We start from the raw sequence: 72,089 nt of genomic DNA on the forward strand, positions 1-72,089 counted from the left end.
AGCGTGGTTTAAGTGTCTCGTTCCTTACGCGATTTCAGCGTGTTTAGAATTTATCCGAGGTTGCGTTGTAGACGCGCTGGGCGGATTGTTGGACCTCCTCTCACGATTTCAGCGTGGTTTGAGTGTCCCGTTCCTTACGCGATTTCAGCTTGTTTGGAATTTATCCTAGGTTGCGTTGTAGACGCGCTGGGTGGATTGTTGGACCTCCTCTCACGATTTCAGTGTGGTTTGAGTGTCCCGTTCCTTACGTGATTTCAGCGTGTTTGGAATTTATCCCAGGTTGCGTTGTAGACGTGCTGGGCGGATTGTTGGACTTCCTTTCACGTTTTCAGCGTGGTTTGAGTGTCCCTTTCCTCACATGATTTCAGTGTGTTTAGAATTTGACTTAGGTTGCGTCGTATGTGCGCCTGATTGATTGTTTTTCCTACTCTCATGATTCCAGCATGGTTGGAGTATTTTCCCTTTTGCATTCACCATTGCATTTTGCATGCATTGCATCGCACTATCTTGCGCACCTTACCTGTATCGCACTATTTTGTGCATTCACCATACTCGCACTGTTTTGTACACCTTTAGCTCGCACCGTCTTGTGCACTCTCTGGTCTAAGAGACCTTAAATCCTCTGGTCTAGGAGACCTTAAATCCTGCATCTTCATTCGCACTGTCTTGTGCACTCTCTGGTCTAGGAGACCTTAAATCCTCTAAAGATGCAATTCCTTTGGTGTTTGTCGTGCCCGAACGACTTCCAGTGGTCTGGTATAGCCACATGTCTGTGTTTGCGGTGAGTTCCTAAGAGACCAACTGAGACGGTAGAAACTAGAGTTCGAATGGCTCATACCTAGAACGCAAAGGTTTGGGATTTTCGAGACTAAATTCTGGTTTAAATATCCAAGGGTCTATCCTTGGCTTGAAATCTGTATGGCAGCCCCATAGATTGAGATAACATGTGTATGCGCCTTAATTCTAGATACCAAATCAACCTAGTCTGTCACCCTATTGGAGAATAGGGAAAGCTGCGACCATAGTCAGGGAGAAAAGTAGTACCTGCGGTTCAACTGAGAAGAAGGGGAAGATTCCCACATCAGCATGAGGTAGGACATTGCTGAGGTAGGTCATTGCCAAATGCCCCTGTAAGGTACCTTTGCTTCCTAACTACTACATCGTCTAGTATGTCCATTGCATTGCATATAGAATACATTGCATAAATTCTGAATTTTCAAACCGGCTTTGCGTAACGTATAAGTCCAATTTTCAAACCGGCTTCGCGTAGCGTATAAATCCAATTTCCAAACCGACTTCGCGAAAGTGTATAAGTCCAATCATCAAAACCCGCTTCACGTAGCGTATAAGTCCAATTTTCAAATCGACTTCGCGTAGCGTATAAGTCCAATTGTCAAAATCTTCTTGCATATCATTTTGCATTTTGCCCCCTACCTGCGGGCATGCCTGCGAGCACATCTTTGTTTATCTCGCCTGTTTGTCTAAGTCTTCGGCCTTGTCAAAAATGGGTCATCTCTGGGCTTTGATATTCACTCCCGTCACTTATGACTTTCGAGTTCTGTCAAAGAGGGGCAACTGTAGACACCCTATTTTTGACCGACCTTAAGACTCGGAGGTCACTGACTGAGCGCTCGGTGATGGTGCATATTGTGCTCGTTCTGAGGTTACAGAGTCTCGACTGAGAGTCTTACCTCCGGACTTCGGGACTCTTTTGTGCTTCGCCTCGGTTTGCAAACTAAGTTCTGTTTTCTCTTCCCGAAGGGAGGGAGAGGTCTCGTAGACCATCTCTCAATAGCCGTAGGCTACGTTTCGTGGTCGTAAGCCATTGTTCCCGTTTGGAGACCAGTTTTCGATTTTCGGAGCCGTCGGCCGTGCGCCTCAGTTCGGGACCACTTAACTTTCTCCGTTTGCTCCGGTTTTTGGCACACACCTTGTTTCCTCTCCCTAGAGGGACACTGTTGCCCGGGAGACCACCTTCGTGGTCGTACGCCACTTCCAATGCTTGATAGTTAGTTTTCGGGGTACCCGACTGCGCGTTTTGACCCCCAAACCCTCATTTTGCATAGGTGTGGGTTCATTTTTGGCATGGACCCTATTTTCATTGTTAGGAAGGTGGTACAAGGGTGGGAGACCACCTTTTCTTCTTGGAGACCACCTTTCACTTCGCCGCCCGATTTTTTTGTTAAAGAGCTGATCTCCCTCACTTTTGAGCCACATTTACTGGTCTCCCACCATACCACTGGCTTTGTTTCAGTGTGGAGACCACCAATTACCCTTGGAGACCAGCTTTCTCCTTGGAGACCACTTTTCTCTCTCCTCCAGCCAGTTTTCTTGTCGGGAAACTGGTCTCCCTCACTTTTGGGCCACAATTACGCATCTCCCATATCACCATTGAGTTGTGTTCACCTGGGAGACCACCAATATGGGCTGCCGACCACCTAGTTTTGAGTTGGACCTTTTGACCTGGCTGGCCGACCACAAAAAGTGGCTGGACGACCACCTGGCCTGGTCGGCCGACCACTTGAACTGGTCGGCCTACTCCCTCCTGTTTTGTCTTCCTGAGTTGGGAGGCATTTGCTGCATCCTCCATACACGTTAATCTTGCTTCCAAGCTTCCAAGAGAAGCTTTAGACCTCTTTGGCTATAAGAGAGGCCCTCTCCCTCATTAGCAAAGGTTCAGAACTTTGGTGAAGGCATACACTTATATCTCTCTATATCCATACACTTTGAGCCTTAAAAAGTGAGTAGTTCTTGATCTTTTTGCATACAACTCCATAGCCTAACCCTTCCATCATTGGTCTAAGCTTCTTGGAGGCCATTTTCAGAGGTTAAAGGGTGTGTTTTTGGTCCGGAGGTTGGCTGTCTTCTTGAGCTTCAAGGGTAACACCCTATTCCCTCTTTTGGTCCTTATTTTGCTTCATATTTTGGCCTTACTTGCAAGAATTTTCGAGCTTTGTCATAAACTGAAAAAAAAAAAGTCTTGTTTTAAGCTTCTTAACATGTTTGTTTAAGACCTCTTTTCTGTTGGGGGTCATCTACCCCCTTGTATGCTTCATTTCTCTTTGTTTTGAGCCATGCATTAGGGCCTTTGTGTTGAGCTTTGTTGGCCCTTTTGACCACTGAAATCCAGTGGATTTTTAGTGGTTATTATGTGTTTTTGAGCATCAAAATCAGAGAGGGGTGACCCTCTCACCCTTGTCTTGTTTTCTAGCATTATTGGCCTTACAAAGGAGCCCATAATTGCACACTTCTTGAGCATGTTTCAGGCCATTATTTGTGAGTTTTATGACCTGCATGAACTTTGTCCAGAGTTGTTTTTTCCATGCTAGGTGTCTATCTTGCATGTGTAGAGTAATCCTCTTCGTGGCCTTTCAAAGGAGCCTTCATTTGCATGATTCCTAGCCTCATTTTAGGCCCTTTTCAGTGAGTTTTAGGGCCCTCATAACCTCTTTTCAGAGGTGGTTTTGCCATTTTGTATGTCCATTATACATGTGTAGAATAACCCTCTTATTGGCCTTTCAAAGGGACATCATTCTTGCATGCATTGACTGAGTTTCAGTGGATTTTTGGTCATATTTTGGCATGGCATACTTCTATTTTTGGTTGGATAGGTGACCTCTCATGTGCTATAGTTGTAGTGCAAATCATGGTTCACTATCTTGTTTTGCATGATGTTTTGGCCGCCTTTCCTAGAATATTTTGGCCTTGCTTTAAACTGATTTTTTGCATGTTTTGGACTGTATTAGCTCTGTTTTGGGGTCTCATGGTCGAATGATGCTTGTTTTGCATGCCTGTAGTTCAATATCCATGCTTAACTTTGAGTTTTAAGGTCCATCGCATGCATATACTGAGCTGTTTTCATGTTTTAGGGCCATTGCACATCATATTTCAGAGCCTATATACATGCCATATTCCCATGATTTTCACTCTTTAAGTGCATTAGAGAGTCGGGCTTGTATGCCTCATTTACCGACCATTGCATGGGCTTCATTTGAATGTATTCCGAGCCATCGTTTTAGACCAATTTCCCACTATCTTGGACCTGCCTAGGGTCTGTTTGGGGTTGGTTTTTCCATTTGTGTATTGCTTTGTGTACCTATAGTGTAACGCACTTCACTAGTTTCGATACTAGGGCCATCTATCATGCATCGGGTGAAGTGTTTGCATGATTCGGGACCATTGTGCATCATATTTTAGAGCTGGATCATGTGCCATTCTATACCATATTTCATCTTTTGCCATGCTTTGTTAGAGTTGCATGTTGTGCCTTAAGATCGGTTCTTTGCATTCGTGCATATTTGCATGTATTTCGGTTGTCTTATTTTCATCATTTGGCCACTGATTTGAGTGTGGCTGAGGTCCACTCATATTGGTTTAAGTCCATCTTGCATTGTTTATGCCATTTAGTTTATGTTGTTGCATGTTTGACCATCGCATTGTGTATGCTTTGATTATGCCTTTGTGTATGTCCATCTTTGTATGTGTGCATTGTGTATGCCATATAGCTCATGTGCATTGAGTATGCCATTCTAGGTTCATAGCATTGCGTATGCTAATTACATGCGTGCATATCATCCCTCGCATGCCAGCATGATTTGGTTGCATTGCATTTAGGGTTGCATGTTAGCCGCATTGTGTATGCCATCTCATTGCATTGTGTTTAGATAGGGTTAGTCCAAACATGGGAAACGAGGGACGTTTCGTACTCAAAGTGATGAAACGTGTCTCAATTCCCGGTCGCCGACACTCCGGATTACCCATGATGGAGTTTGGGCCTTGTTGTGTTTATATGTGCATTCATTTCATATTGAGTTGTGCAATTTGACTCCTCGGCCATCATGCATCGAGATGCGTGATTGGTGGCACGAGAATCGAGGTCTACACTCCCTAGAGCTTGTGCAATAACAGGGAGAGTGGTCGTGCATACTTTGTCATGTCCCTTTCTTGCTCTCTGTTGCAGCAAACCGGAAACCGACAGCAAAAACTGGTCAACAACCTTCTGGAGCTTTGTACAACATTCCGAGATCAATTGCAAAATGAGTCGAATCGGGGGCATCGCGAGGAATTTCCCGACGAGACGGCTCGAGCATGCATGCATCTTTCATCATTCGGAACAGAGCTGAGGCGGTCCATAGATCTGTATATTAGTTTATTTCGTTTCTTAGTTAATTTATTAATTAATTAGGGTTTTGTAATATTTAATTAGCTAGAGTAGTTAATTATTTATTCGGTCTGTATTATTTATTCGGACCCTCCGAGGGAGGGCAATGTTGTAATAAGTGTGCGTGCGTGTGATGTATGTCTTCCAACCCCACGTCTTTCTCCTTTTTATTTACTAGCTTTTGATGGTTAGTTTAGGGCATGTTTCAGTTAGCATACTTATGCTCGCATATTTGCATCATTCATCTGTATTGTATGCACCGGGCTCGGCGCATCATACTAACTACATTGTATTTCAATTCCAAGTTGAATACATGTCATCCGTTGCATTTCATATGCCATGTTTAGAATAGCCGAGCCTATCTTAGTTGCATTCTTATATGTGTTGCATTAGGCATTTCAGCATAGTTAGGATTCATGCATGTTTTCTAATTAAGCTTCTTTCTTTGGCTCGAAGTACTCGGTAAGTGTTTATACTTTAGCATCCTTGCATGCGTGTGAGTGACTGCCATGATAGCATGCTTACCATGAGGCTAACTGCTTATGTGATATAACTACCTGAATGTCTGTGGGTGAAGGTTGGATTACTTGGATTGGAACAATTCATTGATTGCGAGTTTTAAGCCCACTAGATAATGGCAAAACCATGTTTTCTAAGCCCACCCGAGGGTGGCAAAATCAGCATTTTAAGCCTACTTGCGAGTAGCAAACCACTTTCAAAAACAAACATGAAATGTTTTATTCCAATTCAGGCGATTCGGTCTATACTTGTATGCTGTGCACATCACATAGTAATTCTAGGCTAATAAACCGAAATAAGAACACATATGTTTTCAAAACTCGATATCATGGTTAGTAGAGGCCGATCTTTGATCGGGCGAGCGGGGGTGCTCACGAAGTGACCTTTCCCAATCGTACCCAAGTTCCCGAGCCGAGGCAACTTTGGTAATGACGGACACGTGGCCTTAGGCAACGAGTCAGGGTTTCCTAAATTTTTCAAAATAAAACATTTAGGTGGCGATTCTGTATCTGGCAAAGCAGTCAATGTTTGACACTTCTTTCTTAAAAATCAGTTTTCAAAAACGATTTGCCAGATTTGGACTCTTTGGTGATTCATCGGTCTTGCATTGCACTCTGCGAGATTAGATACAGGGCCGTGACATTTGAGTCCTGAACTGTAGTGAGCCCAATGAACAAAGCGGGATTTCTCTCCCGGGACGTTCAGGGACGTCTACAATGATGCAAGAAAACAAAATGAAGGAAACAAAATGAATTTTTCAGGATTCCAAATGCTGAAAAACTTCTAGTATTTATAGGCATAAAAGTGGTTGTCCGAGCAAGTACAAAAGGAATGAACAGATCTGAATTTGAATGAACTAGTGCAATTACTGTTTGAACAGATAACTGCTTGGCAGTTTTCAACCTGTCTGAACACAGATTTGAATCTATTCTATGAATGAAACTGAATCTATCCGGGTGTAACAGGCTGAAAAATCTGTTTGGACAGTTTAAATTGTTGTGGAATTCGGACTAAGAAAAGGCACAATTTTTGGACAAAAAATTTGAATTCAAATTTGAATTAATTTCATTTTGAAATTCAAATAATTTCTTGCAAGAATTTTCGAAAAAATTCAAATAAATTTTGTCCAAAAAATAAATGTTAGAACCAACCTGACCCATAATCTACACCTGCGCCCGGCATGGCTCAGCTCGATCGGCCAATCGGACAACAGCGGCGCGCTCACGCGCGTATGTGGTGGTATGAGCCACTGTTCAATTTGTCCATAATTCCTTCCTTCTACAAACTTGGGATGCCCCTTGGGGTCCAACCCAAGTGTTGCCACCTAGAACTTTTATGCACATATAAGTTCTCTTAAGTTTCAGCGTGGGACAAGCCTTACAAGGAAACCCATATTTAATTCTTTAATTGTCCATTCTACGAACCCGAAAACGACGTCAAGTTTGCATTCACTCATATATGGTTTTGACGAACCGTCTTTACCGTGTGACTTGCCATGCAACAAAGAATACCTATAAAACCATATTTTTCCAACACTTCACCTCTTTTTTCCCTTCCTTTATGCTCTTTTGCATATATATATATTCTACATACTTATTGGAACAATCTTTTATGTACAATAAATAAATTGAAACAAATCAAACAAATAAAAATAAATTACTTACAGAATTTATTTTACCGAAATTTAAAAGAACAAAAAGAGATTAAGTCGAGTGTGTGACACTCTGTCCTTAAGACAAATTCGCCCCGCTACGGTGCTTACGGATAAATGGCATCTATCTCCTAGGATACAATGATCTTCACAAATTGTAGTAGCACTTCAAACAATTTGTACGACGAACAGAACTTGTGTTCTATACTCTCTAAATATTTTTCTAAACTTATATGAAGAATAATAATACAAGAGAGAGCAAAATAGTAGGAAGACAAGAATATTTCGGATGTAGAACATTGGTGGAAATTATCTCTATATATAGGCAAACAAATGGCTATTGGGAAGAGCCGAATAGGTATGAAATCAACCCGAACAGATATGAAATCAACCTGAACGGGTCTAATTTAAAATTGAACAAATACAAATTCAAACTGAACAGATTTGTTGGTAGTTTTGAATCTATAACTGCTGGGCAGTTTTTAACATTGTTAAAAACAGTTTGAACTACTGGAATTCGGATTGGAAGAGGTAACATATGGACAGAAAAATTAAATTCAAATTTGGCACAAAATTTGAATTAATTTCGTTAAGAATTTTAGAAAAAGTTCAAATAAATTTTGTCCAAAAAATTAATATTAGAATCGACCTGACCCACAACCCACACCTATGCCCGGCACAGCTCGGCCGGGCGGTGGCGACGGCGTGTGCGCGTGTGTGTGGTGGTTTGAGCCAAGGTTCAATTTGTCCACAACTCATCCCTTCTACAAACTTAGGGTGCCCCTTGGGGACCCAACCCAAGTGTTGCCACCTAGAACTTATATACACATATAAGTTCTCTTATATTTCCAACGTGGGACAAGTCTTACAAGGAAACCCACATTTAATTCTTTAATTCTCCATTCCACGAACCCAAAAACGGCGTCAAGTTTCCATTCACTCATAACTAGTTTTGACGAACCGTCTTCACTGTGTGACTTGCCATGCAGCAAGGAACACATTACCTTTGGACGCACCCCAAAAGACGTGTGGGCCCCACTCAAAGTTGGCCCAAAATAAGCCTATGAAAACCAAAAGTCCAACAGTTTTATAGGCTTATTTTGGGCTAACTTTGAGCCCAAATTTGGATGGGATTCACATGTCTTTTGGGGTTGGTCTAAAGAGGTGACGTGTTTCTTGCTACATGGCAAGTCACACGGTGAAGACGGTTCGTCAAAACCAGTTATGAGTGAATGGAAAGTTGACGTCGTTTTTTGGGTTCGTGAAAATGACAAATAAAGAATAAAATGTAGGTTTCCCTGTAAGACTTGTCCCACATTGAAAACTTAAGAGAACTTATGTGTATATATAAGTTCTAGGTGGCAACACTTAGGTTAGGCCCCTAAGGGCACCCTAAGTTTGTAGAAGGGAGGAGTTATGGACAAAGTGAACCTTGGCTTGTGGGTCGAGTCGGTTCGGTTCTAACATAAATTTTTTGGACAAAATTTATTTGAATTTTTTTCAAAAATTCTTGCAAGAAATTATTTGAATTTCAAAATGAAATTAATTCAAATTTGGATTCAAGTTTTTTGTCCAAAAATTGTGCCTCTTCCGAGTCCGTATTCCACAACAGTTTAAATTGTCCAAACAGATTTTTCAACCTATTGCACCCGGACAGATTCAGTTTCATTCATAGAATATATTCAAATTTGTATTCAGACAGGTTGAAAACTGCCCAGCAATTATCTGTTCAAACAGATAGAAACTGTCCAGCAGTTATCTGTTCAAACAGTAACTGCACATGTTCATTCAAATTCAGATCTGTTTATTCCTTTTCTACATGTTCGAACAACCACTTTTATGCCTATAAATACTAGAAGTTTTTCTGCATTTGAAATCCTGAAAAATTCATTTTGTTGCCTTCATTTTGCTTTCTTGCATCATTATTCTTCATACTAGTTTTAGAATAAAATTCAGAGAGTATAGAACACAGGTTTGGTTTGCCGTACAAATTGTTTTGGAGTGCTACTACAATTTGTGAAGATCATTGTATCCTAAGAGATAGACGCCATTTATTCGTAAGCACCGAAGCGGGGCGAATCTGTCTTAAAGATAAAGTGTTACACACTCGACTTGATCTTTTAAATATTTATTCGGTTCGGTAAAATAAATTCTATAAGTAATTTATTTTTATTTGTTTCATTTATTTCAAGTTATTTATTATACATAGAAGATTGTTCCAACAATTACGTATAGTACTATTCAAAAAGTTATGTCGATCTCATAATCATAAACTATTTATTGTATCACATTTGTTACCAAAAATAATGGATGATCTACTTTATAATAAAAAAAACAATAGTCATCTATTTTTTTGGAATCAAATGTTATAAATTAAATAAATTACGATTATCAAATTATTTTAATTTTTGTGTGAATGTTAAACACAAAATATCGTATCAAAATGAATAATTTAAATTATCAGAATAAAATGAATTTCATGAGTTTAAACAATACCATCTTAATCTTACTCAGATTATGAGCAGAACAGAAGCTCATGTGCCTTAGGGCAATCCACTGTCCAATAAGACCCAAATTATTCCCTTCATTGGTGGCAACCGCCATACGTGGCAATGACATCTCCATGAAATTCCAAAAATACACACATTTCCTTCATAATGTCAATGGTACAAACAAAAATAGTATATTTTATTTTAAAAATTAATGTATAATTCAGATTTATCTAAATATTATCCTTATATTATGTCGTTGTTTGGCAAAAAAACAATTAGTTGGCTCTTTGAAGTCGAGATTTTTTTTTTAATTTGGTACTAAAAAATTCATTTTGGCGAAATTTTTTTGACTTTTTAGATTTTTGTGAGAGAAAAATTAAAATAATTATGGTTTGAATGTGACATTTTATTTTATTAACTTATTTAATCTATTTTGTTTTTTATACTTTTTTAAGTCCTAATTGAGAGGGCCAAATGAAATCTATACAAATTAAATCTTAACCGTATATTTGTTTTTATGGTACATTTCTAGACCAATGAATAGCAGACCTGATAGTACAAATATTGAATGTCATTAGGTGGTTTTAGGGATTAGGCGATTCCTATTATTAATCTTACTTTTAGGTTTTCAACTCCCTAATCTGTATATGTGTCTATCTAATAGTGTATTGTCATTTCTCCCCTACATTTTTATGTTCAGGTTCATGTAACTGTTAGGACCTGCTATTAGTTGAGTATACCATCAGCATGAAATTCTTAAAAGACATGATAATTTCCAATATCAGAAATTATCAAAATATGATCATTACACTTTGTAGATTCCAAAGAAACATTTCTTCTAATCCATGATAAAGTTAGCACTATTAGTAGTTATCAAAGTTTAGATGTGAATCCATCTCAAGTTATGCCTGAGTATAGAAGTTTGTGCTAACATTATGTATCTTGTTTTGAGCATTTTTTATTTTCCACTTCGTTGACTAAGTTACCGCTTGAGCAGTCTTTTGTGAGTTTGACTAATATAGTAATTCATCCAGTATCTCCTTATATTTTGACTTTTGGGAAACGTGTTTACTTCTAGAGCGGTAGATGTTGCGTTTGAGCGATTGGTCTATATATGAGCACTCTCTTTAGTTAGATAGAAATAATTTAAATAGTTGAAAAAAAATGGATCACTTAGAAGTTAGAGGGGTCGCTTTTGATTTCTATTTTTCTGATTATTAACTTTTAGTTTAGAAGAAGTGATACCAAACAGACTTATTTATCACGTGAATATCTCAACCAGTAGAGTTCATTATTTTTGTGTTGACATTCACATAAACATATACGATGTGACAATTACTAATCAGTGTGGAATAATATTATAAAATCATGTTTGTTTCATTAGATCAAATTACAATGGGACTTGAAAATTTTTAAAACCTCCAAAATATTAATTTATGATTATGATTCAATTTTAAATAATGAATATCAATCTCAAATTAATATCTTAGGGAGTTTTTAAATTTTTCAATTGATATCAAAGCCACAAAAATGGCTCTAACACTCACTTTACCGCTTGAATATAATAAGCTCTAATCAACACTTACATTAATCAATTTGACACAAACTCTCAATAAGGCTACCCAATAACTTTTCTCGCTTTACGCAAACAGCGATCCTAGTTGAAGAAAACCATACACTTATCTGTTACTTTTACTCGTCCAACTTCTTAGCTAGTTTTCGAAACTCCCAGACTTAATATTAAAGTCAAGTCTTATCTAACTAACCCACAACTCATCTGCAGACTGGTCAGTCCTTTTTCCCATCTTTTGCTGGTTCATTTGGAAAAATCGCAATTCTTGTTGTCTCTCCACCCCCAACCCTCACTTGCTCAACCCCTCCTTGGCCATTGCATCTGCCATCAAATGGCAACATCTCTCTCCATCCAGGAAACCACGCCCCTCTCCACCATCCGCTATCTCTTGGCTCCCCCCCAAACCTGGCCTTTTCAAACTCAATACCGATGGTGCCTCTAAAAACAACCCTGGGCTTGCCGCTACTGGTGGTATCATTAGGGACTGGACGGGTAAATGGATTTCTGGTTTCTGTCACAACATTGGCCACTCATCCAGTATTGAAGCTGAACTTTGGGTCATGCGAGATGGTCTAAAACTTGCTCTTGACCTTAATCTCATAGGAACAGAAGTGGAAACAGATGCAACCATCATGCAAAATCTCATTCTTGGTAACTCCAACCATTGTCATCAACTTAGTAATTTCATTCATGACTGTAGGTATCTCCTGGACCAGCTCGGAACCTCGACTATTAGCCATACCTACCGCGAAGGAAACAAATGCGCAGACTTGCTTGCCAACGAAGGATTCAAACATGAGGGTCTACTTGTTTTTTCTTCTATTCCTAATTGTATTTCCCTTCAAGTTTTTGAAGACGCTATGGGTACTTTTTACCCTAGAAATGTAACGGCTTAACTATTATCAATCCAATTTCCGTCTTTATTACCAAAAAAAAAAAAAAGAATAATAATAATAATAATAACTTTTATTTTTATATTTTAATTTAGGGAATCTTAAGAGTCAACTTAAGTGGCCTAACTTACAGCGTTACTTTAGGAGTACCAAGTAACATAATCTATATAATATTCTCTACATGGTATGTAATATTGTCTATGTAATATTCTTAGTAAATGAGAGCTACAATGCATGTTAAATGAGTTATTTTTTTGTTTCTTATTTCATATAGTGTCATGAAATTAATGAATAATTAACCATTAATAAATTGTGTGAATCATGTTGTGACTTCTAATGCATAAACCTATGAATAAACACTTTGTTGAACTAATTTTGACCATAACTTAGAGTATCTTAAATGGCAAATGCTATAATAGCATTATCACTGCTATAATATGACAATAAATAATAGAAAATGATAGAATTATAGCAATGGTATTCTAATAGTCAAATGCCATTTTGGCAGAACCAAACCTGTCGATTGTCCCGAACACACCAGTTTCTATATTTGGTTCTATAAAACTGGCGACTTCGAAAAAATTCATCTATTTTGCTAGGAGGGAGGGAAAGAGTGAGGGAGGGAAATGTTTGGTTTTGGTTGAGTTGGTGAACATAGCAGCTGTCATATTCACTATTGGAACATCACTGCGATTATATTATAGATATGACAGTTTCAATGACAAATTACCGGAGACGCACTTATATATCTAGGAAAATGTTTGAGGGCCACAATTTTTGTGGCTCAAATGGCTCAAAATTGCCAAAACGATGTCGTTTTGGCAATTTTGAAGTTGTTTTGTACTCAAAACGACGTCGTTTTAACAATTTTGAGCCATTTGAGCCACAAAAATTGTGGCCCTCAATCATTGCTGATATATCTATCCATTTAGCAGTAGCTTGTTATCCGAACAACAGGCGGCAAATAATAATAATAATAATAACTTTTCTATTATTAAAGAAATAATTTTTTTTAGCTTTTATAAAATAGTAAAAACACTAAAAAGTATTATTCAAAAATATTTGTCAAACTTCACTTACTAATCGGTATGGTGTGAGATCATCCATGCTAGATGGTAGGAGTACTCACGGGTTGGGTCGGATGGACTGTATGTCATTAGTTATCTGACTAAATGGGATTACGATTGAGAAAATTTCATCTATAAAAAATCATTCATGATTTCGAAAAGGGTTGGATAAATTCACAGATGGGTACAGGTCGGGTTGACGGATTGAATAAATCCTAATTTTACAAAATAAAAATTGAACAAATCCTATTTTACTAAAAAAAAAAAAATTCTAGTTTCTTTTAACTTCACAATGATGAGGAGTGAAGTTCTGCTTTCCAAAAGTGAAAAGCATCCTTTGAAACCAATATTTATGAAGAATTTCTAATTTCATGCAAGTCATGTTTGGTCAATTCAAATTTATATTGAGATTTATATATTCATTAACTGATCAAAACTCAATTTTTTTTGGAGAAATGATTGAAAAGTTTTATTAAAAAAATAGATACATCAATAAGCCTTTTTGATTTTTTGGTGTATCAAAAAGTCCTATTCACTTTTAATTATTATCACAAATTTCTATTTTTTATTTTTTTTAGCTGCGTTTTCATAAAATATATATATATATATATATATCTATATAATATGGGAAGAGAGTTTTTGAATTTATCCTAGAGATAATTGTCCTACTAGGACATTTTAACGGTCATGATTTATTTCTTCTTCAAGATGGACAGTAGAGATGAAACATTCTCTCTCACTCATCCTCAACTTCCCGCCCAAGAGCCACACTTCAAACTCACCCACGTATCCTCATCGGTCTCACCCACCCACCCACTCTCTATAGAAGAGAGACCCATGCTCTTCAAACTCTCTCTATAAACTCATCTCTCTTTGCCTTTCAGTCTTTCAAAACACCCTCTCTCTCTCTCTCTCTCTCTCTCTCTCTCTCGCTCTCTCACACACACACACACACACACACACACACAACCTTACTTCCCACACACGCTCATCGAATTTCCCTTTTCGACGACTCTCTCACGACCCAGCCATGGTGCTGCTCATCACTTCCTCCAGTCATCACCAATGCACAACGCCACTTCCTTCGGTCATCTCCACTGCTGCTACTTTGCTGCTTATCTGATCTAAGAGACGATGAGAGGAGAGAGACCAATGTTTCTGGAGAGACGAGAGAGAGAGAGAGAGAGAGAGAGAGAGTAGGGCAGATGTATCTCATAGGGCACCGTTGTTGCTCATCACCGTTACCACCGCTCATCATCGTCGTTGCCATGGATGGATCGACATACCGCTGCTGCTTATCTGATCTAAGAGAGGATGAGAAGAGAGAGATCAACGTTTCTGGAGAGAGGAGAGATGAGAGAGAGAGAGAGGGTTGGGGGCAGATGATGTTTCTCAGAGATAATGTTCTGATGTATCCATGGGTTCTGTCTTTCTAAAAATTGATGTGTTTAGGGATTTTTTTTATTTATTTAATTTTTTTTTTTGGTGTTCTATTTGTACATTCTTATCCCAACTTTGATAAGAATAATTAACAATGCATTTTTCTATCAGTCTTTTTTTTATAAAAAAAAAAAAAAAAACATACATTACTTCATTTTTTTTTTGGTGTTTTGTTTTTGCATTCTTATCCCAACTTTTATTTTTATTTTTATTTTATGTAGCTTATGGGTTTGGATTTAATCTTTTAAAAACTTTTGGGTCTGAAATGTATCAAAGATAAAGTGTTCTTATCCCATGATTGGCAATGAGCTTTTACTTTGTTCACTTATTCTTTCTTTTTATTTTTATTTTTCCACAAATTTAATATCCCAATACAACATCAAGGAACCGGCAAGGACTGCTAAATATGTAGCTGAAGTATTATTTGGGGTTAGACCCAAATGGTTCTCTGCAGAATGGAACCATTAAGAGCACTACAATTTATATATAGAAAAATTAATGTGGTTTAAATTCATTATGGTTGTAGTCTTCACATAGAATCAATTTGCATATTAATTTTGTATGCATGTTTTTCTGATTTTTATGCGTACATGGAATTATTGTCGTATTTAATTTAGTTTTGGGATCTTTCCAATTATCTAAGAAAATGATGTTTTATTTTAGTTTTAATAATTTATTTTAATTATTGTCGTATTTAAGAAATAGAAAATGATGTTTTATTTTAGATATTTAAATTTATTATTAGCAACACATTTAATTATCTATTTCTTGGCAAATTTTAATTGAAAGAACAAGAATTTTGTTTACGAAAGATAGAGGGTAACTCTTCCAGATTAATTTTAAAGACTTGCACTTTGGAATTTACAATTCATTTGCAATGACATCGCAATGGAGTTAAGTTACATGATTGAATTTGTAATAAAGTGGCTTATCATTACATATAAAATTAGAAGATATTTTTTTTATTGGTGTGAATTCTTTTTTCAATTATTATTATTATTATTATTATTATTATTTTTTGGGACATATACATTGACCACTTCCCATCATTTCTCCCCTTATTTTATTAAGGGTAGCTTTAATTTAATGGATAAATAAAAAATATTGGAAATAGCATATTAGTTGCTTTTTAAGGACAATAATTACAAAATTGAGGTGATTCACCTACAAAGTGGCTTATCAAGTAATGTCAGCTACTTCATACGTTAAAAAATACTAAGAAAAATAATATATAGACCAAGAATTCAAGCACAAAACAAATGTTAATAAAGTAATGTATGTTTTAAATTCACTTCACATGTGAATTCGACTGTAACCAAGTTAAACCACACACTATTTGATTTTTTTTTTTTTTTGATATACTATTTAAGGCTATATTTGTTTGGGTATACTACATAATTTCTCTTAAGTAGTTTTACGAAAAATCATCTAACCTTTGTAGGTCGATTGATTGATCCTAAACATTTTTGGCTGTTTGATCACAAATTTGAGACACTTTTCATAAAACATTTTTATGGTCGTTAACATTTTTGCAACACATAGACTGTAATATAAGAATTTTATTAGATAGTGCCTTCAGGCACGGGTAATCACTAGTATATATATATGTCAACAACTTTAGTTTTAGTGACAGTTGAAAAATTCTTAGCAGAAAAAGTCATTAACTGTCAGTTTTTAGTTACAAACTTAAAAATCATCACAAAAAAATTCACCAACATTTGAAAGACCTTTTGATCTATACAATTACTTAGGGGACTTGATATAAAAAAAAATCACCAACACTTGTGAAACCTTTTGATTTATACAAATACTTAGGGGACTTGACGATGCATCCCATTTTTTAAAAATTGTTAGACCTGCATCGATTCGATAGATGCAAGTCCAAATTTTTAGTCTCATTCTCCTCTCCTTTAGATTAGGTTATACGTTCATATTGTAAATATTATAACATTTTAAAAAAAAAAGAAAAAGAAAAAAAGATGAGTCTCCTAAGTCTGATTGAGTGGGTTGGACGGTGAAATGAACGTTGCCCAGCCCTACCAAATGGAGTCCTATTTTAAATGTAGTTGATTAACAAGAGTGCGGTCCGGTGCTCTATTTCTTTGCTTGGGTTAGGTATCCAACTCAGCCAAGGACACTTCTCCAATAAAGGATTCCTTTTCTAGGTACCTACCTCCCTAGCTCTTTCATTGTCCTCATCCACGTTTCTTTTTTGGTAACATCCAATCAGAGAAGAACGCGTGGTTCAATTAGAATTATTTTTTTCAACCTTATAAGAAGTTAGATTTATTAATTTGTTAGTGAAATTAATATATAGAAATACACTATTTAAAGGACCAGCACTGATTCATCAATTTACACTTCTAATCTTTTCTCATTGCACTTTAAGGCACACTTATGCGATAACTTGCCACATAGGCGTTAACGATGCTTTGTTATTTGGCAACGTGCAAAATCTAAGAATGTTCTCAGGGTTAATGATGTCATCTCGTAATATCATTATTACATTTAATATTTATTCTAATAGTACATTGTTAAAGTTGACTAAGAGAGAAAATCAATCTATTTGCAAAAAATAAAATACTCAAATTTATAGACGATTTAGGGCTAATCAAAATTATCCAAATTGGAAGTCAAACTTTAACTAAGTAACTCTAAGCGTAACTCGAGCTATACCTGAATAACATCTCAAGTTACTCGAATTGCACCCCTTAATGTTATACACTCATTGTTCTATATTTGTATTGTTATTTCACTTCTTGAATTTTTCAGGATGCCTATAACTTATTGTTTGAATAATTTTTGCCAATGTAAAGCATAGAGCAAAATTTACATTGCACACATGATGTACATCACTCCAATTTGCACAAAATGTGCGTGAAATTACAATGCACCAGAACTTCATAAAATAAATAAAAAATTAGAGTCATGATCCAAACAAATGCGTGAAATTACAATGCACCAGAACTTCAGAAAATAAAAAATTAGAGTTATGATCTAATTTGTTTGGATCGTAACTTTGAAGACATCACGTCATTCAAAATTGGGTAAATTATACTATTAGTTCTTGTAGTTTAAGTGAAGTGTCACCTTAATTCTCGTAATTTCAATTTAAATAATTTGATTCCGACACTTTTAATTTTGTTGTAATGTAATCCCTTTATCACTTACCGTTAAAATTTGAAACCGAAAAAAGACCATGTGTAATACTTAAGAGACCAAAGTAGAATACTCATAATGCCTATAATTTGTTTTGAATTCTGCTATAGTCCCTTTAGTTCTTCTATTCAAAATGTTTAACAACGCATAATGAAGGAACTACTTTGCAACAAAAATGAAAATGTAAGAACTAAATTATTCAAATTAAAATTACGAAAACCAAAATAAAATTTTACTCAAAATTATGGGACCAATGTAATTTACCCTTCAAAGATTTTAGGAGTATACTACATGCTGACCCAAAACATACAATTATACATGAATTCTTACGTTTGGGAAGTGGGTTGGCTTTTTGGCTTTTTGGCTTTTTTGGCTATTTTAGCCTGGGCTAAAAAGCTTGGTTTGGGAAGGGCTTTTTGGCTTTTTGGCTTTTTTGACTTTTTTTGTGAGAGAAGAGTGTAATGATTATGGGTTGGATGTGATGTTTTGTTTTTTGTGGCTAAAATAGCTTATTTTGTCTTTTGTGGCTAAAATAGCCAAAAAAAGCCCCAAAATTTTCTAAAAACAAAGGTTGCATTTAGTTCGAGTGTGAAATCATGATTTTCTACTAAAATTTTTATAACACTTTTAAAAATTTATAACTAAACACATCAAAATTATTCAAAAATTAATTTCAAAATTCATAACCAAACACACAACTCAATATTCAATTCAAAATTATTTTCAAAACTCAAAACTAAAACTATTTTCAAAACTGTATTTTAAAAAAAAAAATTAAAAAATATTTTTTTTATTTTGTTTTTTAAAATTATTTTTAGAATCATAATTTGAGTGTTGACTTTTAAAATTTTTTGGATTTATTTTTTTAAAATATTTAAAAATTTTCTTACTTTTATGTTTTTAGGATAAATATTTTATATTTTAAATATTTAATTATTTATTTCAATGTGCACTATACTTCATACATTTTTGTGCTGTATTATTTAAAAAATTAAAAAATTATTTTTATTTTAAATATTTTTTATTTTTTATTTTAAATATTTTATTTTATTTTATAAAAATATTTCTAAATATTTTAATTTTTTTGTTATATGTTTGGTTACAATTTAAGTGCAGAGTTTTGAAAGTAGTGTAGAGTTTCCAATTTTGTATTTGATTATGAGTTTTGAAAATAATTTTTAAATTGAGTTGTAAGTTATGTGTGTGGTTACGATTTGAGTATGGAGTTGTGTTTTGAAATTAAAATATTAAAATTAAAAATTAAAATATTTACAAAATAAAATAAAATATTTAAAATTAAAAAAAATAAAAAATTATATATTAAAAATAAAAAAATAAAATTTTCTTAAACGTTTATTAAAATTTAAAAAAAAAATCCAAAAAATTTAACATACAACTCAAAATTCAAAAACTTAAGTCTCAAAACACAAAATTCAACTTAAAACTCTTTTCAAAACTCAAAACTCAAAACTCAAAACTCTTTTTAAAAATTCAAAATTCAAAAACACTTTTCAAAAATACTTTTCAAAACTCATAACCAAACATATTTTCTTTTTTCAAAACTCAATTCACAATTCTACACTCAAATCACAATTTAAAAAAAAAAAAATCACAATTCCAAAACTAAACCAAATGCTACTAAATTTTTCTTTTTTACTTTATATCATTCCAGCAGAGGTTCTCGAAGACACCAGATTTGAAGGCCAATTCTTCAACAAAAGCATGAATTGGTGGAGCCCAAATTTTGAGGCTCAAACATTTGACACCACTTTTGAGTCCCACACAACACACTCATGAAGGCCTCTATATTTCACAGAAAATCACTCACATTATTGTCCTATGTTGGGGGCATAGAAGAGCACCAAGCTTGGATGGTCTGTCATGCAATACAATTATACTAGTCCTTGCATGGCTTACCAATGAATTCCCTCCTTCCATGGTTGAGCCCAACCACACACACATGAGGTGGTCCAACCAGTGCATTTATGTGTCTCAGCCACCCAACATTTTGTGTAGGGTCCACCTTCAGGTTGCCATAAGTTTCATCTGAAAAGTACACATGATAGGAGAGAGAGAGAGAGAGAGAGAGAGAGGCTATTCCAGAAGCCTCAACATCCCTAGCAAAGATAAAAATCAAAAAAGATTGGGACCTCAAAGCATCCCATGGGTGCTGATTGGCTGAAATTTTTTATTTATTTATTTATTTATTTATTTTCTTCTTCATCAATGACCAACCCCACTCCGATTGGCACCTCAAATCACCTCAGTAGGTGCTGATTGGCTGAAATTTTTTATTTATTTATTTATTTTCTTCTTCATCAATGACCAACCCCAGGTTGGGGGGGATGGGGTGAAATGGGGGTCTCAATCAGTTCTGAATAAAAATTCATCACTAAGAGCCTTGAGGTTGTTCCACTTCACTACAACATCACACAAGAGTATATTCAATTATGCCTTGTCTGAGAATAATAGATTATTTTGGTGATTTTTTAACTTTTTATGAAAAAATATATAAAAAAGTAAAAAGAGTGATATAACAATTTATAATGATTTTTTGATATTTAACTACAACAAAAGGTTGACAAACGAGACTTAAGCCAACTCTATCCAAATAATTATTTAGTAATTTCAAGACATTATGTAAGATTGTTTATGTAAGATTTTAAATCAATTATCATACACTTATATAGTGAAAAATTTTAGGTGTGTTAGGAATATATATTGCAGTTTCTTACATATATATTCTTAATCTTAGAAACTTCTATATGTCCTCGCCTCTTTACCCTGCTTCATTCAACTAAGTTACCACCTAGTATATTGTGTGCACCGTGCACTAAATGATAATTATATTAACTGTTCATTTTATCCAGCAAGAAGAGGGCAAATCACAAATGGTAAAGGAATAATCAAAGTTTTTGCAAACATTTCATCATACAAAAGTGAATCCCTTTCATTGTTTTTCCTTCCATTGATATATAAAGAGTGTTAAAGGACGTCCTAGACCCAAAAAAAGAAAAAGAAAAAGAAAAAGAAAAAGAAAGAAACATAGAAAATTAAAAATAAAGAATTAAATTAGGTCTAAAGTGGATTTAAACGAAAGGTTTTCATAACAAGTCATGCATGATTTGGAAATTTTACAAATAATTTTAAAATCTTGATAACAAGTCGCGTATTTAATCTTGCAGCAAAGATTAAATATCAGAAGAATACACCATCGTATTGGGCCAAAAAAATCTAACAATCTCAAACGAATATTAAATTTACAAATACATTGAATTAAAATAATAATTTTTTATATTCTTCCATAGATGAGGCCACCCAAGACAATGTACACTCTACAAGATCAGAGAATAAGAATAACAATAAGAACTAAGAAATCAAAAGGCTCAAAACAAAGTCACTGCATGCCATCTTATGAACGGGTACTGGTATGATTATTGGTATTGGTATAATACAGGTACTTTGATATAGTAAAATCTACAAAAAAAAAATAGTATGGGTACAGTTTGGTACGCTTGTAAAAAAATATTTATTTTTAATTTAAAGTAATGTAAAAATTAATTAAATAATTTAATTTGTTAAGATCCAACCTATAATTAACATTTAATACCAAAAGTAAAGGTATAAATCAAAATTAAATGTCAATTTATTAAGTAACTTACAAACCATGGTTTAATTTTAAAATCATACTAAGTATAAAACTAAAAATTAAAAAAAAAAAAAAAAGTCTAGTGAAAGGAGTTTTATCGCTGTAGTAGAGAAAATATTATTTCAACTGACGTATGGTATGGCTTGAGTATATGTTAGGTACGTCTCGATACGCTAAAAATTAAGAAGAAAAAAATTGGGTACATATTTCGTTTATCCAGTACGTATGCAGAAGTATCATTCAAGGTATCAGTACGAAAACGATATATTTTTTAAAATATCCATATTTCATAGATGCCATCTTTTTTTATTGACAAAAGATAAGCATCAATTGAAATACTTGCAGCCGGAATAAGGTTTAAAAGTATACTGAGAATTCAAGCTCGATTCTATACTCGTCTCCCAATTGCATTTAGCAACTAATTATCCACTAAACTAAACCATTTATCTCCATTACAGGATAGAATATAATTATGCTGTGCCATTATTTAATTCCACCACATTATGAGATGAATAGCCTCGTCCACATCTTTAGTAAGACAAAAACACAAATATCTCTCTCTCTCTCTCTCTCTCTCCTTTTAGGTTAAAACTGTTTATTCTGAAACTATTTTAATTCCCTTACACAAAAAGTGCCCTATAAATGAAATTCAATGAAGGAAAGCTACCTGAAAGTGGAGTAAATGTCAAATGCTTTGGGACCACCACTGAAAGACTCCTAGCCTCCCAACTTGCAGGTCTCATAGGTAATGCACCAACAAGTTCTTTCAAGAAAAAAAATCATTTGGATTATCAATGGAAAAAGAAATTCCTTATTACTTTGTTTAATTGGGGATTTGATAAGAAATTTAAAAAGAGAAATGAAAAAAGTATATGAAATTAGGTAAAATATAAGTATATTTTATTTATATTTTACCTATCTTTTTCGTTTTCCTTTCCAAATCGTTTCATAAATCTCCAACCAAACACAACGTAGTGGCCGAGATAAAAAACTGAAACTCTAATGTTGTTTTTGGTTGGAAGATTTGGGAAGAAATTTAGAAAGGGAAAAGAAAAAGTGTGTGAAATGGTAAATACATTTCACCTAAATTTTTCCTTTCTCTTTCCAAATCATTCCTCAAATCCCCCACCTAACCCAAACAGCGTAAGCAAAACCACATGATGGCTTGGCAATTAGTCAGATGATTCCAGTCACAAGATGAAGCAACTGTATTGAAAGCTTTAAATGATAACATCGTAAAGGACAGAAATCACGTGGATTGGGCCGACAATCAACGATCAAAGTGACCTTGATTTTACAGAAGAGAAGGTCACAAAAACAAAAACAAAAACAAAAAATAAGGAAAAGTCATTCTCAAGATTGTATGTGAAGAAAATGATAGAAAAGGTGAGAATAGGATGACACACGGAGAGTGAAAGGAGCGAGAGCTTTGATCTAATGGGATCAACTTCAAGGCAGTGTTCATACCACCATATGGTGAGTGATTGTGGATGTGGTGCAAGTGGAGGTGTGGGGTATGTGTCTTTCTAGAAGGCAATACTACTGGCTTTACCTTGAGGCACTATACCACACCATCATGGTAATCCATAAGCACACTTGCAAATGAATTTCCATCTCATCTTATCATCTCTATCATCCGATGTTGTACATATGTCGACAATCATCACATTTCATAGTTCAGTCAGGCAATTAATTAGCACCAAACTTGATACCATTTTGAAAAACATTTTAACCTTTGGAAAATCATCATCTTCTACCTATGACGGACTTCGTTAGGTCTAAATTATTTTTTTAACCCACTTTTTAAAAAGAATAATGTTATATGTATCGATTAGTATACTAACTAGTATACTAATTGATAATGTGTCATAATTTAAAAAAATTTTGAAATTTATAATATGTATAATGAGTGGGGTCAATAATAATGTCATAACTAGTGTTGATACACTAGTTAGTACACTAATTAGTGCATGTAGTACCACCATTTTTAAAACATAACATAAAATAAAATAGACATTATTTTTCTAGTAACCCAACTAAAGAGGATATACTCAAGTCAAGAATGACAAAATGAGAAGCAGGAGGTGAGTGTAATTTACCCATAATTTTTTGATTCTGTATTAACCTACGTTTGCCTAAAATTCAAATACTTCACCTTCTAAACAAGGGATCCTCTCTCTCTCACACACACACTCACCAAACTCATACAGGTTGGGTGTCTCTACACCAACCTTGTTACGCTGTGTTTGGTTGGAGATTTAAGAAAAGATTTGGCAAAGAAAAGAAAAAAAGTAGGTGAAATATACCTACTTTTTTTCTTTTCTTTGCCAAATCTTTTCTTAAATCCATCAACCAAACACAATGTAAGGGTAAAAAGGTCTGTGGGAATGTGTAGTCATTTTCCTACTCTCTAGAGCTTTCCAATCAGATTTCTGATTCCCATCTTCTCGGTATATAAATACGACTCCACCCTTCACTGTCTTTCATTCAAAAGATTTTAGATCAAGTGTCCTATAAACAGAGGTCCTGTACTCGTTGGGAAAAGAAATGGTGGCACTACCATTCCAATCCCTTTATTTTCATTTATTAATTATTATTTGTTCCTTGGTGTTCTCCAGTAACTTGCTGCTTTCTTCTAAATTCTTTTGAATTTCCATGTAGGCTGAAGCATACCGTTTAAACATATGGGAAGGCTATGTAGATTGGAGGAACAGACCAGCTCTCAAAGGCTGCCATGGTGGTGTGCTTGCTGCCTCCTTTGTGCTAGGTTAGTAAAGCTTCTAGCTATTAATTAAGGCACATTTTCAAAAAGTTTTAGAACTAAAAAATAAAAAAGAGTACAATTTGATCCATTCCATTTGGATGGATGGGGATTTGAAATGTACAGATTTGACATTCATCATTCAAGGAGAATAACTCAAATTTAGATTTGATAGTTTACTTATAAATTTCAAGATTAAATTAAATAATGTTATCATGATGTACTTGAAATAACTATATAAAAGTAGGTATTTGAAATTGTGCTAAGGATTCTGTTCTAACTACAAAAATCTAAAATATATCTTTTTTATCTCAACGTATCTTCTTTTATAGTTTTTCTATACACTAATAATAGCTAACTCTCTAATATTTTTCAAAAATGCTTGGTAATTCAAATTTGTGTGGTTCGAATAACTCAAATATATCAAAACAACGTGTCTTGATTTGACATCCTCGGTCATCCAAACAAACCATAAGTATTTCCGTGAAGTTGTAGCTTTTGAACTACAACTTCAAAAATTGGTTCTAAAGAACTTTTCAAAAGTACAGTCACACAGGAACTTTATTGGGAAGGGAAACTATATTACATATATTATTTTCTCAGTAAGAAAATAAACAATTAACGCTTTTTTTCTTTTTTTTTTCGTGGTATACCTTTAGTTGTGGAGGTACTGGAGAACATGGCATACCTGGCCAATGCAAGCAATCTTGTTCTCTATCTGTCGAAGTTCATGCATTTTTTTCCATCACGTTCTGCAAACATAGTTACCAACTTCATGGGCACAGCCTTCCTGCTGGCTCTCCTTGGAGGTTTCTTAGCTGACGCTTTCTTCACCAGTTATTGCATCTATCCAATAAGTGCAACAATAGAATTCACAGTAAGAATTTCTACAAAGATTAAGCTTCTCATTCAATATCTGATTCAATACGATTCATTCTTGCCAAGCCAATGAATAAGTAAATAAAATGAATATAAACTACTTCCTCTGATATGTCTGTATTCTACTTAAGACTTTATGCTTAAAACAGTGGATCCTGTTTGTTCCAAAAGCTTAAGTTGTTATAAAATGGATCCAACAAAATATATCAAGTTATCCGACACTCTCCCTCATGGGCAGCCCCATCTTGCATGTGGAGATGCAAACAAAGAACCAAACAGAAAGAGAAGCAAACAACCAAACAAAGAAGAAGAAATCAAACGGGGTCCAATATCAAAAATCAATAGAGAGATTTTAACCCAAGACCTCTCTCAACTTGAGCTCTAAGTCACCAATTGTCTAAAAAGCTTAAACTATTAGGAAATTGACTCAACAATGTACATCAATCTATCCACCTAATATGATAGCCTGGAAATGGAAGGTCCATTCTTTCAAAACGCAAGTTGGACATAGGCAACTTGCAAGTTGCACAAGAAGGCAACCAACCTTAGATTGCAAGGTATCCTTCAGTGACTACTGCTACAAGTTGGGTGAGCAAGAAGCAACGAGACCCTGTCAGGTCCCTATTTTTGGGATACGTGTTAAGTAGGTCATAGACCAATCATTACTCTAAAATGAATGTAAACTACTTCCTCTGATATGTTTGTATTCTACTTAAGACTCTATGCTTAAATCAGTGGATACTGTTTGTCCCAAAAGCTTAAGTTGTTATAAAATGGATCCAACAAAATTTATCAAGTTATCCGACACTCTCCCTCATGGGCAGCCCTGTCTTGCACGTGGAGATGCAAACAGAGAACCAAATAGAAAGAGAAGCAAACAAAGAAGAAACCAAATGGGGTCCAACTATCAAAAATCAATGGAGAGATTTTAACCCAAGACCTCTTTCAACTTGAGCTCTAAGTCACTAATTGTCTGAAAAGCTTAAACTATGAGGAAATTGGCTCAACAATTTACATCAATCTATCCAAAACCTAAAATGATAGCCTGGAAATGGAAGGTCCATTCTTTCAAAATGCAAGTTGGACATAGGCAACTTGCAAGTTGCACAAGAAGGCAGCCAACCTTAGATTGCAAGGTATCCTTCAGTGACTAGTGCTACAAGTTGGGTAAGCAAGAAGCAACTAGACCCTGTCAGGTCCCTATTTTTGGGATACCTGTTAAGTGGGTCATAGACCATACTTGACTATGACAAACCACTGGACTACCTCTAGGATCTTTCAAGTAGTATTGAGTGACTTTCATGCACAGGCATATGCCATATTTACTACCAAGAGCACCAACAGCATGCATATTCAGATATTCCCCACCTTATAATGTTCTAGCTACTATGAACATAAAATCAATGGTTTGTGAAAGCAATCACTTTTGTCACTGGTGGCAACAAAGCCGATCCACCATTAACGATAATTGTGAAAGAAAGATAAATAATATTTGTTCATTTGCTATCTACTTCTGTCAAGTCACAATCCATCACTGATCTGGCCCACAGGGATGTTCAATATAGTTAGTCCACTGCAGTGACATCCTATATAGTCACATGAAGGCAATAATTTGAAACATTTAAACAGAAGCACATCTTAATGAATCTAACAGTTAATGCAACCAAAGACAGTAATCATGAACCAGATCTAGAATTTAAGATACTGTGCCAACCTGTGCATTAAATGTACGTACCAATGGTGGGCCACTGGTTATATATCCCTTGCTTAAAGCAACAAAAATACCCTTACAGGTATCTGCTTGACCCTTTTCTCTCTTTTTAAGTCATGAAATTAGATACTAAAAAATTTGATCATCCTTTTTAATACACAGATCATCACAGCCATATATAATCTCATTTTAACTACTGAAACAGGGCCTGCTAATACTCACGCTGCAAGCTCACACATCCTCTCTGAAACCACCAATCTGCACATCAGCCAATAAGAACACTCCGTGCAAGCAAGTTGATGGGGGAAAATCAGCACTACTGTTTACAGGCCTGTATCTGGTGGCATTGGGTGTTGGTGGGATAAAAGGTTCTCTTCCTCCACACGGAGCTGAGCAGTTTGACGAGACTACCCCAAAGGGAAGGAAACAAAGATCAACGTTCTTCAATTACTATGTTTTCTGCCTCTCCTGTGGGGCTTTAATTGCCGTGACATTTGTAGTGTGGATAGAAGACAACAAAGGCTGGCAATGGGGTTTTGGGATCTCCTCTGCGACAATATTAATCTCTATCCCAATCTTCCTCCTTGGCTCCCCTATTTACAGGACCAAAATTCCTCATGGAAGCCCTATTACAACCATATTCAAGGTAGGATCACACAAATAGTTCTTGTGCAACTGAAAAAACGTCTTTCATTGATTTTTTTTTTTTTTTTTTTTTTTTTTTTCACAACAGGTTTTGGCTGCAGCAATTTACAACAGTTGCACGTCTAGGAATTCCAGCAACGCTGTTGAGAGCATGAGCACAAGCCGATCCTGTACAACTGGTACCAGCGAAGAAGAAGGTCATGACAAAGAAAATGCACAAACTCAAACTGTAACACAAGAATTGAAGTTCCTTGATAGAGCAGTGGTAAGCAAGCCCATCCACCCAGTGCTAGCATGCACTGCAAAACAAGTCGAAGAAGTGAAAATTGTAATTAAGATCATACCCATCTTCATGTCTACCATTATGCTCAACTGTTGCCTCGCTCAGCTCTCCACATTCTCCGTCCAACAATCAGCCACCATGAACACCAAGATTGGCTCCTTAAGAGTTCCACCAGCTTCTCTACCTGTATTTCCTGTCCTCTTCATGATTGTCCTCGCACCCATCTACAACCATATCATCGTCCCATTTTCCAGGGCAGTAACCAAAACCGAAATGGGTATCACTCATTTACAACGAATTGGGACAGGGCTAGTTCTTTCTATCGTGGCCATGGCCGCTGCAGCTCTGGTTGAAATAAAGCGAAAAAGGGTCGCAGTCCAATCTGGTCTTGTGAACTCCACTGAACCTCTTCCCATCACATTCCTTTGGATCGCTTTGCAATACTTGTTTTTAGGGTCGGCTGATCTCTTCAGCTTGGCTGGCATGATGGAATTCTTCTTCACAGAAGCCCCCTTTAGCATGAGATCTTTGGCCACAGCTCTGTCATGGGCCTCATTAGCAATGGGGTACTACCTCAGCTCAGTACTCGTAACCTTAGTCAACAATGTCACTGTTACCTTCCGGCACAAACCATGGCTCTTTGGTAGCAACTTGAATCATTATCACCTCGAAAGGTTTTACTGGTTAATGTGCATATTAAGTGGACTGAATTTTTTAAATTACCTCCTTTGGACTAGGCGCTACCAGTATAGATCAACAAAGCCCGACAATCAGAAGGAAATTCAACCACTGAATCAGTCCACAGAGGTCTGATTGCCCCTATTATGTATCTTATTGTATATTGATCATCCATATCTACAAAATTGAGAGAGAGAGAGAGAGAGATAGAGATAGAGAGCACCAGCTGATACTGATTAGATTAGAGATAGTCCAATGCTTCTAATTTATGGTTCTTCTGCTATCATGAATCTAGGATGTTTTCTTCCTCATTCCTATTGATATTTGTAAATTGTAAGAATATCAATTGTTTATAAGTAATAACTACAGCAGATCTTGTAATACTAGGACTACAAGTATTCATGTTCTCATCCACTTGTCAAAAGCAGTTCACTCAAACTTCCAAACCTCAAATCTAGCAAGTTCATGTCCTACTACATAATTTACATATACAAAATCATAACTTTTTTTATTTCACAATAATATCATAAATTTATAATTTTAAAGTCAGAATATAAAAATGAAAAGCCGTATCCTACAGAGGTCCATTCCTAGTTCAATGCTCATTGGACCAAGAGTTGTCCGCATGAAACGAAAAAAGCTATATCAAGACATTTGGATTATTTCGACTATGTGGCTTTAGGAGTGGTAGAAAAATGTCCGTATCCAACACAAGCACCAGCCCTTTGCATAACCATGAAATGAAAGCTACCGATTCCTAAGACCTTCAATGTGAAAATAACATTGATAAACAATCACATCCCCACTTTAAAAAAAAAAATGAAAAAAATAATGAGGAATTGAGAACAGTATCATATGAAAACAACCCATATAAATTCAACAACCAGTAAGCGAATGCTAAGCATTATCATGATGTGGTCAATTCAGCGGAAAGGGATGACAAAGATTGCAACAGGTGAGCTCTCATCTATGAAGTATAGTTACTTCGAAAAACATGCCGTATCCGTACCGGATACTTACCGGCATGTGGTACCTCGTATGGTACGTTTGCATACATACCGGATACACGAAACACGTATCCACATTTTTTTTCCTTAATTTTTGGCGCACCCAGACGTATCTACTATATACCCAAGCCGTACCGTACCTTAGTTGAAACAATATTTTCTTCTACTACAGAGATAAAACTCCTTTCACTAGGTTTCTTTTTCATTTTTCGTTTTATACTTAGCATATTTTTAAAATTAAAACTATGATTTATAAGTTATTTAATATATTGACATTTAATTTTGATTTATACATTTACTTTTGGCATTAAATGTTAATTGTAGGTCAAATCTTAACAAATTAAACTATTTAATTAATTTTTACATTACTCTAAATTAAAAATAAATATTTTTTTACAAGTGTACCAAGTTGTACTTGTACTCTACTCTTTTTTTTTTTATTTTACCGTACGGCATACCCGTATCGTATTAATACTAGTATTCATACCCGTAGCCGTGCTTCATAGGCTCTCATCAATCATGATAAATAATGTTATCAGATTGGAAATGTCTCTTCCATTTCCACCGGTATTACACGAAAATTCAATGAATCATAATAACAAGAACCCAAAAATCATTATCATCATTGTTACTATCAAGATCAAAAACAAGTGATTAATATACACAGTTTGTTACAGATTAAAATGTGAATCAGATACAGAAAAATACAAATTTGTGAATTTGTGCGCGTTTACTTGTCTATAATAAACACACACAGGCACACAGAGAGAGGAAGAGACCTTTGGGACATTGAAGAGCTCGAAATGTGAAGAACGGTTTGAATTCAAACATGTAGATGATGATAAATAATTCATAATTAACTTTATAATGTGTTACAGAGATGGAGTGCGGGGATGTAGCTCAGATGGTAGAGCGCTCGCTTAGCATGCGAGAGGTACGGGGATCGATACCCCGCATCTCCATGTCTTTTTTTAATTTTTTTTATTTGGGTTAATTAGAAAAAAAAAAAATTCCTGAGATTTTATGCATTTTTCACTTTAATTTTTTTATTTTGACAAATTAAATCTTAAAGTTCTATCCGTATTTTAATCTCCCCTCCGTCCATCTCCATCTCCATCTATGTAAGGTAACGGAGAGGGTTTTAAGTGAAAGCACTAAGATTTAAAGTGAAAAAATGCATGAAACCTTAGGATTTATTTTTTAATGTAATTAATTATTTTTTTAAATTAAAATCACTAAAAACAAAAAAAGATTAATTACAAAATAAATCTCAAGATTTTATGTATTTTTCACCTTAAACCTCCTCTGTTACCTTACAACAGAGATAGACGGATGTGACAAATTAAAACACGGATGGAGCTCAAGAGTTTAATTTATCAAACTTAAAATACAAAAATTTAAAGTGAAAAAATGCGAAATCTTAAGATTATTATTATTATTATTTTGTAATTAACCCTTTAAAATTTAAATAGGCTTAAAGCTGTGTGTGCATGTTGGTTGAGGGGGTTTTTTTTTTTTTTTTTAGGCTTAAAGGTGTGGGTGCATGTGAATTGGTTGAGTTTTTAAAAATTACTTTTTATTTTTTAAAATCTAAAAACTAGTTTGATAAAACAAATGAAAAAAAAAAAAGAGGAAAAATTATTATTCAGGTGCATTTTTTTAAAAATAATTACATATAAATGAAAAGTGTATGAGTTTAATAATTAAAATTTATAAAATTTACCGTGAATTTATATTTTTTTATAGATAGAAACTTTACCATTAATTTGAAAGAATTACACTGAAATGTTATTTCTAAAAAAATAAAATAAAATAAAAAAATAAAAACAGTCTACTACCTCTACTTTCATTTGCTAGTCTAATTTTTTCCTTTTTTTTTTAATCACTACTCCTTCCATACATTTCTGGCTTTGTTGTTATGGAAAAATTGCATTTTAGTGAAGCTGTGGCAATTCATTTTTATAATTATGCAACTATCCTACACGTATGGTGCAAATTCATTTATGTGCTTGGTTTAACTTTTTTTGTATCACAGTTATGCCAGAAAATATTCTCATTTATACTGCTTGGGGTTTTTTTTTTAAGGTCCTTGATCTTATGATTTTATAGCATAAAGGACATCAAATATTTTTATGATGTCTAAGGTCCATCAACAATATTTTCATAATGTCTAAGGTCCCTCAACCTTGATCCAGAGAAATTTCAGTCCAGAGAAAATTGGTCCAGAGAAATTTCAGTCCAGAGAAAATTGGTCCAGAGAAATTTCAGTCCAGAGAAAATTAGTGTAGAGAAATTTCAGTCCAAATTTCTCTGGAAAATCTAGAATTTCTCTGGTTTCAACCTAGAGAAAATTCAATTCAAAAACCAGAGAATTTCTCTGGTTTCAACTTCAAATGAAAAAAAAAAATTCAATTCACAATTTGGAACCTGGAATGCTTAATTTGAAACCCAGAGAATTTCTCTGGACTAGCATTGCTATTGCTTGTGGTGAACCCAACACAACTGCAATTGTTCCAGCACTTTTCCATACAATCGCTAATGCTTAAGCCCGAATTATCGTCACGGTCACTGGATTCGGCCGAGTTGGAAGTGAAGGCTCGGAGCAATAATGAGATGAAAAGGACTTTTACTTGACTACTTTGCCTCTTGTAGAACACAGAGATGCTGAGGTTTTGAACTCCAGGTTTATCTTCTTGTTCGACATCTTCATCAACCTCTATATCAGTAACTAAACAGCACAAATGCTGCACAAACTTTATTACCAAGAAACAACAACAATACCAAAAGCATACATATACAAGAACACATCATTTGTGTAGTTGACAGATATAATACAAGCTGTAGAAGGGGAAATTGAATCAATTAGACTCAACTAGTCAGAGAAAATTCGATCTAGAGACTCTAGACGAATTTTCTCTGGACTTCACAGAGAAATTCTAGTTTACAGAGATTTTCTCTGGTCCAATTTTCTCTGGACTTCACAGAGAAATTCTAGTTTACAGAGATTTTCTCTGGTCCAATTTTCTCTGAACTTCACATTTCACAGAGAATTTCTCTGGTCCAATTTTCTCTGAACTTCACATTTCACAGAGAATTTCTCTGGTCGAATTTTCTCTAGACATCACAGAGAAATTCCTCTTCCATTTCTTGTTCTTTTGCATCTTGCTTCCCAGATTAATCATCACACTTGTTCATTGTAAGGTGCAAATCTAAAGCATTAGGGACAGAAGAGTAGGGAAAGTGTATGAAATAGACTGTAAAAGCTTGACGGAATAGTAGGGAAAACAGGGGATGACGAATTAAAATGAAATTGAAGGGGTTCAAGAACTTGAAACCCTAGAATGAGAAAGTGTATGAAAGAGGAGGAGGAAGAGGAACCTCGTTGATTATCGCCCTACATGTCCACAATTCCACTTCTTGGAGACCAATTAAGCATTCGACAAACGATGAGAGTGATGATTCATCGCCGATTGCATAGCAGCTTCGCAATTGGAGTTTCTTGAGCTGTTTACAACTCCTCCAGAGCCAACTGAGGCCGTAATCGCAGTGTTGAATCCCGGACAAACCTAGGGTTTCTAATTGAAGTTTGGTTTCGGAGTTTCCGATCATTGAATCGGTCAAATTGAGTTTGTGTAAATCGAATTGTCCAGTGTTGAAGACGATCGAGAGGTCTTTCAGTGAGTGGAAAGAGATGAGCCAGTGAAACTTTCATCTGATATATGTTTAGGGACCTTAGACATCAAAAAATAATTTTGTGGATCTCTTCCATTACGAAAAGTGGAAGAGGGACCCTAGACCGATTTTCCCATTTTTTTGTAACTATCTCATCTATTTACGGTTTCTTCTTTTATTTTTTTATTTTTATTATATAAGTGTAAAAGAAAAAGATTCTGGCTTTGTAAGATAATTTAACTCCATTCGTTTTTTGAATTTTGGGTGCCTATTGTGCCTCAATGCACAGCTAATAGGTAGAGAAGTAAAAATGACTCGCGGCTCGAAACTCGTCCGCTGCCCAAGTGGACCCGACCTAGTTAGGTCTAGGCTCGAGCCTAGCCTAGGACCTTGGTCTTGGGCTTAGGCCGTCATTTTGAAACCTAACCTAGCCCGCGAGTCTAGCTTGCCCAAGACCCAATGTCATTTTTAGTGAAAAATAATAAATAAAAAAATAGAAAAAAAATTTTAAAAGAATGTTTAGGCCTGACCCCGCTGGCCCGCCCAAGACTTGAATATCCCCTAGGCCTAGGCCTAATTTTTTGACCCGTGGCTTGGCCCGGCTCAGCCCCTAATTTTGACGGGAGACTAGGCAGCCCAACATAGGCCAAGCCAGGTCGGGCCCAATTTACACCCCTACTAACAAGTTATGGGAGACTCAATCAAAGTCTATCAAGATTATTTAAGTTGATCATTTTGTAGGATAGACCAAAAGGTTATTCATATAAAAAAATTAAATTGATTGAATATCAACAATCACATAATTATATCTTAATTAATTTTTTTAATTGGAATAAAAAAGTGTGATTTTGTAACCGACCTTCTTTTTATTTTTGTAAGATAAAAGTAATCTAATCATGTGTCTATTAATATCTAATGAATTTTTCATTTGTTTTTTAACTTACATAAGCTTTGAAAAATTATTCATACCAAAAACAGAGTTAAACCATTCGTCCACATATAAATGGATGGCCCAAATCCACTTGTTGCAGTGAATAAACTCGTTTAGATCATCTTAATTTTAAAGGAGTCTAATATAATTATGAAAACTTATAAATTTTATTATATATTTTTAAATTATAAAAGATGTGAATATAATTTATCCAATATTTTATTTATATGTTATTACCCTAAACAAATGTGATCATTCATTATTTTAATTCCCTCTCAAATATTAAATTTGGAATTAGAAAAAATTAAAATAAAAATAGAATAGAATAGAATAAACAAATAGAGAGTTTGTTAAATAACATATTTTAAAATAAATGGTTAGTTAAAATTTAAAAAAAAAATAGACTTTTAGTTAAAATTTAATTAAAAATTTGACTATTTTGATGGAGATACTCTTCCACAAGCTTTAGAAAACCAAATTAGCTAGCAAGGAAACTACAGAGAAATACTAAAAAAACTACCTTCACTCTCTCTGTCCCCCTGATTTTCCTCTCTTTTTTTTAAAAATGGAAATCAATTTCCAACTACAGATTCAAACCAAATCAACAAGTTTACATCAACCAATTACTGTGAATATATATACAATCAGAAATATATAATATATAGAAATGATTCAATTGAACTAGAAAAAATCTCAAGAAGGCTACTACTGGGAGGTAGCAGCAGAGGAGCTATGATTTTCAGACAACTGAGATTATAACTAAGTTGGAGCCAAGATATTTGAATTCACATTTCTGCTAAATTTGTTCATAACTCTTTTAAAATTGAACTTTAAACCTGTCCTCTTTGATAAAGATCAAACACTGAAACAATATGAAGATAAGAAAAGCACAACATCAATGGCGAAGTAACAGAAAATCAAATACCAAACCATGTTCACGCGCAACATCAATGGCAAAAGAACAGAAAATCAAATACCAAGCCACGTTTGCTATTTGGCACTATACCCTATGACAAACTTTAACCCCTTATATGGACATATGACAATTACCATGAAATGAAATCAAACCGAAACAATCCCAATTCTTGAAAAATAAACCTGTTTTTTTATCCAAACTTTATCAACTGTTCTTGAGTCTTACAAGAAAATCAACTGTGAGAACCTTGAAGAAGTCCATTCCGGATCTGAGAAGCCACGTCATGCACAGCACCAGGCCCATGGGGTATGAATACGGCAGAGGATTTCGAGGCAGCGCCAATATCTTTCATGGTGTCAAAGTACTGGGTGACGAGGACCATGTCCATAACATCCTTGGCAGTAGTTCCTGGCACGTTGACGGAGAAGCCTAGCACACTATCTCTCAAACCGTCCACAATTGCTTGACGTTGGCGAGCAATACCCAACCCCGACAGGTACTTTGACTCTGCCTCACCTTCAGCTCGCTTAATCTGTAGAATTTTCTCAGCCTCTGCCTTCTCATTAGCTGCCACCCTCAGCCTTGCAGCTGGAGAAATAGAAGTCATGGGACATTGAAAATGGTCAATTAAACTCCAGTTGTTCAGAAATACCATTGTTTTGGACACGTATAATTGACTCAATAAGGGGTCATTTGATAACAGTGTTGGTTTCCTAATTTCTGTCTACAAAAAACAGGAAACGAGCTTCTTTTGTTTTTTTTGTTTGGTGTACATAAAAAAATTGAAAACAAACATATATATATATAAAACATGTTTGGTGAGTTGCCTAAGGTGGCGGCCAACAATGGAGGGCAGACCGATGTGGTCGGCAGTGAGGATGGCTGGAGGTGGCCACTGGAGTTGGCGGGCAGAGTGTCACCAAAGGACACATGCAGTGATCATCTGATCGTTAGAGCCCACCAGAAAGTGGGCGGAGCTTGCACGAGGGTCACCGGTGGTGATTAGTGGTCGTAGGTGGCTAGTGGTGGCATTGGGTGATGGCCAAAGGGGGTGGGGAGGGAGGAGAGAGCGAAATTTGTTTTGAAAACAAGTGAAAACAAATTTTTACCATTTTCAAAATTTTTGAAAATTTCATGATCAATTTCATTCTTTTTTAAAACAAATACAGTATACCAAACAAGTTTTTGCATCCAGTTTTCACAAAAAATGAAAACCAAAACAGAAAACATTACCAAACGAAGCCTTAGCATACTAGAGATTTCAACAAAATAATCTCAATCTATCAGTATGAGATATGGATTTAATGTCTAGAACCATAACATATTCCATAATTTAAAAAATGACATGCCACGAAGGAGCACATATCCACGGTGTGTCGGACACATACACAACACCCATTTTGGAATGTCCGAGCTTTTTAGGTTTCAATATTTGGCAGCTAGAAGAGGGATACTGTATAATACATTACCGGCATTGATTTCATTCATCGCCCGTTTTACATGCTCATCTGGTTCTATATCAACAATCAGTGTCTGTACAATCTCATACCCGTAAGCAGACATTGCCTGTCAACGATGATAAAGTCAACAGCATTATAACCAAGTTGGGACATAGACTTCACGAAATAAGTTTACCACCTATCTATTCAATTCAAATACATTACCTTCTCAAGTTCATCTTCAACTGCTTTGGCAATGTCATTCTTTTGCTCAAAAGCATCATCCAAATTGAGCTTTGGAACACTCGCTCTAATCACTAAATAGTTGGAGAAGGTAAAGTGAGTACAGTTTATAATATTTACAGGTGTTTGGACTATTAAAATCAAGATTCATCCATTTTCTAAACTAAATAATGCTTATCTCAACAGTTTCAAGCATTTAGATTTGTACCATCAAAAACATAGGCCTGGATTTGGGTTCTTGTGTTGGTGAGTTTGTAGAAAGCGTCATTTGCCTTCTCTGCAATGGCACGGTACTGCACAGATGCTACAACATTGACAAATACATTGTCCTGTAAAAGAAAGGACCATAAAGACTGATCATTTTAGTTGCACAAGTACATTGGCACATTCAATATCTCAATTGACCACTGAAACAAAACCATCCATTCATAAATATTTGATCAGAAGGTATTCAATGCTTCAAATAGGCAAGGAAAATAACCAAAAACAAAAAAAAAGAAAAAAACTGACAAGATTATGGTTACAAACATGCTATAGAAGAATGATATGTACCAACTTTAATAGTTGTTAGTTTTAACCTTAGTTGCACGAAAGGGAGGCAAGGGAATGGGGGCATCTATATAGAATTTATAAGATTGTAAGTGCCTATGGGAGAGTGCATATATATTTTATCTACTAAATATATCAAGAAATTCTAACAATTATTTTTTCTTGTGTACTTGTAACATGTGTTAAAATATGAATAAATGTTAGAGATTATTGTCAACTACAAATTATCTTGGTTGAGTATCAATAAATATTATATAAATAGAAAATACTAGAATAAATTAAAGTTGTTTTTTCTTTTGTTTCTTTGAGATTTATATGTTTGAGAGGTTCTATCTCAGTTGGGAGCGAGTTTCTTTCTCGATAAGAGCAAGTTTCTTACAAGTTTTTATTTTATTTTTTATTTTATTTGGAGAGCAGAATGGCATTTCGAAGTAAGAAACATCACCAAAGTGGGAGTTTCCTGCGACTAACATTTTAACATTTTTCAGGCCACAAACACAAATAATGTTACAAATTAAATAAACCTTCATTTTAGAAAAGAGGTAGAATGATGTTCACAGTTGGGGAACGAGGCAGACCTTTGTTTTCGTCTCACAACGAACATCCAACTGCTGCAGCCGGAGGGAGAGATGTCCGGCCAGCTGATTTCCAAGGATCCAGGGCAGGCAATGGCATCCTGGCTCTAGTACTTCCTGAAACCTACCAAACCTCTCCTTGATAGCAACTGTGGATTGACCGACTTGTACACAACAGAATAGATTGCCCATGTTCTCTGGAGAAAGCATTGAAACAAGATATTGTTAGAACATGTCCAGAAATTCGAGTCATAAAAACTCATGATGCTGACAAACAATCTATTTGGAAAATATTTTAAATGCCCATCAGCTATACAATTATTGAAAAATATACATTTTATGGAAAAATATTTGAAATCCAAAGTGATGAAGTTATAATAACACGATCCAAACCAAAAAAAAAGAAACCCATGGAGAACAAAATTTTATTCTCCAATAGTTTCTACATACACATGAACAGATAAACCCTAATCAAGTCTCAAACGATGAGGCCTATAACAGCTGAGAAAGCTAAAAGGTGTGTTTGGTTTGTGTTTGTAGAGTAGTTTTTGAGATAAAAAGTACGAAAACTTGTTTGGTTTGCCTTTTTTCAGAAATGATTTTGGAAAATTGTTTTGGCGAGAGAGTTTTAAAAAAAGTGATTGATTTGACGTGTACGAGAGATAGAGTGATTTTGGAAAGTAGGTAACCAAACAAAATTTTGAGATTTTTTTTGAAAAAAATTGTTTGGTTTGATTACTCTTGAAAATTTGTTTGTAGAGAATTTGTCCCAAAAATTTTTCTGAAAAACAAACCAAACAAAGTTTCATGTAATTCCCAAACATCAGCCAAACCCCACTTTGTAAATATGATAATTATATGTGACAATGACAATTCAAAAGCCTCAGATCTAATTTATACAAAACCTGTAGTACCCTAAACAGCAAAGAATTACCCTTCATACATAAGACATTAAAATCAAAAAATAAATAAAAACAATACAATGTAGAACAAATATGGTACTCAGTTCCAAAACCTCTAATCTAAAATATTTTAGAAGTTTCAAAATTTTTCGTCGAGACTTACTACCAGTACAACAAATGGCTGAAAAAGAAGTAGAACAGAGATCAAGAAAGAGTCAACGACAAATTATCATCAATAACAATAACAAGGCAAATTTGAATCTCCAAGAACAACAAAGATTTTTCAACCCACGACTCAGTTTTACTGGTATTTTGTAAGAACACATTAATCTATAAATTAAAAAAAAAAAAGAAGAAAAAAGAAAAGAAAACCCCACAAACCCTTAATATCAAAATCACCATAAAAACAAGATCACATGACATATATATAGATATGTATGCGTGTAGGGGTTAGAGTTACAGTACAAGGAATAAGGGTGGTAAAAAGGGCAGCAACTATGGAAGTACAATGAGAGTGAAAAGACAAAAAGATGAAATAATAGTGCTCCCAACCAAGTGGGTTTTGTGAATTAAGAACAAATTAGTGATTGATTTGTTATAAAACAAAGAAGAAACCTGAAAATTCAGGCCAAGAACAAACCCAATTCAACACAATTTAGGGGAGAGAGAGAGAGAGAGAGAGAGAGATTACCAAATTCACTCTCAATTCAGGAAAAAGGAAAACAAAGAGGAGTAGAATGGCAATGGAGGCTCAAAGAAGGCGGAGCTTATGTAGGAAATGAAAACAACTCGGTGCTTAGGAAACATCCCCACAATTGCTACAATATTTTGGTAATAATTTCGATAAAATTAAGATACAATTTACCAAAATGCAAAGTCAAACATACGTTTCAAGCATTGGATAAGACACTTTTGGCCTACAACTTTTGAGAAAAATTTTGAAAATGATAAATTATTTTTACGGATATAAAAAAATAAAAAAGATAAATTATAAATATACTTTAAGATTACTTAAAATATAAATTATTTACTGTAATTCTGGAAATTATTTCTTATCTCTTCATTTTCTAATTAAATAACAAATGTCTATTTTATTAATAAATCATTAACACAATTAATAATTTTTAATATTATTAAAAATATATTTCAATTAACAATTCAAATAATTTTATTACTAACATATTACGCGTGCTATGCACGAGTATAAATAAATAATCAAAAATTAGTTTTTAAATTAAAATAACAATATAAAATTTATTTAAAATATGTTGTAAAAGTGATTTATGATCAATTAAATTTTATTAATTTTTATTAGAGTTACACTAATAGAAGATTTTTATTCTGATGTCATTAATTGTATTTTCTAAGTTCTTAATAAAAACCTGCATGTCACAATTTAATTGGTAAAATTTAAAAAAATTATTTATAATAAAATAAAATACATTTTATTTTATAAGTTTCATAATTTTAATTTACCATACGACAGTAATAAATTATATTTTTTAATATACTAACTTTTTCTTATTTTGTAAAACCTAAAAATTTGTTTACTTAAAATTGTTGTCATAACTCTTATATGAAAACGGATTAGAATTGACTTGTGGTGTTGGACTAAAAATTAGAAGTAACCTGAAAGCTAGCTGACTAAATATTTATGCCAATGTGACATTCACCTAGTCATTAAAAATTATCTTGATTATTTAAAATTATCTTTATCGGTTTTGTAACCAGTATGAGTTAGTTTGAGAGTTCCAATATGAGATTAAATATTAAAAATGAGTCTAGAACATTTAGTTCAAGTCGATTTTTTTTTCAACATTTCTTGATTTAAGCCTATAAGGCATCTTATTTTAATAACTCAAAATGATAAAAAAAAAAAAAGAAAAAGAAAACAATAATCTTAATTTTTAGGTGCTTTTTGTCAACCAATAAATTTTTTTATAAATATTAAGAGAATTACATCTAAACAAATTCTAACATAAATTTTTTACTTTAAAACTCTAAGACCTACACATTTGGTTTGATTTTATCTACGTCACTAATCTTTAGAGGTTTCATGATCTTTTTTTTTTTTTTTTAATGAAATGCCCGCTTGTTATAATATAGATTAGAATATTAATGCATATAAAATTACTAAACAACAAGGAAAAAAAAAATCTATGAAAGATGTAGATTAATTCTTATATTTTAGTAGTATAAAAATTCAAATTTAAATTTATATCTTAGTTAACTTTCCTTTTCAATTTCTAAATTTAAATTTTTAAATAAATTAATTAACCTTCTTTTGAAATGTGTAAATCAAGGCCTAAAAGTTATTTAAATTTTTAAGTAGATTAACTAACTTCTTTTTAAATTTAAATTTTTAAATGAATTAATTAACTTCCCTTTTAAAATGTGTAAATTAAGGCATAAAAGCTATTTAAATTTTTAAATAGATTAATTAACTTTCCTTTCAAATTTAAATTTTTAAATGAATTAATTAACTTTCCTTTTGAAATATGTAAATCAAGGCATAAAAGCTATTTAAATTTTTAAATAGATTAATTAACTTTCCTTTTAAATGGATTAATTACTATTTTTTTTAAATAATTCAATAAAAGTTAACCAATAGAATTTTTTTTAATTATTTAAAAAATAAGAATTCTAGAAAAATAGTATGAGGATTTTGAACTTCACCAGTGCCTTTTCATTAAAAACTCTATTTTACTAATATAATTCTAGTGTTTCACCCGTGCATAGTTATATTTATAATTATTTGTATATATTTTTTGATAATAATGAGGGAATTTTGATCAAATCTCTCAAAAGGCATGTGAATTGGCAAAAGTTAATAAATGCTGATGAGAGAATTTTGACCAAATCTTTCAAAAGGCATGTGGATTGAAAAGAATTAATAAATACTGAGGCTTTTTTTTTAAAAAAAATCAAAAATTTAGAAAATTAATATTGGGATATTAGAACTCCCACAAAGCTTGTGGGTTAGAAACTCCCTTTTTTCTTATATAATGTATGTACTAGCATATCAGCCGTGCTATGCACGGATTGTGTTTACAATTATCTATATATGTGCATTGTGATTTTTAAATGTTTTCTTTTTCTTTCTTTTTTAAATGTCTTTTTTTTTCCTTTTTTATATTATATTAAAGTTTAATATTTTGATAATAATCATATGTGTTGGACTTTTCAATGAATTAAATGTCTTTTTTTTTATTATATTATATTAAAATTTAATATTTTGATAATAATCATATGTGTTGGACTTTTCAAGAAATTTTTTTTATACTTGTTCTTAATGCATTAAAGTGTTACTATGAGGGATAATAATCATATGTGTTGGGATTTTTCAAAGAATTCATATGTGTTGGATTTCAAAGAATTTTTTTTATACTTGTTCTTAATACATTAAAGTGTTATTATGATGGTAAGACTTTGGAGTTAGGAGAAATTAATAAATGTTAAGATTTTTTTTTTATAAATCAAAAAATCAAAAAATTTAGATTGAGAGATTGGAGCCCCTATAAAATTTGGGATTAAAATTTTTTTTTATTTAATATATAATATAGAAATATAGATGTAGATTATATAAGAAAGTAGTTAGAATTCTTCCTCGAAAGGGGAAAAGAGCTACATACATTCAGTCACTACCTAACCAGCTGACATCCCAACGAAGAGAGGCATTATGGAAAATGATTGGTGGCCCTAAAAACTTTGCCCCTAATGCCCCTAATTTTTAATTTTGGAAACTGTTTTCTTTTTTTCTTTCTTTTTTCCTTTTTTTTTTTTTTTTTTACCTAAAGTGGAATTTCGGGGCATTCGAGCCCCGAAATTTAGGGCCCTCAATCACTTCCGGAGGCATTATTCGTGTCGCATCTTCGAATTTGAGAGAAGGCTTTCATCTTATCTCTCAAATTATAGGCGAAATAAAACAATTTCATTTTTTTTTTTTTTTTTTGGCAATTTTGTTAAATAAAAAATTTTGATAAATGAGTATTTGTAATTTTTAGAATTACATAGAACAATTGGTATTTTAAGCAACCCTTAAATAATGTATTTGTAATTTATCCAATAAAAAAAAAGATAAATTATATTAATCTTTTTTGAGATTTGAAAATATATATAATAAGATCTATAAATTTGACATAATTACATCAACTTTCTAATATGGCTAAACAAATCAACTAATGGAAACGGTGCCAAGATTAAAAGATAAATAAAAATAAAATACATATTTGAGTAAAAAAGAGAAAACAACATCATTTTTTTTTTATCTATATAACTAGCAAATTATTGAGGAAAAGAAGAATAATTGTTACGAGAATTAAAATATTAAGAAAGTCTAATGTAATTATATTAAAACTATAAGACTTATTATATGCTCTCTAAAAGAGGGTAGTGTAATTTATCTAAAAAAAAGTTTCTCTCAGTCTATATCACTGTTTGAATAAGTAAAAATGAAATAGGAATATAGTGAGAGAAACAAATTTTTATTATTATAACTCTCATTTTGAATCCCTTCTAAAAGTGGACAGATATTGTGAGAAAATATACCAATTAGAGAAGGATTGTTGGGCTTAGTAAGCTCATTTCGAGGCTCACTTTTATAATCTGCATCATTTATTTGTAAGGTTTATTGAGAAGATAATTTCATATAAAAAAATTAAGTTCTTTTTCTTTTCTTTTCTTTTTTTTTTCAAAAAAGGGTTTTGAAACTCTCTCTCTCTCTAAAAACCTCCCTCCCCGGCCTCTGTTTGGGCTGGCCAGCCGCCGCCTCTGGCTATGGCGGTCGGCTGGCCCAGCTCGTTTTCGGTGTTTGCTTGTTTGTTTTTTCTTTAAATAAACTTGAATCCTTCATTTTCCCCACCTAGGCGTGTTTTATGTTGCTGTGGGGGTCGTCTAGGTTTTTCTCCAAGGGCCGTTGGGTTTGCGATTCAACCTTGCCCGTTGCTGCTGATGCATCAGGGGTCGTTCAGGACTTTCATTCGAGCGCTTTCTGGCGAGTAGGAGTTTGAGGGGTGCTCTTTGGTTCAGATTGGTGGAGAAGTATCGAAGCTCTGTTTGGGCGGAAACATGGGTGTCGTAGGCGATCCAGTTCTGTCCAGTTGTCACTCGAGCGCTCCTTCTCATGTGAGAGTTTGAGGGGTGAACTTCCATTTGTATGGAGGTGTCCTAGCGGGTGGTCGGTGTTCAGTGGGTGTGTGGATCCGCGGTATGAGATAGAAGATCTGTCCAAAGATTTTCTATCAGCCTCAGCCATTAGGACGTTATTCGGGAATGGAGTTGCAACAGCATAGGCGTGGGCTGAAGCAGAGGCTTAGGTGTGGTTTTGGGTATGCGTAGTTCGAGTGTGAGCAAGAAGAAGACCTGGTGGGCGATGATCAGTGGGTGCTGTTATGTCTCTTCAGCAGGGGAGTTGCCGCAACATCGGGTCTCCTGGTAGTGGCTATGGAGTATTCTCGGCGGTGTGGGCTTTGGGAGGTGGGAGTTGCAGCAGCTAGGGGTGGCGTTGTCACGATCCAAACCCGTCCCTATGGGTTTAGCACCGTAACCGGCCAGTAATCCGAGATTACCAAAGGCCTGCTTAACAGTAATACAGTAAAACAGAGTACAGGGGCCTGGCGGAAGCCAATACAGTAAGTAAACAATGTCCAATGAACTGTGACAGTCTGTATGCCAAAAAGACTTTTCATGCATACATATATATATATACACAGTGCAGAACAGTATGTACAACATTTATAATCATTCAGATCAGGGGCCTAATCCCTATTAAACAGTACAGTAACAGTCTATACCGTCTATACAGTTAACAAAACAGTTACAGAGACGAACGGGGGAAATTAAAACACCCCTAAGCCATAGCTTGACAGGCTCGGAACCTCGCAGTGAGGCACAGTGGTTGGCTTGACAAAACTGGAGCTTACCCCGACGCTTCTAGCCGCGGTCTGGTGCCTGTACACCTACATATATATATGAGCAGTGAGCTAAAGCCCAGTGAATAACATAATGTGTAAAAAGGTTTAGAATGAATGTCCTTACAGTAATGAAAACAGTTCATTAAATCAGTATTTCAGTCGTTCAGTCAGTGCAGTCATATGTGGTACATCCATTAGTATAACAATACAGTAAACAGTAGGTCTTGAAAGACCGAACAGTCAATGATGGCCATCAATCAGTAAACAGTAGTGGTTCTAACAAGGGAACCGACAGAGATCTCCGTAACAGTAACAGTCAGTAATAGTAGTTGCTAAGGATGCTACAATACAATTCAGAATAGAGGACATACATTCATTCTATTAACAGTATCAATTCAGAAACAGCACAGTTCAATTGTTCAGAAGATAATCATTTTTGAACATATCTTTACACAGTTGTTACTCACAGAGTTCTGGGCTACAGTTAGGCTAGAGTGCGTCCCCAGTCGCCAACTCTACACAATTTACAGATTGAACACACACTAAGCTACACAGTTGGGAAAGATAATAATAATTTAATCCCTATCTTGACTCGGTGTGGTTCTACATCTATATCCTCATTAAGATGCCTTAAACTAGGCCTAAGAATGCCTAGGATGAAATGAGGATGCAAATATGCACTTTAAAAGCATTTTCAGAATTTTCAGAAAACAAGATTCCAGCTCGAGCGTCTATTACTCCGCTCGAGCGGAAATGCAGACAACGATCTCCGCTCGAGCGCAGACTTAGACGCTCGAGCGTACTGCAAAACAGTCAAAAGTGCTGGATAGATGAAAATCACGCTCGATTGGGTGCTCGACATCCGCTCGAGCGTAAGACACAAGGTCACGCTCGAGCGTCAATTACCCCGCTCGAGCGGACACCAAAGCAGTGCAAAATACTGGGAGCACGAATTTCACGCTAGAGCGCCAGTCACCCCGCTCGAGCGTGAGTTCAAAATCTAGAATTCCCAAATTTGAACCTCAAGCTCAAATTCAACTTTCAAAGCATTAAATTCAATCCTTTTGGGCTCATTTTCTGGAAAACATTTGCAAATACATAGTATAACATGGTTCAAAGCTCAATTTGTAAAATCAAAGCCCAAGGGAAGATCAATTCAACTCAAATTCAAACCAATTTTTATGAACTTAACTTCAATGCAACATGCATGAATTTAAACCACTTTCAAGCTTTAAACACTTGCTCTAATGAGCCAATTGTTCCAAAAACAAGATGAAAACATGATCCATTGTAAATATATGAACATGCATGCAAGATTTCCATGAAATCAAACCTCACAATGCAAGGATAAACACATGCATGCATGAATTCTAACTCAAATCAACATATGAAGCTATTTCAAGACTCAATCCACTAACTTCGACATGAATCATGTAAGAACAAGCTCAATTCATAAACAAGAGGGTAATCATACTACCTTAGGTCTCGTAGTTCAAGAATGGAAGCACAATTTTGAAATCAACCTTCAAATTCTTTAGGATCTCAAAGCAATCACAAGAAGGAACTCAATTTCTCTCCCTTTCTCTCTTAGTCGGCAAGAACAAGGAGTTTGGCTGATGAAAAGTTTTGTTTAAATGTATAATAAGGCTCACATATGTTCAATGTAGTGGGCCACTAAGTGGCACCAATGTAATTAAGTCTAATTCATGTAATTTAGCTTTATTTCAACTAATGTAATCATACCAAAACACATTTCAGATAAATATGTCATAAAATCATATAAATTCCAAAGATCGTAAAACATCAATCAATTTCTGGTTCGGCCGCCGACAAGGCCTTCAATTTGGCAATTTAAACATAAAACATGAACAAATAATCAAACAGTCAAACAGATAGATAATGCATTTAAACAGATACAGTCAATCAATCAGTTTCAGGTTTCAGTCAGTCAGTTCAGTATTTCAATCAGTTCAATTACTTTTCATAATCAGTCTCAGTTTAGCAGTAATCGGTAGTTTATCGGTAGACAGTGGTGAGGGTTGTTACAGGCGTGGGCAGCAACACAGGAGTGGTTGTAGCAGCAGAGGCGTGAGGGCTTTGGGAGTTGTAGCAGCAGAGGAGTGGGCCTTGGCAGAGGGGTGGTTTGTTGATTAGATGTTGTTTTGGTTTGGTTCGGGCTGTTTTGGGTGTTTTGGTTTAGTTTATTCTTTAGTTTGGTTTGGGTGTTTTGGTGGGTTGATTATGTGTGGTTTCATGTATTTTAATTTTCTAGCTAAGTTCTTCTTAACTTTTTTTTAAGAAAATCGAGAGGCTTAGGGGTTGGTTATATGGATGCGTATAGCAGTAGTAGGGGTATTTTTATACTTCCGAACCTCTTTCGATGCATGTCATCTTCCTGTACCTTTAATTTCATGCTGTTAAATGAAATTTTTCTTTGTTGATCAAAAAAAAATATAAAAAAATTAAGTTGATCAGACATTGATAATTATATATTCAAAATACATTTGTTATATAATTTGATCAAGAAATGTGATTTTGCGAATAGATTTTATACTGTATATTTTTGGACAAATTATGCTGATAGTCTCTGTATTTTGATATTTGTGTCATTTTGATATCTATACGTTTAATTGACTTGATTTTGATCTTAAATTTATGACTTTGTCTCAATTTAATATAATTGTTTACAATTGTTTGTATTTTTTAATAAAAAATATGCACATAAATGACATACAACATGTTTTTTAAGGCAAAATTATAAACTTGTTCAACTCAATGAGTTAATTTCAACCAATTTAGTAATAATTTTTTATCAAAAATATTAGCTGCGCTATTGTAGACACCCCATTTTTGACCGACCTTAAGACGCAGACGTCACCGATTGAGCGCTTGGTGATGTTGCATATCGTGCTCGTTCAGAAGTCTCAGAGTCGCGGCCGTGAGCCCTGCCTCTAGACTTCTGAACCCTCTTCTGTGCCTTGTCTCGGTTTGCGAACTAGACTCGATTTTCTCTGTTTCTTTTCCTAAGGGAAGGGAGAGGTCCCGTAGACCATCTCTCAATGTCCGTAGGCTACATTTGGTGGCCGTAGGCCATTTTTCCTATTTCGGAGTCCGGTTTCCAGTTTTCGGAGCCGTCAGGCCGTGTGCCTCGGTTCGGGACCGCTTAACCATCTCCTATTGCTCTGATTTTTGGCATACTTCCTATTTGCTCCCTTTTGAGGGACACTGGGGTCTGAGAAACCCACTTCGTGGCCGAATGCCACTTTCGGTGCTTAACAGCCCATTTTCGGGATCCCGAACTGCATGTTTTGGCCCCCGAACATTCGTTTTGCAACGGTTTTCGTTCATTTTTGGCAGGTACCTCTGTTTTATCACAGGGAAGGTCACTGAAGGACGGGAGGCTAGTAATTGTTGCAGCAGCCAGTTATCTCTCCTCCGGAGCCTCCCGGCGCCCGTTTTTCCAACTTCCGGGCTAATGTTGAACACCTTGGAGTTAATGTTGCCAACTTTGAACCACATATCTGTGATCTACACACATGAGAGGCCACTAAAAGTTGGTGGCCGACCATTAAGGTCACCTGACCCTTTTGACCCCTTTCTTCCGGGCTAATGTTGAACCCCTTGGACCCTTTTTCTTGAACTTTGAACCACATATCTGTGATCTACACACATGAGAGGCCCCTAAAAGTTCATGACCGGCCAGTAATTCAACTTGACCCTTTTGACCCCCTCTTTCCGAGCTAATGTTGAACCCCTTGGACCCGCTTTCTTGGAATTTTAACCACATGGTTGTGTTGTACACACATAGGAGTACCTCCCCAGTAGCTGGCCGGCCAGAAAATCACATTGACCCTTTTGACCCCTAGCCGGCCGGCTAGGGGGTGTGGCCGGCCGGCCACCTCCAACAAAAGTAATGGGTCGGCCTGCTTCCTTGCACTGTGCACTTTACAGCTGTGGGGCAATATCCCCCAGATATTATCTGTATCCGGGGGATATTTTGTGGGGGAGTTTTGCTCTCCTTCTCCCCCATCTTTACACCCCCTTTTGAACCCTTTTAACCAGCTGGTGGCCTCACTTACAAGGGTTAGAAAAACTCTCCTTCAAGCTTCCATAGCCAACTCCATCTCCATCCTTCTCAATTCTTCAAAAAACCCTAAGCCCCTAACCATCATTCCTTCTACACCACCAAGCTCTACCACCACCATCTCATTTCCAGCAACAAGGAAGGATTCTTGAAGGCTAAAGAAGCTGCAAATCCATCCAAGAAGCAACAAAAGTTTGATTCTTCAAGGGTAAGTAATACTTTTACCCTTTTGAACCTTTTTCTTGATCTATTTCTAAGCCCCACTTCTTTTTGGTTTCAAGCTCCGGCCCTAACTGAAAAGGGCCATCTTTTGAGCTCATCTTCACTTCTCATTAAGGGCTCAACCCTGTTTGAGCCCTCCATAATATACTTGCTTCATTGATCATCTTGTATGTCATGATTTTGCATGCTATTTTTGGCCCATGAGAAATCTGTTTTTGAGCATGTTATAAACTGATATAAGGCTTATTTTGAGACCCTCTTCAACATTGGAGAAGGGCTCAACATTGTTTGGTGCTTCCATGTGTCACTTGTAGTTATATCCCCTATTTGGCCCCATTTTTGCATAAATTGGCAGCCCCCTTTGCTTCTGTTTTTGGCCCTTGGTCCGAACTAAAAGTGGCCTTATTTTGGCCTATAATTCATGTTTCATTCACACTTTTTTTCTGTTTGGTGATTATTTTATATACTTCATGTTATAGCACCTTTTGAGCCTTGTCTTGCATCACATTTTTGGCATATTTGTATACTGATTTGAGGTCTGCCATATACTGTAAATGTTCATATTTTTGGTCCATCTTTAGTGTTGTAGAAGGAAATTTTTCATTTTGGGTTTTGCTTATACCACTTGCTTCATTACCCCTCTTTTGGCCCCTATTCTTGCATGCTATTTTTCCCTTACCTATACTTGCTGTTTGGCCATGTTTATAACTGTCAAAGTGAATCTTTTGGGACTGTCTAGCTTCTGTCTTTGCATTGCATGTCCATATTGTGCATGTTTGGCATAGCTATAGGCCATTTCGGGTGCCTAATGTTGCATTTCGGGACATTTCCTTGCATTTCATGTCATTTCGCTTCATTTCGGGACTGTTTTCCCCCATATTTTAGTGCTGAAATTCCATTAGTATGCTTGCATATCATTTTTGCCATATTCGCATCGCTTTTGCATCGCCTCGGTTTGCGTGCCAGTGTGCACGCATTTCGAGGCACTTCATTTTCTGCCATCGGCATCTTATGTGAGTGTGGCTGAGGCTCTCTCATGTTAGTATAAGTCCATGTTGTATTTTCCATGTCATTCGCATCGCTTTTGCATCGCCTCGGTTTGCGTGCCCGCGTGCACGTATTTCGAGACACATATCATTGCCTCGGTTTGCGTGCCCGCGTGCACGCATTTCGAGACACATATCATTGCCTCGGTTTGCGTACCCGCGTGCACGTATTTCGAGGCACCTCATTTTCCATAGCATTGTACATGTTAGGATTGTATCCTAGTTGCATTTCATGCGTTTCATGCATTATCGCATCGTGTCCGGGATAGGAGTTAGCCTGGGCGCGGGAAACGAGGTACATTTCGTACTCCGAGTGACGGAATGTGTTTCAATTCCCCAGTCACCGACACTCCGGATTATCCATGATGGAGTTAGGTTTTAGCTGTAGTTTCACGTGCATTCATCCTATATTGAGTTGTGCATTTCGACTCCTCGGCCGTCATGCCTCGGTATACGTGATTAGTGGCACGAGGATCGAGACATGCATATATCTGTGCAAATACATTGTTATGCCCATTTCCTGCTCTCTGTTACAGCAAAACCAGGAATCAGTAACTTTTTGGGGCTTGGCACGCATTTCAAGAACAGATGTAAACAGAGGCTAATTGGGGCATTCCGGTGGATTTCCGCGCAAGACAATCCGGACATGCATCGTCCATCAGAAGCAAGGCAGTCCCTGGCCTGCACGCCAGTTTTATTTGCTTTCTTAGTTAATTCTTTAATTAATTAGAATTTTGTAATATTTTGGACTGTAATATTCTTTTATTTGGGACTGTAATATTGGGACTGTATATTTATTCGGACCCTCTGCGCGGGGGCACAACTGTAATAAGTGTGCGTGAGTGGGATGTATGTCTTCCAACCTCACGTCTTTCTCCCTTTTATTTATCCGCTTATGATGGTTAGATTAGGGCATATTTAAATTAGCATACAGTATGACAGCATGTTTGCATCATTCATCTGTATTGTATGCACCGGGCTCGGCGCATCATACTAACTGCATTGTACTTTCAATTCCAAATTGAATACATGTTAGCTGTAGCATTCCATATGCCATTTTAGAATAGCCGAGCCTGCTATAGTTGCATTTTGCATGTGTTGCATTAGGCATTTATGTATAATTAGGATCATGCATGATTTCTAATGAGTTTCTATTTTGGCTTGGAGTACTCGGTAAGCTTTATGCTTTAGCATCCTTGCATGCGTGTGAATGCTGCCATGAATAACATGCTTACCATGAGGCTATGTGCTTATCTGATATACCTGCCTGAATGCCTGTGGGTGAAGGTTGGATTATCTGAATTGGAATAAATCATCAAATGTTTCAAGCCTACCTGCGGGTAGCAAACCATTTTCAAAAACAAACACGAAATGTTTCGTTCCAATTCAGGCGACCCGGTCTATATTTGTATGCTGTGAGCATCACATAGTAACCTAGGCTAATAACCGGAATAAGAACTCACAATGTTTTCAAAAATAGATATCATGGTTAGTAGAGGCCGGTCTATGACCGGGCGAGCGGGGGTGCTCACGAAGTGACCTTCTCCAATCGTACCCAAGTTCCCGAGCCGAGGCAACTTTGGTGATGACGGACACGTGGCCTTTTGGCACCGAGTCAGGGTTTCCTAAATTTCCCAAAATAAAATATTTAGGTGGCGACTCTGTATCTGGCAAAGCAGTCCATGTTTGGCACTTCTTTCAAAAAAATCTGTTTTCTAAAAACGATTTGCCGGATTTGGACTCTTTGGTTCAGATTAGGAACCGTGACTACAAAGTCGAGTCCGAGCTGTAGCGAGGTCCCCCGCGGGCTTGTTACAGCTATCAATTTGATCAAATTGATGCAAATTCTAAAATTAAGGGTTAAAATTGAGCTAATTGAAAGTGTAGGGACTAAAATGACACAATAAGTAAAATATAGGAACTATTTATGTAATTTATCCTTTTTTTAAGACAAATATAATTCGATTACCTAACTATTAATATCCGATTAACTTAATTATATAAATAAAGGGTTGTTTGAGATGACCTAAATAAGTGTACTTTTTGTCTTTTTACGAAAAGATGTACAGAAAAATAAAGAGGTAATGTGATAAAAAAAGATAAAAAAATAAATTATTTTGCAATTACCAAACTTGGCCTAAATATTCTTCCTAACACACCTTGCAAAATAAATAATTTAAATCCTTCAAATTGACTAGCGATGGCAATCTGAACCCGGCCCGACGGTGACCCGACCCCCCGACCCCGAATTTAGCGGTTATTCCCCGAAAAATATCCCCTACGGGCCGGGGATGATATTAAAAAAAAATTCCCCGGTGATGTTCGGGCCGGGGACGGGGATACATATCCCAACCCCGAACCCGGCCCGCCCCCGCCCCCGCCCCCGACCCCCTCCCCCGGCCCCCGCCCCGAATAGTCCCGATGTAAAATTACCATTATGCCCAGTATATATATATATATATATATGTGTATGCTTAGGTTTATTTCACTTCACTTCATTCACACACTCACAGATTGGGTGCTGCTCTCTCTCTCTCTCTCTCACCGCTTAGGGTTTCACCTCCCCCTCTCTCACAACGACGGCACGGCAGTGCCGCTTATCCCTCACCACCACTGCTTTCCCCTCCCTCTCTCTCACACACACGATGGCTGTCACTTTCGCTGCTCCCTCACTGCCGCTGCTTTCGCCTCCCTCTCTCACTCTCTCACGCACGACGCCGATGGCTGTCGCTCCTCCCTCACCGCCGCTCGTGAACAGATCATGACCGTTGCCACCGATCACCGATCTGAACAGATCTCTCAGATGAACAGATCACCGATCGTGACCGTGAACAGATCATGACTGTCGCTCCTCCTCTCTCAGATCTCTCTTTTTTTTCTTTTTCTTTTTTTCTTTTTTATGTTGTTGATGATGATGATATATACAATTTTAGATTTTTTTTTTTAAGATGTTGAAGATGATTGTTGATGAAATATACTGAAAAACAGATTAAAATTTTTTTTTTGTGTTGAACAAATATACTGAAAAACAGATTTTTTTTTTTTTTTTTGGTGTGTTGAACAAAATTATTAAAAAAAAAAAAAACAAACAAACAAGTTGGGGATTTTCGGGATCAGGGAAACCCGATCCCCGTTGGGGGCGGGGGCGGGGGGTTGATGGCGTCCCCGTCGGGAATCGGGGACGGGGACGGAGACGGGGATTTTTTTACCATCGGGGATCGGGAACGAAGAGGGTGATCCCCGACCCCGCCCCACCCCGTTGCCATTCCTAAAATTGACCTTGAAACGGCCCTAGTGGCCCTAAAATATCAAACGTCTCCAACTAGATCACCAATTGGAGAAGACGTCAACCTACAAGGGGCTTGTTCGAAAAATTGGTTATTTAATTAGTTTTTTTGGCTTTTTAATCAATTTAGCTTGGTTAAAAAAGTTATATATGGAATGATAATTGAATTTTTTTTTTGTAATTAATTTGATGATTGTGAGAGAAAAAATAAAATAATTATGATTTAAATGTGATATTTTATCTCATTAATTATTTTAATTTATTTTATTTTTATTAATTATTTTAATAAAAAAATCGCCAATCCAACCTTTCAAACACGAGTAAGGATCCTCTAGAGTTTTTTTTTTCCTAAAATTTTCTAGAGTTGTGTGTTGTATGGTTGAGATTTAATGACAAGTCATATCAATTTTTTAGCATTAAATCTCACCCATACAATACACCACTTTAAAAAACTTTAGGAAAAAAAAACTCTAGAGGATCCTTGGTGTTCAAACACCCCCAAGATCAACCAAGTTCATCGATTAATAAATAAATAAATAAAAACAAGAAGAATGAAACATGACAAAAATTATTTCTTTTAAAAAATGAATAAATCGGGCCTTGAGAAAAGTGTTACAATCACTGGCTTAATTTTAAAACCAAGCTATGGATGGAGAGAATTTGATACCGTTTGATTTAGTTTTTCAATTAATATTTAGATTAAAAAATTAAAACATTAAAAAATATATTTAATTTATCAAATTGTAAAATTATTTTTTCTCTCTCCTCTCTTTTCCTTTTTATTTATTTATTAATAAATCAATCAATTATTTTTTTTTCTCTCATCTCTCATCTCTCTTCTCCTCTCTCTCTCTCTCATTTTTTCACATGTTACACATCAATCAATCAAATTTTTTCTTACGCTCATCTATTCAACTTAAAAAAAAATATATAAATCATCTCAAAATTATTTTTAAAATTTAAAACTAATCAAATTTTTAATTTTTAAAACTCTATTAACAATTTATCTTTCGAAATACAACTCAAAATTTAAAATTCTTTTCAAAAATTAAACCATATAGAACATTTGTCTTTGCTTTGTCTCCATTTGAAAGATAATGATTCCAACCTTCATGTCACCGTGTGAGTATTATTTTTGTAAAAGTAAATTACACTTTACCCTCTTTTATATTTGATCATTTTATAAAAATAAATTATATTTTAAATGTAATATTTCACCTTATTAATTATTTTGTCTTATTTTATTTTTATTAATTATTTTAGTCAAAAATCTCGCCAATCCAACTTTCCAAACACCCCAAGATCAACAAAGTTCATTGATTAATAAATAAATAAAAACAAGAAGAATGAAACATGACAAAAATTATTTCTTTTAAAAAATGAATAAATCGAGCCTTGACAAAAGTGTTACAATCACTGGCTTAATTTTAAGAACCAAACTATGGATGGAAAGAACTTGATACCGTTTGGTTTAGTTTTTAAATTAACATTTAGATTAAAAAAATAAAAATATATTTAATTTATTAATTTTTTTCTCTCTCCTCTCTTTCTCTTTTTATTTTTATATTAATAAATCAATCAATTATTTTTTTTCTCTTTTTTTTCTCCTCTTATCTCTCATTTTTTCACATTCTACACATGAATTAATCAAATTTTTTCTCACGTCCATCTATTTAACTTTAAAAAAGAAAAATATAAATCATCTCAATTTTTTTTTAAGATTTATAACCAATCAAATTTTTAATTTTTAAAACTTTTTTCAACAATTTACCTTTTAAAATACATCTCAAAATTCAAAAAAAAAAATTCAAAAATTAAACCAAATAGAACATTTGTCTTTGCGGTCTCCATTTGAAAGATAATGATTCCACCTTCATGTCACCGTGTGAGTGTTATTTTTTTAAAAGTAAATTACACTTTACTCTCTTTTATGTTTCATCATTTTGTTATTTTGACCTTTAAAATTTTTACTTTTCGTTTTAGCCCCTTCACATTTTCAATTTTTTTGGGGGCACATTTCACTTTACTCTCATGTAGTTTGAGCCGGGTGTAGAGTACCCCCTGACATTTGAAAATAACCACATAACCCCTATGTGGTTTGTGGACTAATACGTATAGTTAACTTTTTCGTTCAAGATAACACATTGTGAGAGTCACGCGCTTGCAAAGAGAGTAACACTATTTCTAAGACGAAAATGCTCCTAGCACATCTTCAAATTTATAAACAATGCCATTCAATTATTTCTCTCTGTACTCCTTTCATCCCAGTCATCATTTCTCTCTCTACTTCCAGTTTTCCCCATGATCAAACTCCAAGTGTGAGCTTTAGTGACTCTATTTCCGACGGTTGGTATTGCTACAGGTTGGAGGTGTATCACTGGTGGTTTCTATGTTGTTATGTAAATCAAAGTATTATATTACAGCGGGAAAAAAATATCAGAATCATACCTTGTAGCGAAGAACCTCGTGCGTAAATCACATAACGTATATCTGATATACGTATCTCATAGATTAACTATATAATCTGATATATAACCACATATATATCAATCTATCCATCTATCAATATCTATTGATATAATAGATATAGATATCCTGAATGGTTATCCAAATAAGTTTTGAATTCAAATTCAAACTTATATGGATAAGGTTCAAAAGGTTCAGGTTCAAAGGGTCATGCCACATGGGCGCCCAATTTCTAACATCTCCCACTCGCACATGAGTTGGCATGACACTGCCATATCTCTATCTCAATCTCCCCAAAAATGAACGATCTCATACTAGCCACTGCACCGTGCGACTGCTGAGAACACCTGCATGTGGGAGCTTTATACTAGAAACTCAAAATGAGCCAGCATAGAGACATCAACCCAAAAAGAACAAAAATAGTGTCTCATATACCCCAGACCCATCTAATTACACCGGTCCACAAAAAAAAAATCTCAAATCCCTCAAAAAAGAGCATGTTTGACCTTCTCAATTCTTGCAATATATTCACACTCAATCCGCCTCTCATACAGAGCGATATGAATTGCCGACAGTGAATATACAACAGTGGTGTAATACTAGATGATCTTCCCTTTGCCCTCATGCCATTTAGTTTAGGATTGACCGCTTTCTCAGTGATGTCCCTTAAGGCCGAAAAGGGCAACAAAACCAGGGCGACTTTGAGTTATGTTTCCTTACTTTGGCTCAATTAAGGTCTGATCTAAAATTTCCAAGACTTTTGCTCATCTAAAAAATGGGATTAGATTGTTCACATTTGAACATCTCTACTAAGTCTAGGTCAACCAAATTAACTTCCATAAGCTAAATCAATTTAGAGAGAAATTCGCATTGGGATTAATTTGATTAGCATAATATAATTTTACCGTAAAAATCTAAATTAAACAGTGACAATATTACACAAGTCGCAAGATCAAAAATCCGCTATGCTCGTAATCATCTCTTGCGCCACAGGTGACAATTATCCAAAATTCAATTTAATTTATGCGTAAAATATTGGTTTTCGGGAATAAATCTACAAAGATTTCTCTCAACCGAACAACCTCCCACTAACTATGACATGTCTAAAAGCATGATAAAATATTCTAATTCCATACAATAGCATCATAATGTAGATTCATAATCAACTCATGCTATGTTACATTTAATAACGGAATTAAAATAAAAAAAATAATTAATCATGCTATTCTAATTACAACATATGCAAAAAATAACAATATGCTGTATTTAATATTCAGATTATGCCATAACATAAAGTATATCATTCTGAAATTTTTCTGAATTTTTCTGGAATTTTAAATAACTAATAAACACACATAAAATTAGAAATAAATATTCTAGAATCTGGTAAAATGCAATAACCATACCAGTAAATAGTAACCTACAACAATAGTCTACAATAAAAAATTCAGCATCAGAAACTTAATCATGCAACACCAGATATGTTAGAAATGGGCGCCCATGTGGCATGACCATTTCAATGCTTTGAATTTATAACGGTAACTCCTACATTAATGGGGTTTGTAACTCCTGCATTAATGGGGTTTGTAACTCCTGCCTTCATTGCAGAGGTTAATGGTGCATTAATGATCAGCCATAAAGGCTGGAGGCTTTTCCTCTCTCCCCTATACATGTATAAATGGAGACCCTCCTGTCAAGTCTAAAACACACAGAAATTTCCCATATTCTGGCTCTCTCCCAAAAATAACGATCAAAGTCGTTTACACTGTGATTTGTGTGGGTGATATTCACTGTTGTAATATCACTCCACTGATGGGTTGATTGATCAGGTTCAGGAAGCACGTGATTTATCCACGAGATCTTTTCTATTCAGACTCTGCAGGAAAGGTATGATCATAATTTTTGTTCCGCTGCGTTATACTGCTGATTTACATTGATCATTAATGCACCATTAACCTCTGCAATAAAGGCAGGAGTTACAAACCCCATTAATGCAGGAGTTACAATCCCCATTAATGCAAGAGTTACAAACCCCATTAATGCAGGAGTTACAATTATAAATTCAAAGCATTGAAATGGTCATGCCACATGGGCGCCCATTTCTAACATCTCCCACTCGCTATACATATATAAACTCCTGCGTTTATTGCAGAGGTTAATGGTGCATTAATGATCAGCCATAAAGGCTGGAGGCTTTTCCTCTCTCCCCTATACATGTATAAAATCAGCAGTATAACGTAGCGGAATAAAAATTATGGTCATACCTTTCCTACAGAGTCTGAATAGAAAAGATCTCGTGGGTAAATCACATGCTTCCTGAATCTGATCAGTCAACCAGCAGTGGGGTGATATTACAACAGTGAATATCACCCACACAAATCACAGTGCAAACGGCTTTGATCGTTGTTTTTGGGAGAGAGTCAGAATATGGGAAATTTCTGCGTGTTTTAGACTTGACAGGAGGGTCTCAATTTATACATGTATAGGGGAGAGAGGAAAAGCCTCCAGCTTTTATGGCTGATCATTAATGCACCATTAACCTCTGCAATAAATGCAGGAGTTACAAACCCCATTAATGCAGGAGTTACAAACCCCATTAATGCAGGAGTTACAATTATAAATTCAAAGCATTGAAATGGTCATGCCACATGGGCGCCCATTTCTAACATCTCCCACTCGCACATGAGTTGGCATGACACTGCTACATCTCTATCTCAATCTCCCCAAAAAATGAACAATCTCATACTAGCCAATGCACCGTGCGACCACTGAGAACACCTGCATGTGGGAGTTCTATACTAGAAACTCAATATGAGTCAGCATAGAGACATCAACCCAAAAAAAAACAGAAATAGTGTCTCATGTACCCAGACCCATCTAGCTACATCAGTCCAAAAACATCTCTAATCCCTCAAAGAGCATGTTTTATTCTCCTAGGTCCCGTATTATATTCACACCCAATCAGCATCCTATAAAGAGCGATGTGAGTTGTCGACAGTGAATATAGAATAGAGATGTAGAAGTAGATAATCTTCCCTTCACCCTTATATCATTCAATTTGCAATTGACCGCTTTCCCAGTAATGTCCCTTAAAGCCGAATCATACATGACCGCAGGCAACATACCAAAGTAGCTAAACATCAACTCCTCATCTTATGACATAGTCAAAGGTCACAAAAGGCACAAAGTGAAGTCATTTAGGGAAAAATGACTTTTAGGACTCACACGGTGAAGAAGCAGGGATCCATTCTTTCACCTCGCTAACGGGTCGATAAGCACATGCAGTATGAATGCATGTTATAGTGGAGTTACTCTTCCAAAGAGTGATGTTAAACTCACACACGATACAGATCTTAGTCTAGTCGCTTTTAAGCGCACAAGTCGCTTCCTAGCGTCTACCTCGAATTCTCTATTTGCTCGCCTCTCAGACATCAAATTAGATCTCGCATCTGGCTATCCATAATAGGCACATCATGGAAAAGTGGGTACTCTCATATCCATGGTCGGTCTCTAACAAGACCTCATCTTGGCTCCAACCAAGGCGACATAGCTAGTGGATAATTTTGGCTTTTCTAATTGCTCCAAATACAATAAGCCACTAGTCTCATCCTTACTCGCTACCTAGCGCTAAGGGCGATTGCTCGTGTGAGTGAACCAATCTTGCCTGCTAACATCAATTTAATTATTTTGTGTATGCTATTTCACAAGCCATTGCAAAAGGTAGTAAACATAAATGTGTAATAGAAACAAATATGAATATTAATGGCATAAATATCTCCAAAAAATATGAGTTCAACTGGATACACATAAAAAAAATATATCACCACCTACGTAGCCCTAAAGCCCTAACATGAGTAAGATAAACATCTCTCGCAATGGGCTTAGTCAGAGGGTCCGCAACCATACGACTCGTAGGGATGTGCTCCAGGAGCACTTCTTTCTGTGCCAAAATGTCTCTGATAAAGTTGAACCTTACATCAATGTGTTTGGTTCTGCCGTGGTATTTAGGATCCTTAGTGTAAGCGAGTGCAGCCATGCTGTCACAATGGATAGTCACAGGGTCTGAAGTGTGTGTGACAACATCCAAATGCTGAAGAAATCTCCTCAACCACACGGCTTCCTGAACGGCAGATGAACAAGCCACAAACTCAGCCTCCATTGTCGATAAGGCGATACAGGATTGCTTTTTACTACTCCAAAAAATAGCACCATCCCTAAGCATGAAAGCATATCCTGAAGTAGACTTACGCTCATCTAAGTCTCCTCCCCAGTCAACATCACAATAGCTAACTAGATGTAGATCTAAACTCTGGTAGCAAAGTGTGTAATCTGCAGTCCCTCTAAGATATCGTAATATCCTCTTAACTGCTTTCCAATGAGCTGGTCCTGGGTTGGATTGGTAACGACTCACCAATCCGACCGCATAACAAATGTCAGGACGCGTACACATCATAGCATACATCAAGCTTCCAACAGCATTTGCATAGGGAACACGGGCCATTTTTTCACTCTCTTCTTGAGTCTTAGGACCCATATCAAGGCTTAGGCTCTCGCCTTTTGCAACAGGAGGGTCAATGGGTTTGCAGCTTTGCATTTGGAATCGCTCTAGGATAGTCTTAATGTAAGTCTCTTGAGACAAACCAAGAAGTCTCCTAGTGCGACCCCTAAGGATCTTAACACCGAGCACATAGCTTGCCTCACCCATGTCCTTCATATCAAATGTAGAGAACAACCACCTTTTAGTAGTGACAATCATCTCCTTGTCATTTCCAGCCATTAATATGTCATCTACATATAATGACAATATCACAAAAATGTCCTTAGACCGCTTAACGTATACACAGTGATCTTCATCAATCATCGTAAACCCATTAGAAACAATGGCTCGATGAAATCTCAGATTCCACTGTCTGGATGATTGCTTTAAGCCATAAATAGATCGTTGAAGCTTGCAAACTTTGCGCTCCCGACCTACTGCCACAAAGCCTTCTGGTTGATCCATATAGATCTCTTCATCCAATTCTCTATTAAGAAATGCAATCTTAACGTCCATCTGATATAGCTCTAAGTCCAACTGAGCTACTATGGCCAGGATTAGGGGAATAGAGGCAAACCTTACAACTGGTGAAAAAGTTTCCTCATAGCCCACACCCTCTCGTTAGGTGTAGCCTTTCGCCACTAGGCGAGCCATATACCTTTCTATGGAACCATCCGCCTTGCGCTTGATTTTGGGAACCCATTTGTTCCCAATAGTCTTGCGCCCTAGTGGCAAATTAACCAATTCCCAGACATGATTTTTCTTCATAGACTCTATTTCTTTATCCATTCTAGTACTCCATTATTTACTAGCAGGGGATGAGAGAGCCTCTTTGAGATTCTTAGGCTCCATCTCATCACTCGAAGCAATCATGAATGCTTCCCCTTCAATCTCAAAACGACGACGGGGTATAGCTCCACGTTTGTTTCTACGTAGTTAAGAATCCTGAGAATCCTCATCCATTGGATCTAATCCATGGGCAGGTAGATCGTTCCCACTGTCCCTAGGAGCTTGAAGAATTATCTCCTCATTCTCTACTAGGCTACTAGGTCCGCCTTCAAGTAGATCCTTCATCTCATAGAGTTCTACTTCTCTAGTTACCTGACCTCTGCTAGGGAAATCCTCCTCTAGGAAATCCACATCTCGTGACTCAATTTCAGTCACACTTCCATCCGGATGCTCCCCAACAAACACATAGCCCTTAGAATGCTCACTATAGCGAATGAAGATACACTTCTTTCCTCTAGGGCCCAACTTCCCAAACTTATGAGAAGCGTTGTGTATGTAAGTTGCCGAACCCCAAGGCCACAAATTGCCCAAATCAGGCTTTTTGCCAGCCCACATCTCATATGGGGTGGAAGGAACTAATTTGGAGGGCACACGGTTAAGGACGTAGGTAGCAGTCAATAAAGCATCTCCCCAATAAGAAATGGGAAGATTAGCTTGCGCCATCATTGATCTAACCATGTAAAGCAATGTGCAATTCCTTCTCTCCGCTACACCATTTTGCTACGGAGTCTTAGGAATTGTCAATTGTCTGATGACTCCTTTTTCCTCACAGAGCACTTTAAATTGCTCAGATAGATACTCACGTCCTCGGTCAGTCCTTAGAGCCTTAATGCTCCTGTCTAATTGATTCTCAACCTCATGAACATACCGTCTAAAGCAATCCAATGCTTCTGACTTGTGAGAAATCAAATAAACATGACCAAAACGCGTGCAATCATCTATAAATGTGATGAAATAAGGGGCTCCATGTCTTGCCCTCACATTCATTGGTCCACATATATCAGAATGAATAAGTTGTAATGGGACTGATGCCCTTATGGCTTTCCCAAATAGTTTCGTTGTTGCCTTACCAGCAAGACAGTGCTCACAAGTGGGCAAAGTGACTGTAACGAGTGGGCCTAAAAGACCTTCTCTAGCCAATCTAGTCATCCTGTCTTGCCCTATGTGGCCTAATCTGGCATGCCATCTCACAGAATCATTATCACAAAAAAATGCAATATTAGAAACAGAGCCATTGGCATTTTTATTAAGACTAGAATCATCCACATCCAAAACTAAAAAACCATATGAAAGATAACCAAAACCATAAAAAATTGTTCTCAAATAAATGCTAACACCATTATTCTCAAAACAAAAACTAAAACCAAGGCTCATCATGCTAACAACTGAAACTAAGTTTCGCCGAATATCCGGAGCATAAATAACATCATGAAGATACAAGGTGCGCCCTCGTCGCATTTCCAGCTTGAATGTGCCAATGCCAAGCACCTCCACACTAGACTCGTTCCCCATGTAAACTTTTCTGCTCCCAGCAGGTACTCGGCGATACTCAACGAACCCTACTCTGTCCCTCCCGATGTGGTCTGTTACTCCGGAGTCTTCTTCTGCTCAGGGCAATCCCGAGCGAAGTGTCCTTCTTTGTTACAGTTAAAGCATGTCAATTTAGTCTTTGCCTTCTTACCACCTCTCGTGCCCCTACGCTTGAAATTTCTAGCGCCATTGGGCTTAAGCGCAGCTGCTGCTTGCTCCTTAGGGGCACCTTTTGCTTTTCCACGTTTGAATTGAGAAGTCCTACGTGAGCTTGACTCAACCACCATAGCAGAACCATCAGACTTAGCCGCCTCAAGGCGCTCAGCCTTTAGCTCCAAATGACGCGATATGTCTTCGAATGTTTTCACACTCTTATTATGCATCATGTTCTGCTTCATCTGCTCCCAAGAATTTGGCAGAGAGCGAATCGCAGCTTGTACTTGCTGCTCTTGAGTCAAATTGTGCCCAGCAGCCACAAGCTCATGTATCATGGCTGACATGACCCTCAAATGCTGCTTCATCGAGTGATGCGCCTTTTTCTGATATGAGTCAAACTTCATAGTCAGCCCACGTAGCTTTGCTAAAGAGGTAATACCAAACTTTTGCTTGAGAGCTTCCTACATCTCAAATGCAGTAGGGCAATGCTCAAACTCACTAATCAAGTCGTTGTGCATGCTGCTCAACATAGTAAAGCGCGCACACCGATCTTTGTTATGCCAAGTCTGAAAGGCTTCAAGATCACGATGATGTTGAGCTGTATTGCCCTGCTCTGGCTCAACCATCACTTGTTCAAGTGTGGTCAACACTTCTTGCTCATTGAGGAGGTATTGGACCTTACGGCGCCATATGTCATAATTGTCACCATCCAATTTCTCTCCCTTAGTTAAGTCTGCCACCACTGTCTTAGCAGCCATTTCTACATATAGAGTAAACAAATGCGCAGGGGATATTAATGATAGCAACACAAAAAAAAAATTATTTTGCAGCAAAAAAGAATCTAAATTAAATAATGATAATTTTACACATGTCTCAAGATCGAAAATTTGCTATGCTCGTAATCATCTCTTGCGCCTCTAGTGATAATTATCAAAATTTAATTTAATTCCATGCGCAAAAAACAATCAATCAATCTCCCACTACTTAAGGCATATACAAAGCATGATAAATTCCATACAATAGCATCTTCATGTAAATTTACAAACAATTCATGCTATATAATGTGTACATATATATACATGATTAAGAAAACACAAAAATACCCAACTATGCTCTGATACCAATGTAAATCAGCAGTATAACGCAGCGGAATAAAAATTATGGTCATACATTTCCTACAGAGTCTGAACAGAAAAGATCTTGTGGGTAAATCACGTGCTTCCTGAATCTGATCAGTCAACCCAGTAGTGGGGTGATATTACAACAATGAATATCACTCACACAAATCACAGTGCAAACGGCTTTGATCGTTGTTTTTTGGAGAGAGTTAGAATATGGGAAATTTCTGTGTGTTTTAGACTTGACAGGAGGGTCTCAATTTATACATGTATGGAGGAGAGAGAAAAAGCCTCAAACCTTTATGGCTGATCATTAATGCACCATTAACCTCTGCAATAAAAGCAGGAGTTACAAACCCCATTAATGCAGGAGTTACAGTTATAAATTCAAAGTATTGAAATGGTCATGCCACATGGGCGCCCATTTCTAATAGTTCGTTACTATGGTTTGGAAATTGGTGCATTGTCGGCAGTGTGTCTGGTTTCTCAAACACCACTGGTGAGGCCGGTGTGCTTGGTTTTGGATTGGATTTCCAAGACGGAGACTTCAGGTTCCATTGTTCTAGGTTGTTGGTATCGTTATCGATGGTAGTGGTCCAGTGGTGCTGAGTGATTGGTGATCTTATTCACTAGTGTTGGGTTTCTACTTCGATGTCTCTATTCTAGCGCAAGGTTGAAGGGCTCTAGTTCTATGGTGCTAGTGTATGGAACTTGTTCCCTGAGTTTCTTGTTGGCGGTGGAAAAGTCACAAGAGCTGGGTTTTTTTTCTTGGTGTGCCGTGTCTTTCTTCCAACCAATGGTTGATTGGCATTGTTTGTTTGGCCGGTGGATCATGGTTTGGATAAGCTGCTCCGATGAGGAGGTTTCAAGTTAATCCAGCCATGGTGGATTACTCCGGCACCGGTGTGTTTCCAGTGCATGGTTTTGGTGAGGTTGTTGTGTGCGTGTATATATCTGTGTGTGCGTGTGTGTATGTATATTTACAGGTTTAAAAGAGAGAAAATGAAGAAGATGAGGGCATAAAGGTAAATTTACACATTCTGTTAACAGAAGTTAGTGTGCGTTTTACTCTACAAACCACATGGAGGTTATATGGTGATTTCCGACTGTCATAGGCGTAATCCGCACCCGACCCAAACCATAAGAGGTAAAGTGAAGTTCCCTCTCCCCCATTTTTAGTTTACTCTGAAAACTTACTTTTGTTTAAAATTAGATAAAAAATATCATATTAATTGTCACATAATATAAAATATATATTATATTAGAATTTAGATTTGTGTTAGATGCATGAGTTTATAATAAAATATTTTTATGTCACGTAAAGTTAAATTTTGAAGTAAATTAAAAATTTTGAAACACGAAAGGTCAAAGTGAAAAAAATAAACTTTACAAGCTAAAATAAGAAAATGGCCAAATATAAAGAAGGTATAGTGTAATTTACCCTCTTTTTTTAAATATTTATTTGGATTTTTCTCTTATAGTTTGAAATTTTTTTTGTAATATTGATTTGTTATATATGATTTTTAATTATAATTCATTATGTTTCATTATAATATGAAATATTATAAGGTAATGCTATCATACGTAAATTATGATATTTGTGAGTTTTATTATTACAAATGTCATAACTCAATCTTAAATTTTTCAACATTATATACATAAATTAAAAAGAAAAAAGAAAAGAAAAAGTTAGTATAAGTTTGACGAGTGGGTGTTTGGAAAGTGAATTTTTATGTAAGTTTTTTTAGTTGTAGAATATTATTGGATAAAAAACTTTTGGTGTTTGAGAAAACAGTTGAGTTTTTTTGTGGTTGGATGTGATATTTGTAAGAGAAAAAGTGAAATGATTATGGAGTTAGATGTGATATTTTGTTTGAATTTATTTTTTTAATTTTGTAAAAACTTTGTCCTTTAGTGAAAAAAATTAATAAAAACCCAAAAAAATTTTCCACACTCACCTCAAATTGAAGTAGTTGAGTTTGCCATAATGATTGTGCCTTATTCCGTAATTAAAGGCTCAAATATCAGCAAAGCACTTTGTCTCCAAATTACGACTTTAAATATACTATAAAAATAAAAATAAAAATTAAAGAGTTGGTGAAAAATTAATTTCAATTCAAAGATGAGAAGGTAGGCACATCAAAACAATATACACAATTATTAAAATACTATTTAAAGAAAGGTGAAAAGGAAAGAAAACAACAAAAGCAATTGCAATGGAAATTTACCAGAGAAAGTGAATTGATGACAAATTCCAAAAGCTAACACTATTTTCTATGATTTTATATCACTTTTTGGAATTGATTGGACCACAAGGGTAGAGAAACTAGTCTTATGTTTATCAAGAGAAAGTAACAACTCTTTAAAATGTTCATTATTGTTAGGTTGTCCACTTACAATTAGGATAAATCCTTCAAGTTTGATATTTTTTTCACTTTGGCCTTTTCAATTTTTTTTTTATATATTTTTTTTTACTTCTTTGGCCCTTAATGTTATTTTGACAATTGGGTTAAAAAAAATTTGAGTTTTTAAGTCATATTACCTCTCTACTTATTCATACGTTTTTTAAAATATAGCCAAAAAATTCAAAAAACTAGCATTTAACCTATACTTTCCAAAATAAGACAAAATTTTCCTAGTCAGTCCAAATTATTTACGAAACTTGCCATGTTTGTATACCACGTGAGGTCCGTGTTAGAATTAGAACCAAATGTTAGTTTTAGAATCATAATTTGAGTGTAGAGTTGTAATTTAAGTGTGGAGTTGTGAGTTGTGTGATGTCCCGAGTCTTGAGCTTAAATAGTATTATGTAGTAGGGTAGTGTGTAGTTCTTTCAGTGTTTTGTTTACCGTTTTGGGTCGTTGAGATTCCTTTTCTACTCCTACTTAATCTCTCTTAACTTTTCCAGATAGAAAATTTTGAGTTTTGAGTATTGGAACTTGTTTTGGATTGCAAAATCAAACTCAGGGTTTCTGGGCAAAACTGCTTGTGCGGAATTGGGAGCCGCCCGAGCAGATCATCACAAAGTCTTTTGGGTTTTTTGGGCAGAAAATCGCTCGAACAGATTTTGGGTCCCGCTTGAAATTTTTTAGACAGCTCTTTAGAGCAATCCGCCCGTGAAGCAAAAATTTCAGCTCGTGCAGAATTGAAAACCACTCTGGCAAATTTCAACGCATCTATATCACAATTTGTGCTATTTTCCTCAAAACTGAAGACAAATAGTGTTTTACACAGATTTTTCACTCATCTCTCTCTCTCTCTATTCATCTTTTCTCTCCATTCTCTTTACAAACACAGCCAAATCCAACTTCTCTCTAAGATTTAGCTCAAATCTTCAAGAGTTTGAGGGGGCTTTTTACATCAAATCAAAGAGGGCGACAAGAGCTACATTTGTAACTGAGTGGATCGTGTTTTCATCAACTTTGAGTTCTAGGGTTTTCTTCCTCTCCATCTCCTAAGCTTGAGGTAGGGATAATCTTTGAGTTATATATATATATATATATATATTTGCAAGATATGCTTGTTTAAAGCATTTATTACATGTTAAGTTCTGATTTTGGGTTGTTGAACCCTAGATTATGTTAGAAGATGATTTTATCTATTTTTTTCTCAAAACTTTTGAGAATATGAGTTATGTTCTAAGGTGCGTGTGTTGTTTTGGAAAAATCTTTTAAAAAATGGAACAAAAACCTTGTTTTGGTGGAAACCCTAGAATTTGAAAATTTTGGAAAAAAGTAGAGGCATTGTGAAAATTATGCTTAGTAAATTGTTATGTGAAGAAATGATGGAGAATTCCTATGGTTGTATCTCATGATGGAATCTCATGAAGTAATGAGAATAGTTGATTTTAAAACTTATCCTTGGTTTGTATTGGAAAAACCAAGTTTAGAAAATGATGTTTAACATGTGGAGAGTACATGAATGTTGATATTGTTATATTGTCTCTTGGATATATATATATATATATATTATGATGTTATATTGATAAGAGAAATGGAATTTGATCACAATAGAGGATTGTGTGGATAAATTGAGAAATTTCAAGGCATTAATATAGAAATACATTACTGTAGACACCCTATTTTTTACGGCCCTTACGACTTGGACGTCATCACTTGCACACCCCCCAATGATGAATGTATATTCTTGTCAAGTGCTCGAAGTCCTCAATAGAATGTCACAGCTTTAAGCATTTCAAACCTTGCACACTTGTTGCCTTGTTTTGGACCAAACCCAGAAATCTTCAAGCCTGTAACCTCTGGTGGCCTGCCGGCCACTGCTAGAGGTTGCTAGCCATCACTCTTGGTTGCCAGCCACTGATGTGGCTTATCGGCCACCAATGTCTTTTGCAGATATTTTGTGACAGTTGTGCTATCTGTTTGCACAGATGCTTACATCTGCTCCCACGTGTATGGTTGGATATTTTTGAAGGAATTGCATGTTTGTCTATATATAGAGAACCTCCCCTCTTGCTTTGGGATTAGAAAAATTTTAGAGCAAAATTTTCTCTCTCTCTCTCTTGCAAATTTCTTAGCATTTGCTTATATACTCTTCACCTTTGTCTATACACTCTTAACCAAACCTCTCTATCTTTGAGTTGAGGCATCTTTGAGCCCTATTTAAGATTTTGAGGGTGTGTTTGCCTTGGTTTATTTCCTAGAATTGATCTTCTCTTCAAGAGGCATAAAGCTTTGTCTCTTTACTTGCTTTAGTCACTCTTTTTCTTGCTATTTTCCAACTGTTTTTAGGCTGTAAAAACTCTGTATTTTTGGGCTAAAACTTGGGTTTTAAGGCCAATAAAGGTTGAGGGGTGGTTCACCCTTCTTTACACCTTATTCTCAAGGCCTTTACCCTTGTGTTTCCCACCTTTGCACTATCTTTTTTTAAGTTTTTAAACACTGATTTTCAGAGTTATTTCAGTAGCTAAGATCATGGTTTAAAGGCCAAAATTGGAGGGGTTAGCCTCCCCTCCTTGTGTTTTGCTTACTAGTCCAGTATGATCCATATTTTAGCTTACTAATCTAGTTATTTTTGTCTTAATTCTAGCATGTTTTAGGAGTTATTTAGGACTGTCTTTAAGTGTTTGTTGCATTTGAGCTTTACTTTGTCCTCATAAGCTTGGTATTTCAGGCCTTAGATACCATCTTATTTGAGTTGATTGCATTTATTTAAGGCTTTCCATACTTGTGATTACTCTTAATCACCTCTGCAATCTCCCTCATTTCTTGGCTTTTGTTTTTCCTTGAATGTGGTTTCAAACTACTTGTTTGTTTAAGCATGAGATTGAGATGTCATGCTTAATGGTTTAATCCCTTTAGGGGTGCATTAGCAACGGTATGATGTTTCTTTCATACCCAAAGCAACTCTTAGTTTGAGCCCTCTTTCCATTAGAGGATTTAAATTCACCCTTTGGACTCAATTGATTAAAGAATGGATGATAATCTAAAATAAAGTAGTAAAATTGAGGCTAAAAAAGATGTAAGATGATAACTTGTTTGGGTTCAGTTGGACGTTAATTGAACCCTTGAGTCTTGAGTCGTTTCATACTCATTAGTAATGAAAACGGTTCAAGATTCATTGTCGACTACTTCTCTAGATCTTTCATGATAGAGAGGTGGTTTTGAGAGTCTTGTTTTATTGCATTTATTGAACTTGCACACTTTGGTTCATAGGCCATCATGCAATGAAATTGCATAGATTGATGGTTATTGAATCAAGTTTTAATACTCCTTTGAGCTGTTCAAATGATAAGGAAAGGTAAACTATGCAAACAAACCCTTGAGAATACACTGTCTCTGCTCTATTTGCTCTCTGTTGCGACAGAATAATTCAGTCAACAGTGGCCGGCATGCCACCTTCAGTGGACGATAGGCCCTTTGCCGGCCACCAGCGCAAAATTCAACAGTGTACTTCTCCAGCAGAACAGAGCTGGTCTAGAGGTAGAAATCAGTGTATGTGTTCTATTGTGAAACAAAGGCATTCAGCAGAAAAAATAGTGACTTTTCGGGTGGAAACCACATTCATGCATGTGCCTTCCATCAATCCTCGGGATCCGTGTCGTAATATATTAGTGTTGTGCTTAACGTAGCAGTTTTGTAATTAATTAGTTAGAATAGCTAATATGTCTCATGTTGTAATTATTTTAATTAGCTAGAATAGTTAATTAATTCGGTTTGTAATAATTAGTTAAGTAGTTTAGCTATTTATTCATTTCATTTTGTAATAGTTAATTAATTAGCTTAGTTTTGATTAGTTAGCTACTTTATTCATTCAGACCCTCCTGTGTGAGGGTATAATGTTGTAATAATATGTATGTCTTCTAACCCCACATCTTTCTCCCTTTTATTTACGAGCTTATGATGGTTAGTTTAGGGCATCATGTTTTATTTAGCATTCTCATGTTTGCATACACTTGTCTTGCATGCATTTGGGCTCGGTTCATCATTCTAACTTGCATTGTTAGTTTAAACATTATTTGAATACATGCTTAGGCCACATGCTATCAAATTGATTCATATGCCATATTAGTAGCCGTGCCTATTTAGATTGCATATCGCATGTGTTGCATTAATCATATTGCATAATTAGGATCTTGCATCTTTCTAACTTTATCATCTTTTTTGGCTTGGAGTACTAGGTGAGCCTTCACTCGTTTTAGCATATCGCATGAGTGCGAGTGTTGCCATGTCTAATATGCTTGCCATGAGGCTAAATGGTTAATTGCTATAACTCTTGAATGCCTGTGGATGAAGGCTAATTTCTTGAATTGGAATAATTTGAGTAATGTTCATATGCGATCACTTTTTCAAGTGGTACATATTCGAAATAATTTTGCAAACGAACATGAGCCAAATGTTCCAGTTCTTGCAAGTTAGTCTATACTTGTGTGTGTGCGCATCACATAGTAATGCTAGCCTAATAACCAGAACAAGAGCATATAATATAAATCATATCATGATTAGTAGAGGCCGATCTTTAATCGGGCGAGCAAGGGTCCTCAATTCATGACCTTCCCCTCTCGTACCTAAGTCCCCGAGCCAAGACAATCTTGGTGATGACGGACACGTGGCCTTTGGCACGAGTCATGGGTTTCCTAAATTTTTTCAAAAAATATTTAGATGGCGACTCTGTATCTGGCAAAGCAGTCTATTTTTGACATTTTTGATTCAAAATCGATTTTGCAAAAGATTTGCTGGATTTGGACTCTTTGGTATTTATCTATTTCACATTGCACTTGTGGAATCAGATTCAGAACCATGGGAGTCTGATACTGTAGTGCTCATTCATTTTCCAAAAGGGGGGGCGAAAAAGCCGAGCTACAGTTTTTGGCGACTCTGCTAGGGACTTTAGAGAACTTGACTTGAAATTCATGATATGAAATTTTATTTACACTTATATATATTTTTGCATTGCATTTGTAGTGGTGCATTTAAATCACTGTGTTTGCCATTTGTTATTCCTAGACAGTTTGCCGGAGGCTTCCCCTAAAAGTTTGTCAAAAGGCTGACCGATCACAGGCTCTGCCACGATGGGAACACAACCCTTAGATCTGGACTACCGTTGTACCGTTTGATCCTCCTTTCACTTTTCGGTGTTAGGTGTGAGAGGTATATTTGGTAGTCTTGCTGAGGTACCCTTTTTACCATTCCACTTAGTTACATATCGAAAGCCATAAAGACTGTTCCAAACTAGGACAGGATGCTTACTCGAATGCAGGATTGTGTGGAACCGCTTTGTTTGAATAGTGAACCCTAGTTCCTGACGAAACTAGGACATGGTAACCTTACCCCCTCATAGGGGTGTTTTGGCTCTTATTTAACTGGTATATGCTTTACAGTGAAACTATACAAGAATGTGCATATCAGTTGCAAGTTTGGTATCCATTTTGGGGGGCAGAATTCAGTATTAAGTGCAGTCCTACAGCTTTGATTACATCTGTGTTGGTAACATCGTTTGCTGAGGTGCTGTATGATTTCTGATTATTGCTTTCCTTTTGCTTTATTTCTTTTTTGCTAGGTAGTTTAACACCATAGTTTTGAAAAGTTCAGATATCCCCCAAGTGCTTTGGACCTGAGTTAGAAGGCTTCGCAAAGCCGGACATTTTGTTAGGGGACAGCCCGTGTTTACTTCACTTCTACTGATTACAAG

General features: G+C 35.7%; 2 protein-coding genes and 1 non-coding gene across 8 annotated transcripts; 2 read left to right on the top strand and 1 right to left on the bottom strand.

The window, feature by feature from the left end:
• The first annotated feature begins 24,040 nt into the window (after positions 1-24,040).
• On the top strand, positions 24,041-28,942 carry LOC114272264 (protein NRT1/ PTR FAMILY 4.6). Of its 2 annotated transcripts, none has more exons than XM_028213914.2 (5): positions 24,041-24,154; positions 24,266-24,371; positions 25,025-25,242; positions 27,161-27,601; positions 27,689-28,942. In XM_028213914.2, exons 1-5 carry the CDS (start codon positions 24,152-24,154, stop codon positions 28,694-28,696), a joined length of 1,776 nt encoding a protein of 591 aa, XP_028069715.2. In that variant the 5' UTR covers positions 24,041-24,151; the 3' UTR covers positions 28,697-28,942. The 2 variants fall into 2 exon arrangements, with proteins under 2 accessions (XP_028069715.2, XP_028069716.2); XM_028213915.2 differs by having other exon boundaries at positions 24,095-24,127.
• A 1,515-nt stretch (positions 28,943-30,457) lies between these two features.
• Positions 30,458-30,530, top strand: TRNAA-AGC (transfer RNA alanine (anticodon AGC)). Its single transcript has one exon. It is a non-coding gene; the product is annotated as a tRNA-Ala (tRNA).
• A 4,540-nt stretch (positions 30,531-35,070) lies between these two features.
• LOC114272265 (hypersensitive-induced response protein-like protein 1) lies at positions 35,071-39,695 on the bottom strand. 5 transcript variants are annotated; one of them, XM_028213916.2, is made up of 6 exons: positions 39,487-39,695; positions 37,897-38,090; positions 36,978-37,098; positions 36,752-36,843; positions 36,557-36,653; positions 35,071-35,675 (listed from the first exon to the last, which is right to left on the bottom strand). In XM_028213916.2, the coding sequence occupies exons 2-6, from the start codon at positions 38,083-38,085 to the stop codon at positions 35,320-35,322; spliced, it is 855 nt and encodes a 284-aa protein (XP_028069717.1). In that variant the 5' UTR covers positions 38,086-38,090; positions 39,487-39,695; the 3' UTR covers positions 35,071-35,319. The 5 variants fall into 5 exon arrangements, with proteins under 5 accessions (XP_028069717.1, XP_028069718.1, XP_082765068.1 ...); XM_028213917.2 differs by lacking the exon at positions 39,487-39,695 and adding an exon at positions 38,959-39,197; XM_082908942.1 differs by lacking the exon at positions 39,487-39,695 and adding an exon at positions 38,962-39,196.
• Between the last annotated feature and the right edge of the window lie 32,394 nt (positions 39,696-72,089).

The sequence above is a fragment of the Camellia sinensis genome, chromosome 15, assembly GCF_055761805.1.
Source record: "Camellia sinensis isolate YWXY chromosome 15, ASM5576180v1, whole genome shotgun sequence".
In the NCBI taxonomy this organism is placed as follows: domain Eukaryota; kingdom Viridiplantae; phylum Streptophyta; class Magnoliopsida; order Ericales; family Theaceae; genus Camellia; species Camellia sinensis.

Coding starts and splice junctions, on each gene's coding strand:
- LOC114272264 (XM_028213914.2), top strand. Junction 24,372..25,024: donor TGCTGCCTCCTTTGTGCTAG/GTTAGTAAAGCT, acceptor GTATACCTTTAG/TTGTGGAGGTACTGGAGAAC. Junction 25,243..27,160: donor GTGCAACAATAGAATTCACA/GTAAGAATTTCT, acceptor CTACTGAAACAG/GGCCTGCTAATACTCACGCT.
- LOC114272265 (XM_028213916.2), bottom strand. CDS start 38,085: ATGGGCAATCTATTCTGTTGTGTACAAGTCGGTCAATCCACAGTTGCT. Junction 37,099..37,896: donor GTTGTGAGACGAAAACAAAG/GTCTGCCTCGTT, acceptor TTTCTTTTACAG/GACAATGTATTTGTCAATGT. Junction 36,844..36,977: donor CCAGGCCTATGTTTTTGATG/GTACAAATCTAA, acceptor CCAACTATTTAG/TGATTAGAGCGAGTGTTCCA.